At 39.2% G+C, this 72,089-nt stretch overlaps 1 protein-coding gene across 3 annotated transcripts; it reads right to left on the reverse strand.

Annotated features, from left to right (window-relative positions):
- Positions 1-31,868: 31,868 nt before the first annotated feature.
- Positions 31,869-49,041, reverse strand: LOC149783043 (uncharacterized). 3 transcript variants are annotated; one of them, XM_089934639.1, is made up of 3 exons: positions 48,802-49,041; positions 37,296-38,164; positions 31,869-34,276 (listed from the first exon to the last, which is right to left on the reverse strand). In XM_089934639.1, exons 2-3 carry the CDS (start codon positions 37,859-37,861, stop codon positions 33,298-33,300), a joined length of 1,545 nt encoding a protein of 514 aa, XP_089790765.1. In that variant the 5' UTR covers positions 37,862-38,164; positions 48,802-49,041; the 3' UTR covers positions 31,869-33,297. The 3 variants fall into 3 exon arrangements, with proteins under 3 accessions (XP_089790765.1, XP_089790763.1, XP_089790764.1); XM_089934637.1 differs by lacking the exon at positions 48,802-49,041 and adding an exon at positions 48,242-48,748; XM_089934638.1 differs by lacking the exon at positions 48,802-49,041 and having other exon boundaries at positions 37,296-43,660.
- Between the last annotated feature and the right edge of the window lie 23,048 nt (positions 49,042-72,089).

Raw genomic sequence — 72,089 nt, forward strand, 5'->3', positions numbered from 1 at the left:
TTCTTGTATCCTGGGTCTTTAGTGTCGATTTTTCATAGATTTCTAATAATAGTTATAATTGTACATGAAATTGGTGTTCCTTTTTGTTTGCCAAGTGTAACTGCTATGAAACTGGTATTTGACGGTTTGTTTCGCCACGGAGCTGAGTCGGTATATATGATAGGTACTGCTTGGATGTTATTAATATTTAGTGACTTCGTTAATTCATGTATAATTTTTTCTCCCGGTTTATGGGGAACCAGCCAAGGGCTGAATGGCATATTACATTTTTCAATAGTTCTCTTTTGTGAGGTGCGTTTTGCCCTGGGTTGAAACTCTTGCAGAATATCTTAGGATCGATTCCTTTCTACGTTGTTAAAGAGGTGGTTCCCCTGTTAATATTTGTAATTCTTCGAGCGATGTATTTTAGTGCCCCTGTTGCATGTTAAAAGTGCCTTACGTTGCAATCTGTCTAGCTTCCCCAGAAGGTTCTGACTTGCTGACGCGCATACTTGACATCCGTAATCCAGTTTAGATCTAATTAAGGAACGATAGAGTGTCAAAAGAGTGGTTTGATCCGCTCTCCAGTTCGTGCCTTTCAGGTTATTTAGGATGGATAAATCCCTGTTACATTCTTTTTATCAGTATTTTTATGTGGTGTTTCCATGCTAGATGTTCGTCGGAATACATAACCAGAAAACCTACCATCTTTTCAAATCTTATTGGGGTGTTGTTTAAAAATAAGAACGGGGGAGGGGTTCTGGCTACTCTTGTTTTCCGGGAAAACCGGACTCGTAATTTATTGCCTGGATATATTTCAAATCCCCATTTAGCTGCCCAATGTCTATGCTTGTTAAACTCCTCTGCAATTCCCCGATAACGGTTTCACTGGTTGGATTGCATACCTTCCATGTTCTGTTATTATCCGCAGTCTGAGAGAGATTAATATTATTCTTGGTCAGTTTATTATTCTAGGTCACTAATCATGATATTGAATAATGTTGGGCTCACCACCCTGCCTTGCCGTGTCCCGTTTTTCAGATTAAACGTGTCAGATCAATCATTGTCAATTCTTGTTCTGATTTGGTGATCTGCCAGGAAGTTTGTCATCCATTTGTGAATGCGGCATGATATACCGTAGTGATTAAGTTTGGCGATAAGACCCATGGTCCAAACCAGGTCATAAGCTGTTTTTAAGTCTAGGAAAATGACCATGAGGTGTCTTCCACTTTTCCGTTTGGCATTGAATGATAATTTGATATGTACTTCTAACCTAATTAGTTGGTCAAAAGTTGATGTTTTATTACGAAAGCAGATTTGGTTTTGTGAGTTAAGTTTATTCCTTTCGAGGTGATATTATAGTCTATTATTGATCATAATCTCCATAATTTTACATACATTTTGGTGAGAGAAATTAGTATTTAAGAGTTGATAACTGATGTATCCTTTCCGGGTTTAGGTATGGGAATAATTATCGGTTGTTTCCAGTTCTTAGAGTTTCTCCTGTTTTCCATATTGCATTTATAAGTTTTAACATCACCAGTTTCATCTTGCTTGGGAGATTTATATAAATTTTGTATCCCAGGGTATCCTCTCCTGCAGAGGTTGATTTTTTAAAATATAGTTTTATGCCATTCGTAAATTGTATAATCTTCATTTAAGGGGGTCAACCGAGGTCCGTGGTCCTCAAAGAGATGGGTTTAGATCTTCAATCTGTACTGTTGGAATTGATTAGAGTGATTAGAGTTGCTACTCATACCCACGAAATGTTTCGCTAGTTTGTCCGCGTTTTCTTTATTCTTAATTACGTTTGTTATTTGAGGGTTCGTGAAAGGTTGTTTTCCCCTAATAGATTTAATTTTGTCCCATATATGTTTAGCATTGCTTTTGATCGTTGGGAAAGTAGACGACCACCCAATGGGTTCCTGGGAGATGACTGTCGTCCGTGTTGATGACTTAAGCTGGAATATCTTTAGGTTTGCGATGAGGAAATTTACCTTTAGCGAGCACGACAGGATACCAAAAAGCTGTGAATGGACTGTTTTTCAAAAGGCAATGATGTTCCCAGTTATCCATTTGTTTTTGCTTTCTTTCACAGGTAATGATAAGTCATCAATTCAATCCTGCCTCTTTCCTAGAAAATCTCTTTTGAGTAAATGGCTCATTAGTTCGTGTCCGTACTATGTGGAAAGATAGTTCCGATGCGTTTGATCTCCAGAGAAGCCAATGGAGGGGAGGAATGGTCACGCAAATTTTTTTTATACCACGAATGACAAAATGCTTCTTTCGAGATGAGGCTCCAAGCGTCATATAGATACTCGTCCACTTTTTCTTCTTGGCTTATCAACATGCATTCATCGTGTTGAATTAGACTGGGATGATCGTTTTGACATCCATAACAATGTTTATGGGTCAACGTTGTAATTCTCTCAGTAAGGTGCTTAGCAAAAGAGGAGACTAAATGTTCTTGTTCTGGCCATCGCGACATCATGATGTCCTCTTCGTCGTTTTATTTTCATTTTGGTTCTAGTTCAATGACATCCTCGTCCTCCGTCTCCAAATACACTCAACAGTCCAAAGAGTGATACGATTCTTCCATAGCATTTAATAGACTACAATCAAACTGTTGAATTTTAGAGTATTTTCAAATTCTGCATAAAAGATGACCTTCACCGTGTTTAATGGAGCTTCTACAAACTGAAGTTCCACACGAAATTGGCTAGATTTTATTGGGTGGAAATGTCCATCGTCGCTGCCTTGGTCTGGAGTGAAATCAAAAGCCCACAAAGCGTAAACTCCTGCATAATCGTTGTACGAAATGCCCTGGATGTCGTGAGGATTGGGAGGTAAATGAGGGGTCCGTTGTTCTTGTTAGCGATGGGATTACATCCTTAGCTTGTAAAGCGACAAGTCAGCTTTCGTCCTCCCACGATATTCCAAATTATACATATGAGGCCTTTCCGCTAAACGGGCCATTTTATCTTCTTCTTCCTTGTTATCTATCGGTGGGTAGAAAATACCTCCAACAATTCTCCCAAGCAACGCTCCAGTCAGTCCTTTGATCAAGAGTCTTATCAGCATGGCAAAAATCCATTTCGTTGCACCATCATCTTTTTCTTTTGATTGATGGGTATTTTCAATTTCACCATTTGGCGAAGAACGTTTCGATGCTATCTTTGGTAAGTCTTCTTTCTGGTGTTGGATAAAGATATTGGAATGTCTTTGGAGAAAAGTTTTTTTCTTCTTGGAGATGGCTACTGCTGAGGTATTAGGATCGCCAAGTAGTGTCGGAGATTTACTAATTGACTGTAAGCCGATGACTGTATAAATGACGGCCCTCAGTCTTGGCACAAGTCATGAAACAGATGGATACGAAATCACAAATAATCGGGTGTGGTGGGTTTCAAAATGGCGAGTAGCTACAGCGCCCTCAGCGATTTCATTGCCGGTTCTAGCACTGCTTGGAGCTCGAGGGCTCTACCGAAGTGGCCGGATCTGGGAACATCGATGGGTCGTACTTGGCAGAAAGTTGTTTTAAGGGTAGATTTACACGTCTCACAAATGTTTTTACAGTCGGTATCATCCTTATTCACCTGGTTTTTCCTGGTAAGCTCTTGATCACCATTTTTTTCCAATGGTCGCGCGATTTGTTTCTTTTTCTCCTGATAATAAATGCTGACTTCTGCTGTCATATTTTTTCGGGCAAACACGACAGCGTTCTCAAAATTTCCGGCGGGCCCATTTGTTGAAAATCATGCTTTTGTGGCCAATCCTAATTTATACTCGGGTTGTTCGTCATATTCAAACAAGCTAGCGATATAGGTGACTTCATCGCTTGCTCCTCGCGCCATATATTCTGCATGGATTTCAGCCGTCTCGATTTTTATGTGTCTTCTCTGATTAGTTCTGGCAACAGAACATTCATGTCTGCTGTGGCACTTCGTATTGCTTGGATGTCACCTGGAAGACGGAAGTTGTAGTGTCTGAGACATCGATGTTGTTGCCCCGGCAATTTCCTTCATTCGCTTAGTCCACGGGGCAAATGTTTGTTCGAATCCCACGGTGAAATCTTCATGGGCTGATTGGCAACACCTTAAACGTTGTTTGAATGCCTCACGCTCTGGTAAATATCGCTGTAGCGTCGTCAAGCGCCCATTGTTAGTTGCTCTTTTCGACTTTTCTGATATTTACTAAACGTGTGTTTAAAGTATCTGCTCATTGCTAATCCTGTATCTGTCGCGTGGACTCGCGAGATTAATGGTGTAAAATGGATATGGGGTTTCTTGTGCATGTGAAAAAAATATTTGAAACAATTGTGATTCGTATAGCCCGAACATCATGTTGTGTGAATAATTCTGAGTATGTGTGTTAACCCCGTTAAACACAATTACCATATTTGTGTTATTATGGATAACTTTCGTGATTTGCTTAAATGGTTTTGTCAAATAAACACCATCCGTAACTTTGTGTCTGTCTCTGGAGAATTAGTGTGGGGTTAGCTTGTCGCTCCAATATGACATCGTCGTTCACGATCAGGTTATTTATGGGGCGGACATTTATGTCCACTTCGTTGATATCCTCAATGGACAGTACCTCCTCAATCTCGCTTATGAATCAAACTAGTGGGTCGCCATCGTACGATAAATCCTAAATCCTTGGCAGCCTCATTGAACTCTGGGAGCATCATAACACCGCTGATCGACTGCGGTTGGCACGACCAAGGATAATTTGTCCCACTTGAGTATTCTCATGACAAGGATGAGTAGCAACTCAGTCTTATCAGACCAAGACGGCCTTATGATTATCGCATGAAAACTATCGGGAAAAGCATCATGATATTCGACTAGTGTGGGTTTATTTGTCGCTTAAAAGCCAGTTCCGCTGACTGAATTGATGGACATTAATCTGTCAATTTATTGACTGCTGTTGCCATATTGGAATAATAGTATTGGAGTGTTAACACTCTATGATATGACCATAAGTTTATATTGTGTGCGATAGAAGGCCTACGCTCACATTATAAATGCGCGTGTACACATGACAGCGATATCGCATCCGTGTTGAGGGACCATCGAATTCATCACCTCCATCTAGGTGAAAAACATTTGCCCTGGTATAATCATTGCGGCTTTAGCACTCGTCTGGATATTCGATTGTATCTTGTTGATCATCCGAAACTTGGCGAAAATCCAGTCAGCTAGATAAACCCCTCATGATATCATGATCTCGTCTATAGAAAGCACGACTTGGCGCAGCGATATATCGCTGACGGCGCTTACTGATGCGCTAATGCCATCAGTTCACCGATGGTGTGAGAACGACTTGCAATATGGTTGATAACAACCGCGATGCGGAAAATTTATTAGTGGGACAACTAATTGTCTCGTGGCATTAGAGTGATAACACTGGAATATAAGTATTTAGAATGATAATATTCTCATACTGGAATAAATTTATTACATTCCCAGTGGTTTTTGGAAAGGCACCACAGCGTTCAGCAAATTAGCGAGTGCCACTGACATTGATAAAATGTTGCCAATGATTGGTTGGCGAGACAAGCAGTATGGCAGAGTTATTTACCGACACTAAAAAGAATTCCACCTGGTAGTTTAACGTCAGAACACCCAAGGAAGTTCATGAGACTGATAATTTTGTTTCTGCCACAAAAGGGCACGCATAAATATATATCTCGTCGATTACCGCTAAAAGAAGTCTAATGGCAGTAACTGTTTGCTCATTATTTGTTGGAGGGATGTTAGTTGTAATAAAGAAGTTAAATTTTACAGGCTGTGTACTCGTCATCTTCGAAAACAGAAACTACTTATGACAAATACAACAAAATACCTACACCAGTTTTATTGTCACCTATTACCAAATTGATCGTGCTGTTCATGATTTTGCTTGATTTATTTTTCTTTGAGTAATTTCGGTATCTAATGATACTTTTCTATGACAGCCTAAGATTGATCTTGATTTTTGTCATTTTACCTTCCATTTATTCTACAAGCATATATATAAGACAGCTCAAAAGAAAAAATCTAAATATTACCAAATGCTAGTTACAAACTGATTTACAAGGAAAAGTTAATTCAATCAAAGCGGACAACTTCATCCCAAAGAAAATTGCGTGAGCATTCATTGATATTTACCAGTATCACCTAATCTGTTTTCCATGTTATATTTCATCGCGTAATAAATTCCGGTAAGATAACTATTGTAGTCAATGTGGTTAAAAGCACAACTAATTCAACAACAAACAAACAAAAACCAGTACGCAATACATCGTCTTCACTGGATAGGTACACCGTTTTCGTATCTCGTCTGAGTATAATCGTACCATTTAATTCAGCAACTTAATTTCGATTACTATCAAATGAAAGTTCTAATAATCTGCGTATTTGCATCCTATGTGAAGTGTACCGGATTTTACGTCATATACATGGTGCAAACGTTATTCTCATATCATAAAATTTTGTTTCATTTTGTGACAATTTGTTGAGACTAATGATTTTATGAAGCGTTACAATGTTCAGCGATACTTTGTCCTGGAAACATACATAGTTGATGGATTATTTCTGTAGATTACTTGTATACCTTTATTGAAAGGTTTTATGTTTTCACGATTCCATAAATATCTCTATGATTTCCAATGCATTTTGTTTGGTGTTTAAATTATTGTAGAATAGTTTTAAGCAATTTCTCCTGTATCTGTTTTTGGAGGTTTTAGATGTAGTTGGAACTGACTTGATGTTTTTGAGTATTATTTATTTTCGTTTCTTCTGTAATGTCATCTATTTCCATGCTTGGACATTGTTACACTGTGGGCACCTTTTAACGTTTTTCATAAGCAACCTTCTGTGATTAAACTTTTTATGTTGGAATTACTTTCTTTTTCACATCTGATTTAGTGATTCATAAAAAAAACTCTCTAGACGTGCATGCTGTAATTCCTTAATCTTGTAGTGCAGTGTTTATCTGCAAGCATCACATAAAGAAAATCCCTTGCCTTTCAAGAACGCAAACTTACCATGCTCTTTGTTACTGTTTTACATGTATTACGATTCAAATATCATAAGAGGAAGTTATTTTGATATAACTCATGTCTTCTTGCACATCCGGTGCACCCAGTTGTCTGGCAACGATAAGTGAACGAGGTGTGATTTTAAAACATTGTCACTGAGGGCGCTGAATACTTTTGGTGCCTATATCAATACCTCGTCTGATCTTCCGATGGGGGGCCCCGAGTGGCCGAGTGGTCTAAAGCGCTCTCCGTTACGGATCATGCCATCTCACCTTTGTCACCAGTTCGAGTCTGGGATTCAGCCAATGTCGGTATGTGAGAAACCTTGCCAGTTGCTTCTCGTGGCTCGGTGGTTCTTTCCGGGGTTTTCCTGGGTACTTCCTATAGCCTATCGTGTGCTGAAAAATAGCGTTAAACCCCACCACAACAACAACAACATAAATCTTCCGATGGTTTCATCATAACAATCTCTTAAGACTCTACGGCCTTAAACTAAGTAACAGAAAAAAGCGAAAACCCAACAAGTTTGTAAAATCAACGAACAGCTCTTTCCCTATAATACCAAGTGAAAATTTAAAACGAACTTACAGTATTATGAATCGAATCCCAAATAGTCCTAAATGTTTGATCACAGGTCCAAATGCATAAAGTTAAATTTGAATTTCAGAGGTATACCTAATAAGTTCCGATATTGAATTTGTAGATGTGCATGTAGTCTCTGACGTGCTAATGTACACAAGAATGTGATGATGATGTGATAATCCAGTAATGTAATTCCAGTGAATAATAATTAGAATAAATAAATCCACCCAAATTAAAAACCGAACACAACAGTAAGATTAACTCGATTTCAAGATGTTAAGGCAGGTATCAGTAAATTTCAGGTAAACAACAGTATATACTCCTCTACTTGCCCTAGATAGCAATCACCAGTTTCCTGAAATACTGAATCACTTAATGGAAACTTCGATTCTAGAGGTTCTAGGGCCAGAATCAATACCACCCCATTAATTAGTGAATTTTTTAAAATTCATATATATATATAAGTAGTAAATGGGGATACCCTATCGACAATGGGAATTAGCATTACAAACACCCCTGGGACAATCTGGCGACAAGGGAAAATTAACATGGAGAAAAATCGTGGGACAATCTGGCGACAAGGGAAATTAACATGGGAATAAATCGTGGGTCACTCTAGCGACAAGGGGAATTTAACATGGAACTATAGTGTGGGTCTGTCTAGCGACAAGGGGAAATTAACATGGGAATAGAGTTTGGGTTTGTCTAGGGACAAGGGGAATTGAATATGGGATTTTTTTTAAAATTTAAATTTAAATTTAAATTTAAAAAAAGGGTAGGCAATGGAAAGGCTATCTCTTTTCGAGAAATATGGCTGGCCCTGAAAAGGGCCTTTGGGTTTTCTTCTTCTTCTGCTTCTAATTTCTTCTTTTTCTCCACCAAGTTCTTATTTTATCTCCAACACTCTTTCTCTTCTTCTCTTTCTTTTTCTCCTGCTCTTCTTTCTTCTTCTTCTCTTCCTCCTCTTCTTTCTTCCTCTTCTCATTTTCTTCTTCTTTTTCAATCTTTTCGTTCCATTTGCTTATTCTTATTCTTTCCTCTTCATCCTCCTTCTCCTCCTTTATCTCTTTCATGACACCACTAATCTTGTCCTTTACCTTTTTTAAGTTATTAATTTCCATCTTTACACGATGGGGACTATAGGAATAATGGTCTTCAACCAGTCTTATTAACATCTGCTCCATCATTCCTAAGTTGTCTAAAACGTCTTGTAATGTTTGTATTTTGTCCATTTGGTTAGAAGCCATCTTCTTTTTTTATTCTTTGCAGAATGGTTTGAACGACGAATACTGTGGGTTCTTATACTTAAAGCGCGTACGTGAAGGAAAACATCCCCCTAAAACGTAAAATTGATCTTACCTAGATCATGACCAAACAACGCGCGAACGTGAAGGAAAACATCCCCCTACTTTTTCATTTCATATAATAAAACCCAAACTATACTTTCTCATTTCATATAATAAAAACCCAAACTATACTCTCCACATACGCTAAGAAACAATAAACAAAATCCATAATCTACTATCCACACAATCTTACGTGAGCGCTTACAAAACCCAAACTATACTCTTCACATACGCTAAGAACAATAAACAAATCCATAATCTACTATTCACACAATCGTACGTGAGCGGATACAAACACAAACACACAAACACAAACACACAAACACAAACACACAAACACATACGCTAAGAAACAATAAACAAATCCATAATCTACTATCCACACAATCGTACGTGAGCGGTTACAAAACCCAAACTATACTCTCCACATACGCTAAGAACAATAAACTAATCCATAATCTACTATTCACACAATCGTACGTGAGCGGGTACAAACACAAACACACAAACACATACGCTAAGAAACAATAAACAAATCCATAATCTACTATCCACACAATCGTACGTGAGCGGTTACAAAACCCAAACTATACTCTCCACATACGCTAAGAACAATAAACTAATCCATAATCTACTATCCACACAATCGTACGTGAGCGCTTACAGAACCCTAACTATAATCTTCACCTACGCTAAGAAACAATAAAGAAACCCATAATCTACTATTCCCACAAACATACCTTAGCTCTTACAAGCACCAACACACAAACACATACCCTCACACTATCTTAAAAAAGAGTTAGTGTTTATAATCACACTACTCTACCTACACACATTGGCAAATCGATCGTTATTTCTTTTCTAGAGTATTGGGTAGCCCTGAAAAGGGCTGTTTTTTTTTGGAACTTCATGGACACCTGGTTAATGGTGGCACCTTCCAGGCCTGGCGCCACATACACATCTTGTCCCCCAGTTACTTTTTACCTTTTTGGGGGGAGAGAGCAGAGGCAGGATATGTCGCTTCAGAATCCCAATTTTCGCTCTCTGGGATTCTGAAATTTCTTCTTCTTCTCTCCTTTTCCTCCTCCTCCTCTTCTTTGTATCTTCTCTCCTCCTCTTTGTATCTTCTTTCCTCTTCTTCTTTATATCTTCTCTCCTCCTCTTCTTTGTTTCTTCTTTCCTCCTCCTCTCTTATCCTTCCCTCCTCCACAATGGCTTCCGCGGCCAGTTCATTTAATATGCGCCTGGCATATTCCAGATGCACATGAAGTTCCAACAGTTTCTCCAGTCTCGTGTTCATTTTTGGTGTTGATCAATCAACAAGGGTAGCTGGACTGCCGAACGAGTTTCAATTTATAGTGAAAGCGCGGACGTGAAGGAAAACATCACTTAAAAACATAAAATTGATCTTACCTACATCATGACCAAAAAACAACAACGCGCGGACCTAAAAGAAACACTCACTCACTTTTTATGCTACCCATCACTATTTTAAAATTTTTTATAAATCACTTCAATAGACTATCCACATACGCAAAGCAATCCAATCTAACCCCAAATTTACACCTCAAACACCAAAAAAAAGACATCATTTTAATCTACTATCCATACCAACTTACTTAACCACTTACAAACACAAACACACAAACACATACACTCTCACTATCAATAAAGAGTTAGTGTTTATTTTCACACTACTCTACCTACACACATTGGCAAATCGATTGTTATTTCTTTTCTAGAGTATTGGGTAGCCCTGAAAAGGGCTGTTTTTTTGTTTGCTATGGCATTCTTTTTAGTTTCTAAGAATGCGATGTCCTCTGAGGATAGACTTTCTGGCGATAGGTCTGCTTCTTCGGAACGAGAAGAAGAACTCTTTGGTGTCGATACGACAATCGACAAAGCCTCTGTCAGCTTCAGGTTGCTGCTGCTGCTCTTGTTGTTGTTGTTGCTGCTGTCTCTGAAGTCTGTACTTCTCTGTCCATTCTTCTTTTTCCCTGTTCATTTCTTCTCTGAAGAGCTCTTCTATCAGGTCTTCAGTGATTTTTAACATTCTCACATTCTCTATTTCTTCTGGCTTCGGTATCAGACTGTGTCTGACCCTATGCAAATTCACGTAGGCTTCGTTGAGTTTAGCTAGTTTGGAGCACATCTTCTTAGGAGGATGAGTCGACAATGGATGGTTAGACTGGAAACAACCCGGTTCTTAAAGTCAAAGCGCGGACGTGAAGGAAAACATCCCCCACACGGTTTTTGAGTCGCAACGTTTAGTGAGTGTCATGAGAGGGATAGTAAAAAATGAAAGAGCATCAATCCAACATTCTTATAGCTAAACAAAAGACAAAGGCATTTTTTTCAAAACACAACATTTTTTATTCAAAAATCACTTAACACTAAACAACAACTCTAACATTTTTAACAATAATCCAACAATATAACATCAAACAATTTTTTCAAAACACAACATTTTTTATTCAAAAATCACTTAACACTAAACAACAACTCTAACATTTTTTAACAACAATGCAACACTAAAAGTTTCTCCACTAGGTAAAGAGGGATAACAGTCTTCCAAGGTTTCTAGTAATCTAGGATGACTTCTCTCAAACTGTTGATTTCTATGGTATTATCGAATTCTGCATACAGGATGACGTTCACCGTTTCATCAGGGTCTCGGTCTTTAAACTGAATTTCCACACGAATCTGGCCGGATTTTATAGGGTGGAAATGTCCCTCGTCGCTGCCTTGGTCTGGAGTGAAATCGAAAGCCCACAAAGCGTAGCCTCCTGCATAATCCTCGTACGTAATACCGTGACTGGTATTGGTTCCTAACTGTCCGGTGGCTTCGTACAAGGACAAGTACGATCTCAAGTAATTCTTCTTTTTAAAGTCAGGTTCGAAAGGTCGGGTACACAAGGTCTTGCCATCGCGACTGACTTCGATTTTGGACACGCCAAAGTGTTGAAAGTAGAAAGTATTTTTTTCGGCAGCTCCGTTGAAGGCTGTATTCTCGACGATACCAACGATCAAACGTTTGGTTAACTGTCCTTGGAACAGATGATCTTCGATCATGGATCGCTGTCCCTTGGGAATGGTGAAGGTTTTCACTTCCACGCGTCGTATGGGATACTTGGCGGTCGTTCTGCTCAACGTCTGACTGATGTCGTTTCCCACTTTAGGTAACACTTCCACACGGCGTACGTAGAGTCTGGCTTCTAGGATTTTGGTTTTGTAACCGTCACTATCAGCCATCAAATGGAAAGCGGCACTGCTACGATTCAGTCTCAGGCGGACATCCACCCCGTTCAGCAAATACTTTTCTTGCAACCACATGTCCAAATGCAAACGATCCATCAGTTCTAAACTTGTGTCGGCTCCCGTGATTCTCTTTCTTCGTTCTACAAATCCATCATTGTTGTCTTTCTTTTCATCAGTTTCCAATATTTCAAACTTGGTAGGTTCGTCAGCTTCCCATACCACACAGGCATTGAGATGAGTGTTCTTGGCATCTATTCCGTACGTCAAGAGATTTTCCAGGTAGGCACGATAAGGGTAAGTATCCATGCTGCTACTGACCAGTTTGTTATTCAAGTACAAGTCCACTCCACTGAACAAGGAATGCATGAAATTGTTGACGGGAGCTACTGCTACATCGTCTATAGCACCTCCAGTCTTATCTAGAATTTTGACTTTCAGGTACAAGTAACTGCTATTCAGATCGATGTAATCTTCGGGCTGTCCTTTTGATTTCAAACTCGATGGGAGCGGAATCGGTCAGTGAGGAGACGCGGTGAAATTCCACCCACTGGGATTCTTGCATCGTCATCATCGTGGGGGGCATGGCAAACAGATCCAGTTCCGTCTTGGAACAAGCGCAAGATTCTCGGTGCATCATTTTTTTGTCTCTTTTCTCAATAATCGAAAACGTCTAAGTCTCGAACGGTTCTTCTTTTCTTGGCCTTTCTCGCTTGAAGTCTGGTGAAAGGGTGTTTTCTTCGTCGTCTCTTTCTGCCTTGTCCTTGCTGAATGCCTGACTCGGTAGCGTGCAGGGCATTTATAGGTGTTTCTCGTTGGCCTAAAATGTCTTTGCCCGTTTGCAGCAAGACATTTTTGCCTGCCCTCATGAAGGCTTCTTTAGGGTTTTGTTTGTCGATGATGACATTTTGGAGAAATTATTTGCCTTGCGTCAGTGCCACATCTTTCAAGGCGTGCAATCCGCGTGTCACCATCGGTTTCAACACCGGGGCCACCGAACGAAAGGCCGATTTTAACATATGTCCTAAGCCGTGTCCTCGCTGTCGAGCAACCCCTCGGTACACTGGATACATGACTTAAGAGTCGTGAGAGAACCGTTTTCTAAAATGGAGTTTCACCGTGACTTTTCCTTTGGTGAATGGAATATTTTGTCCCAGATCTCCTTTTATAGCAATGTTGACCGTGTCCAAATACGACTTACTGACAGGCAAATAGTGAGGATGGACAAATTCGCGGTGGACGTGGTAAGTGTTTCCACCTTCCTCGTCAGTGTTCGTGGCAGAATCCACTTTGAAAGGAATGACACGCAGTAACGGTACGGAGGTGTGTCCCACCACGTTGTACTCCACCACATCGGAATACACGAACATCAAATTCAGTCCTTGGTTCAGTTCTACCGGGGCACGAAATAACTTGCTAAAAGACTCGTTGTCGTAAACGATGGGTAATTCGTTTTTCTTGATCATGGTCTTTCTCATGTCCATGTCTCCGCCCAACATGTCAAACAATTCAGGACAAAATAAAATGGACAGGATTTTACTCCGTTCAAATTTCATCAAGAAGCGACGAGCTGCTTTGTGGTACTCCATGGTGACATTTTTGTTGACATGCTCCAAAGCTTTCAGAAACACGACATTAAACCTGGAGGTTATGGTGCTGACCAAATGTTGACCACTAAAATAATAGCCTGGGGGAATGAACAAGTGATAGGTGGTGTACTTTTGTGTACGGGTTTTCTTGTCATATTTGACATTGCTATCCATCCACTGTTGCATTTGCTCGTCATGAACTTCCACATCAAAAAAATTTTGATTGGGAAGGACATTGAGGACTTGGGTCGGGTGAATCATTTCTACTAAAGCCACTTCCCAATGGGCTTCGTGATCTAACTGGATGGCTTGAGGTAATTTGGCCGTGTAACAGCACAACGTGTTCTTGGGAAACACCTCCATGGAACTGTCACTGGGTAAGGTTAAGTAAAATTGGTTTTGGTGACTCATAATTCCAGAGTTCTGTGGCTGTCCGAGGGGTTACTGGACGTCAGAGGCGTGTCTCCGTCTAAAATGGGGTTCTGGTTGTGATTGAAGTGGTGACTGGCACTGGCACTGGACACAAGGTTCCCGGGGTTCCCGTTCGAGGTGAATTTCAGGGAGGGATTAGGAAGCAGGTAACCGATGCAACTGCTCAATAAAATGGTCCACAATTGTTTGTCTCCTTGTTGCAAACTCAAATTGGCGATTGCTGCCCCGATGACACAATACACCACGAAGATTTGGCAGATAAAGACGATTTGCGTTTTAGGCACACGTTCTCCACACCACACCCACAAGGGTTGTTTTTGTAAATCTTGCACAGAAGAACTAGGTGAAGGAGGAGTGGTCGACGTAGCTGCGTCTGCTGTGTGAAAGGGCATGATGGTCACTTCTTTTTATAGTCGATGACTTGCGAAGCGTCGATCCAAGAATCAAAACTGGGTGGATATCCTTTCCAACGTACTTTGACTTCTTTGACACGTCGTTTGCCCACTTTACGGGTTCTGCGTTCGAGAATGCTTTCGATGTCGTACACGTCGTCTTCTTTTTTGGTGACACGTTGTAACTCGGGCAAATAAAACGTTCCTTTGAGCACTTCTCCGTTCATGTCTTCCAATTTATAGACGGCAGGATGACGGCCATGCACTCGTCCAGTGACGCGAAACAATTCGGTGGTCCAGTTAGGTAAGTAACCTTTGTCGAAAGTGCGTTTGGTTTTGCCAATGCGCACCCAATCTCCTACGGCTAACTCTCCACTTTTCTTGGGGACAGCCCTCGTCGGGGACGTACCAAACAGGCGCTCAAACACCAACACTTCGTTCTCGGGAGTCACGTCTTGCGGGGCACGTCCGATGCTTCGATGGTAAGATTGGTTGTACGCTTGCACCAGGTGCGGTAAGATGTCGATGTACTTCAGAGTGTGGTGATGCGTAAAATATTTCCACATGCGTTCTTTCAAAGTGCGTTGAAAACGTTCCACGATGCTGGCTTTGGTTTCGGGATTCTCGGTGGTAAAAAAATGAATGTCACGTTTCTTTAATTCTTTTTGGAAAGCTTGGTTCAGAAATTCGGTGCCTTTGTCCGTTTGCCATCGAAGAGGGTGACGACCGCTTTGTTTCAACACCCGTTGCAGGGCTCGCACTAACTCGCTGCTCGATTTGGAAGTCAAGGGTACGACCCAAGCAAATTTGGAAAAGACGTCGATGACACGAAACAAATATTTGTAGCCACGATTGTAGCTGGCCAAATGAGAGACATCGGCTAAATCGGCTTGCCATTGATGATCGATGCTTTCCACTCGGGTGCGACTTCTGGCAAACTTGCGTCGAATGGATTTGTGTAAAGTGTAGGTAGCTTGTTCTTGTAACCATCGTTGCACTTGAGGTAAACGGAGACTTTTCAGTCGCGTTTTGGCAGCACGATACAATTTTTGAACTCCTGCGTAACCTGCAGGATGGGAGGGATCGTAGTAAATGCTGGCTAAGACTTTTTCCATTTTTTTTTGTGTTGGTTGGTGTGTTAATAAGACACCCACTCTTGGAGGATGCTGCTCTTTTTCTCTTGGGGTACTTTCTTGGATTGCAATGCTTTGCGTGTGCGGCCGGCAATAGGTGTCGAAGAGGAGGAGGATGTCTGAGCGGGGGATATCGGTTCTTGTTTCACTTCTGTCTTCACTTCTGTCTTCACTTTCTTTTTCTCTTGTGATGAAGAAGGGGTGGCCATCATCTTTTTAATCCATCCAATTCTGGAGGTAGGTGGTGTTGTTAACTTGCGTACTTTTTCTGGTGGAGTTTGAAACCCTTCCTCTTCTTCTTCTCCTTTTTCTGTCTTGGTCACTGGTACTGGTGGTACTGGTACTGGTACTGGTACTGGTGATGGTGCTGGACTTTTCATCAAGGTCTTAAAATCTTTCAGAGTGGGTAGAGCTGTTTCGTCTAAAGCTTTCAGGTGAAAGAGTTGCAGTCGTTGCAAGAGTTGACCGTACTTTTGCGATTTTTCTGTTTCGGACAAATCTTGGCGATCCATCAAGGACTGCAATTCGTGTTGTAACTGGGACATCTCGCTCAAATGGGGATTGGGAGGTAAATGCGGGGTGCGTTGTTCTTGCCACCGATGGTATTCCATCCATCGTTTGTAAGGCACTAAAGCTAGTTTTCGTCCTTCCATGGGGTTGTCAGGGGTCGATTCTGAGATCTTGGGACTTCCGAGGGCCTTTTTATCTTGCTCCCACCAGTCCTCCCAACATGGTTCCCAAGACTCCTTTCAGTATGGGGCCTAACAAGAGAGGTAAAATACCTCCACGTTGCACTAACATCTTCTTTTTTTGACGAATGGGAATTTTCTTTTGAACCATTTGGCGAAGAACGTGACGATGTTTGCCTAAGCATTGTTTCTGGTGTTTGGACAAAGGGATCGTGCCTTTCAAAACGTTCAAACAACATTCGCACACGGTATCGATGACCTCTTTGGAGGCTGTTTGAATGAGTTTTTTTCGTAGGGGTGGAGAAGCTTTGGACAGGACAGATAACATGTCCTCATGTTTGGCTAAACGTGGTGGCAGTCCTTTCCTTTTCTTTCCTTGGGGTTTTCTGGAGGGTGACATCTTTGAGTCTTCAGGAGCACCAAAAAACACTGATACCCGACTTGGTCACAGGTCTTTTTTATACTGGAACGCATCGCCACTGATTGTCTTTACGTCGTATTAGTTTGAGGACAGGCATGACACGTCGTGCAGGGGTACGTAACGGACTAAATCGAGCCAGTTCTTGCTTGGACAAATCCAGCAAACTTTGTAACATGCCCGATCTTTCTTGAACTTTGATTTTGGGAGAAGGTACTTTGTGAGCAGCCGCCACTGCCACTAAATTGGAAGGTCCTGCCACTGGGGAAGTTCTTTTGGGGGTCATCAACGGAGAAGTTCTTGGTGTGATCAACGTCTCCAAGTACTCTTCAGTTCTGGGTGTCATTAACGGAGAAGTGGACAAACGTGAAGCTGCCGGAGACGCAGTCACCGCCGTGGCAGGTCGTGGTTTGCGAGTGTAAGGTTGCGTCCTGGCCGAAGTGCCTCTCTTGCGACTAGTTTTCTGTGGACTTTTCTTTTTCTGGGGGCTTCTTTTCTTTTTCCGGGGTGGTGGTGGTGTCTGGTCAGAGGAGGGTCCTGCCACTGGAGAAGTTCTCCTTGGGGACCTGGTCTTTTTCTTCTTGGGGCTTCGTTGGACTTTTGTCTTGGGGATAACTTTGGGGGCATTAGGATCCCATCTTAAGAGTGTGCGAATGATGACCCCTCCTAGAGTACCGCTCCCTCCAGGTTTCAAAATGATTTGTTTTTTGGTTTGAGTGTCGATGCGGGGATCGGCCAGTTGGACCAAAGCGACTTTGTTTCGATCGAAAAAGCGTTTGGTTTGATGAGGAATCTGAATGATTCCTTGGAGTAATTGACGTGCCGTCACCGTGAACCATCGTAAGACTTCTTTGAGACTAGCTTCTAAGACACGAGCTCGTGTTTGTGGATCTTTTTCTCGACTGATGCCATACAAGGCACGAATCAATTTGACGGGAAGATGCGACTGAAGGGACGTCATGTTCGCACTGAGAGTGAGACAGACGAAAAAGGGTCTGAGGTTTTTATAGATTTTTTTATGGGGAGTGAAATGAAGTCGAGGACGGAGACGTGTACAGGACAGGCCCTCCGTCTTGGCACCAGTGGTGAAACAAGTGGGTACGAAATCGCAAATCCTCGGGAGTCGTAGGTTTCAAATCGACGAGTAAATAGGCGTGTGGAGTTTGAGTGGCATCGTCGTACGCCTGAGTCAACCAAGGCGTTCCTAACTGTTTGGCTAAGACTTGCACTTGCGATTTATCTCGAGGGCTTTTAAACAAGACCACGTAATGCGCATTGAGACTGATGGTGCGATGGGCTTTACTTTGTTGAAACAAATTTTGGGTGATGTAAACGACACTGGCATTACGGTGATGCCCTTTGCGCGTGAACCACATTTTAATTTCTTCTTCGTCTTCTCCTAACATGTCGTCGAAAATGACCAAATGGGTTAGACGGGAGTCAGAGACGATGCCATCGTCTTCTTTAGGAATGCCTTCCACAAACACGATGGAATCGCCTTTACTTTCTCGCAAGAGGCTGTACGCCGATTGCCACTCTTTGTAACACCACACGATTCGTTGAGGGGGTCGATCGATCAAATGATGTTTATGTTCGATCAAACGTTTGACGAATTCGGTTTTGCCTGAACCGCTAGGTCCAGCAATGAGCATGTTAAAGGGATGGCGAAGATACAAAGCCTCCCAACTGGCACGATCTAAGTGTTCGTCGATGACTTTGACAGTAGAGGAAGAGGGAGCAGAGACAGCAGAGGTAGCCATAGTGTGAGAAATGTCACTTGTGACACGAAAAACAAACAAGACAAGAGTTTATATACTTTTTCAGAACACTTTTATTGAATGTTTTTTTCAAACATGAATACGAAAGACAAAAATACATAAAAGCCAAAGGCTTAAGTACAAGAATAAAAGGCACATGATAACCATGAACGTGGAATAAACACAAGTGTCTGTACAACATGTTTTGGGTAAAGTTCTAACCAGTTCTATAGTAGGGGTAAGGTCACACAAGTGTCCTCCCGAAAGGGTCTTTCAGGCCTGTCCACGACAGTCCTGTCCTGGGTGACGGGTTCTTCTGGCACCGTCACTAACACAGGTTGAAAAGTAACTTTTTTCCTTGAATAACTTTCGTGCATACTGGGCCACCTCTTGTGTCCAAGCCTCAAAACCCTGGTCTCGGTGATGTCCAACATTTGACTCCTAACCAATCTGGTTTCTTCTTCGTCAACGACATGGTAAGTTACTTCAATGAACAATCGAACTATCGATCTTGCCTAGGGTTCCTTTTTATATACAGACCAATACCGACGTGACCGTACGGTAAGGTGAAGTGATTGGGAAGTCGCACTCGCTTCTGGTATACAATTTGATAGACTTTTTCCAAGGGTCGACTGACGATGTGGTGAGTGGGTAAACGTACAATCTTGTTCGGTTGATAGGTGGTCACTTTAAAGTTTCCATCCTCTCCCGATTGCAAGGCTTCTTTCAATACCCTAAAGTTGACCACTCGACTGGTACGATGATTCAGAGTCAGTCCTTCCACTTTGCACGTCGTGTGCACTTCTCCTTGTTTGTCCCGGTATTCGTAGCCGTAATTTGTGGGACCACCACTGACGAAACTTAGAATCTTGTCGTCGGGATGCTCGTCTGTCCAGGCTCCTAAACGGTCTCCTTCGATGTCAGGGTGCTGTTGAATCGGGTGATGGATGTAAATGCAACTGTCCGTGTCAAAGTACAGGACACGTTCTTCTAACAGTTCTAAAGCTTCGTACAATTTTAAGCGAGCATGAGCTGTCACGTAAGCCGCAATGATGACATTTCCAAAAGGGTCGTCTTGTACAAAGTCCAGATCTTCTTCGTAATTGACCAAGATCAAATCCTCGCGAACGACGTCCACGTGTTTCATGTATTTGGTTTTGTCGTGAATCATCTGGAAGTAGCGGGAAGGTTCTGTTCAAATATTCCGTCTTGGGTAAACACGGTCGTTGTGCCATTTTACCCCACAAGCAATTTAACATCACTTTGGCAAACGATCGCCTGCCTTCGTTTTTTTTCGATGTGGTCTAAAGAGATGCCTTCTTGTGCGTAGTATTTCTCTTTGAATTGTATTTGGTCTTCGGGAGTGTGACACCAGGAAGGATAGCCGCTGGCTTCTTGTTTCAGTTTCAAAAAGGCATCCACGTAGTCGGCGAAAATGCCTTTCTGAGTAGGGTCACCCTTGTGGTACTGTTGTGTCTTGGGAAAGTGGCAAATTTCGTACACTTCTAACAGTTGGTATCCCATGTCCAGAGCTTTGAACAATTCCACGCTGACCCAGGTTCCCGTCAAGGCACGTTCTTCCTGGCTGTGATGGCAAGGTTGGTCCTGGTTGCACGTTTCGGCACAAGTACGGCACAAGGGAAACATCAGTTTGCCTTGACAATGGTGAGGTAAGACGGGATGGTATAGGTTCGTGGGAGGCAAAACTTTACACTTGATCAAGCCTTCGTATTGTCGAATGTTTTTCAGGTCGATGTGTTCCGTGAACAATTGCGGGTGCCCTACAGGAAAGCGACAATATTTGCACACGTAGGGATACAGCGAACACACGTCCAAGTATTTGATTTCTTCTCCTTTCTCTTCGTCGGCTTGGTACAGCAAACAGGTGGCATTGGTCCTTCCTCCGTACAAACTATCCCTCGGGTTCAGCGGGTCCATGAACTGGTAACTTTCCACGAGGCGTTTAAACTCGGGATCGGTTTTCAAACGGTGATCGTACTCGTGTTCCCACATTTCCACCACTTGGTATCCTTGCTGTTCTAACTTTAGGCGTCGCTGACAAGTGTCCTGGTACAAGTCTTCCATGGTTCGTTGCAAAAACTGATTTTTAGTGTCACGGTCAGGGTAACAGACGGGACATCCGTGAAATAAGCAACCGTTAAACTCGTACACGATCTTGGGGTTTTCTAAGTCCCAGCCATCTACCGAATACGTTCCGATGGTCTTTTCGCCTCCTCCGTTGCGGGCATGCTGAATCCATTTGTCTTCCTTGTCGCACAAGTAATGTAACCAACGTAGGGCTTTGACCGAGTATTGACGCTTGACATAGTGGGTCGTTTGAGGACTGATGACAGCCACGGTGTTTTCAGGCATGAATCGTTGGCGGTACACTAAGGAACACGCTTTGGCAATGGTGCAAGCTTCTTTCAAAGGATCGACCCCTTCGAGTTCCATGAACAGTTCTCGAAATTTTCCACAGCAACGTCGTAAAATGTCCACGTCGGAACGACAATACTTTAACATTTCTTCCTGAAAGTCGAAGGGGTCAGAGGCATGAGCCTGGTACCAAGCGTAGAAAGCTTCTCGTTGTTCGGTACGCATGTTGTCGGGGTCGTAATAGTGAGCCTCAGGTAAATGGGGTAGAACGGCATGTTGATTGGCTTCCGTATTGAAAAAGTGTGGAAAGTACCCTTTAGCCATTTCTGTCATTCCAAACGTTTTAGGCATTCGACTCAAAGGCATGGCCAAGTAACTCATCGAATCTTTAAACTGTACTTGTCCCACTTGCATGAAAATGATTTTGGCTCCGTTCAAAGTGACTTTAGGACGTTCGGTGCCTTGTTCCGTATAGTATCTGAGAAGAAACTGTCCATCGTATCCGGAGAAATTGTGAGCCATCACCGTGGCATGACGATGACAATCTCCGTAACGTTCGATGTCCTCTTGGCTCCACGTCTTGTCGATGGGGTCTAAGACCCATTGGGCAAAATCGGCTAACGTTTTTGGTCCTCGAAAGATTTTTTCACGTCCTCCAGGAATCTTGCTGCAGTGAGGGCAATGACTGAAGATAGGTTCTTGAATGCACTTCTCGCACGCTCGATGAGCCACGCTGAAATTAGGAATGTGAATGCCGGTCTCTTGCATGCATTCGAAATCGAAAAAGATGAAATTGCCTTTCTTCTTGTGACCGTCCTTTTCCTGTGGTGGGGGTTGGTATTTTTGCACGTAACATTCGTGTTCCAAGTCCACGATGTGGTGACAAATGTGACATTTTTTCTTTCCTCGACATACGTGTGCCTTGGTACTATTGGTACGTATGCCTTGTCCACACGTAGGGCACAATCTCAGGAGTTGACAAGCACATTTCTTCTGTGAACCTTGTGTTTTCAAATGTTGCTGGTAACAGGTAGGGCTGACAAACGTGCGCAGACAAGTTGAACAAGGCACTGGTTCTTCGCTCAGACAGGGTGGAGAGGCCAAACATCCTGGGCATTTCCATCCACAAGACTTGTGTTGCTCTCGATTGTTATAACCATAATCACATTTCTCACAATAATAACCGTATCCCAGGAATCCAGTGATACTGGTAATGGTATCGAAATGTTCATCGTGATAATAGACATGAATGTATTTTCCGTCCTTAAAATCTTGGCCTCGAAACAACAGAGTTCCACGCATTTCTTGAGGGTGCACTTTCAAGGTGTAGCGTGGAGCTAGGGCATCTTGCAATTTTTGCATCTCAGGAATGCCACAGGGTGTGTCTTTGGACAGTCCGGCTTGTTGTAACAGGAGTTCTGCTTCATTTCGTTGTTTGGCTCGATCGGATCGTTGAATAGTTTTTCAGGTTCTTTTCCATTCTACCGTGTCGTTCTTGTTAGCATAGGTTCGTCCCACCACGATGGCACGGGCTAAACACATCTGGTCTTGAGGGTTGTGAATTCGGACGAGAGTTGTTTTGGTGTTGCGAAGGTTGTCCACCAATAACATCTTTTTGCGTCCTGTCCCTTGAGGAAGAGAGACGTGGGCCATTTTCAGTGTGGCTTTACCATCGGTATGTCAAACTGGTCATTAGATTGTTGTACGTGTTGAATCTTGTCCATGATTTTGGAAGGGGTTAGTTCTGCGGGTCTGCTAAACTCGATCCAAACAGGGGATTTCAAACCGTCGTGATCTATGGATAGTGTCAAGCGATCGTCTTCTTTGGGTTGACATTGTCGCTTGAGTGCGGTGAGCAAAGAATCCCACATCTCGGTGATAAACCCTTCTGCTTTCTCCAAGGGTACGTCGGCCTTGAAATCTTTAAACTTCACCGTGTAGGTGTAAGCCGTGGTTCTAAATTTTCTAGAGGAGCGCTTTTCCGTCTCTCGAATGGAATAGTACTTTTCAGGGTTGACTAAGGGTGGTGAACTTGGTTTAGAGGGTTCGGATTCTGGTTCACTCATGTCCTCTTCAAAATCACTGGCATGAATTTGTGCCAAGATTTCAGCCCTGGTACGAGGCGATAGATCACGTTTCTGCCTCTTACTTTCTTCTTCTTCTTTCTTCTCGAATGAACAGGATCGTTTCATCTTGAGTGCAAAACGTCAAATGACTCAAGTTCAAACACCATAGACTAATTTATAGTCATGGCAAATCAGCGTATATAAAAAGGGTGTGTCTTGTCCTTTCACTATTCATTTCACTCTCAAACCGAGGAGAACGATGGAAGAGACTAACCAAATCGAACGTTTCGTCAGAGCTTTGCGAGGGGTCATTAGAAAATTCTCTTCAGACCAGCCGACAGACTACTCTCCTTCCTTTCGAGGTAAGAGTCAGGATACTTGCTATATCTGTCAGAAGAAAGGGCATTGGTCTTCAGAGTGTCCAGACCGTCAAAAAAGAAAAAAAAACAGGGGCTAAAAAAGACAAAAGTCAAGATACCTGTTATTATTGTAAAGAAAAAGGACATTGGTCTCCAGATTGCCCAAAAAAGAAACAAGAGGAGTCAGAAGAAAAGAAGGATTCTTCAGAAGAAGAGAGGGATTCTTTGGAAGAAGAGAGGGATTCTTCGAAAGAAGAGAGGGATTCTTCAGAGGAAGAAAAAAGACAATTCTATTTAAAAGAAGCAAAGAAACAGGAGAAGAAAAGAAGAAGGGAAGAAAATGAGGAAAAAACGGTGTAGAAATTCAAAAAACAGAGAGACTAAACAAGGAGAAAGAAGAAGTCAATGAACTTTTAATTAAAGTGTTGTGTTGTGAATTGGATTGTAAAAAATGGATAAAAGAATACATGAATGATATAAGGTAAGTGTCTTTGAGTTTTGATTTTAAAATAAGAAGCTACACTCACGCACTCATACACAGACACGTACTATAAGGGTAAAATGGGTGGGGTTTATTTTTGAGTTATTGGCAAACTGAAATTGTATTTCTTTTCGAGAAATGTGGGTGGCCCTGAAAATGGCCTTTTTATTTTGGTGTAGGGGTGAGTTTAACCAATCAACTTTAACTGCCTTAAGCCTTTGCCACGGCCAAGGCCTACTTCTGATGATTGGGTTGAAATCACTAAGGGTGGTACGACAGGCTTAGTCACAGGGTTGGCGTGTTTAGCTTGGGAAGGTCGTATTCTCTTCGGTCGTGATAAAGAGGTCTGATACATTTGTTTCAGACTTCTTAACTCCGCTAAAATGTCCAACAGTACCGTAGCCGTTTGATTTTCACCCTCTTGTTTCTTTGCTGCTACTTCTTCTTGCTGTTGTTGCTGTTGTTTTTTTCTTACCTCTTCTTGTTGCTGTTGCTGTAGGAGAAAAGCTTGTTCCGCTTCCTTTTGTCGTTGCATAAATTTCTCCAATTCTTCTTTCTGTCTCTGTCTAAAATTCTCCACTTGCGGTAATGAAGAAGGTAACGAAGGTTCCGGAACAAATTCTTGCGAGGTAAGAAAATCCACAAAATCCCAATGTCCCTCTTCTGAAAGTAAGTCCGGGTTCCCTTGGGCAGTCTCCCCTGCTGGTGCACCCCAATGGATCGTTTTCTGAGTTTCCGTCATGTTGAATCACTGTCGCATAGATTGACTGCACACAAGCGCTAACGAATCTATATAGACCACGTGACGTCACAGACTGCTCTCTTCGGATTGGATGCGAGCTGACTGAATTTTGTAACGCGTGTTCGGATTAGTGAATGAATTCAATCCGTTTCAATCCTTCCTGTACCTATAAATAAGCGCAGTTCACTGCATTGATTCACCTATTCTCGTCGCTTCAAGATGTGGACCACAGTTGAGTCATCCACCCTTGTGTCTTCCATGATGTTTAGGACGGACATGCTCATGTATGTCAGGTCCAAGTGGACTGTTGTTGATAGGACAGATGCTAGTCAATGGATGAGGAGAGTTTACATAGAAAGACAAGGATGTCTCAAGAGGGTACTTGTGTATGGACCGGCAGTTAGAAGGAGTTTAAGAAGAAGAAGAAGAAGATGTGACAGATGCCATCTATGTTAATATTAATATTAACATAAACCCAAAGGCCCTTTTCAGGGCCAGCCATATTTCTCGAAAAGAGATAGCCTTTCCATTGCCTACCCCTTTTTTTAAATTTAAATTTAAATTTAAATTTAAAAAAAAAAATCCCTAGACAAACCCAAACTCTATTCCCATGTTAATTTCCCCTTGTCGCTAGACAGACCCACACTATAGTTCCATGTTAAATTCCCCTTGTCGCTAGAGTGACCCACGATTTATTCCCATGTTAATTTCCCTTGTCGCCAGATTGTCCCACGATTTTTCTCCATGTTAATTTTCCCTTGTCGCCAGATTGTCCCAGGGGTGTTTGTAATGCTATTTCCCATTGTCGCTAGGGTATCCCCATTTACTACTTATATATATGTGTGTGTGTGTGTGTGTGTGAATTCTTTTAACCGAGAACCGATGGTATTAGCATTAAGAGCACCTGCCGGCCGACATTTAGTCGTGTTAGTGAATTCTAGTCCACAGCATGGAGTAATAGTTTATTAAGAGGTGTGGATTATGTTATAGTTCAAACTGAGGTGTTGAATAATTGCTTCTTTTCTTTACCAGATGTTACAACATCTATCGACTTTTTCTGGACGCACACACGAATTATCATCTCTTTTTGAGAAAAGAATGAGCATCACTAGTTTTGCCTAAATTATAAATTTCTAACTTTGTCAAGAACGCCCTGTATATTGCTTTCACTGTTTCTTTTGTGCAGTTTTATGCTTTATGCTTTTTGCAGAGTTGAAAAGAACCTTAATCGTGTGATCAACTTTCCTGAACCTGTGAGGAAAATGATTTAACTGTATTTTGGATTCTTATCTTTGAAATTCTTTACTTCTTTTGACTGGGACTCAGTAAAGGAAAACATATTTTGCATTGTGTTTGTTCCCGCTCTTCTGGCTATAAACCTTCTTTTGGCATATTATGTCTTTCCTTTCGGCGTAGCGTTTGAATGATGCATTCTTTCTCTTTCCCTCGGCCTTTGTGTTCTATTTAAGCGTCGTCGTAGGTTACGATTTATCTCTTTTGTTTTATTTCTCTGTATGTTTTCTATAAAGCAAAGGATACTTTTTTCCTTACCGATGACTGACCAACCATTAAATACGTTGGCCAAATCACGCGCCATTATGTGATATACTGGCGCAGTAGAAGGGTGCCGGACATTCGGGACTAATGTCCATCGCCTAGGTCATTGCCACTATATACTATATGCAGAGTAAAAACGTCATAACTCCAACATTTCTTTTCATCATTTTTATTAAGCTTTCGATACACACTAAAAATATTACTAATTTTAATGAGGTAAATATCAACAATAAAACACCATGATTTACATAATATGCAAATTAGTAAGCGTGGTTTTTCTTGCTCTAGCAACAGTTCAGTTCAATCATTTACCAATATTATGTACGTTTTTTGTAAAGTAATGATGTTTAGCGCTAAGTTTCTTCTAGGTTTAATCTCATTATCGATAGTGATTAAATACTTTCGCTGGGTCTATATAATAAAGTAACACATTGTCAAAAAGTAATTAAACAAACTAATGAAGGACGGTTAATCAGAGCTTGACGTACTTGTAAGAATATAAATTTAGTCAGTTGAAAAGCTGATTTGCGGATATAAATAATTTTATATCCCAAGGCGTATAACAGTTTAATGAAAACCTGTGGTTTGAGCTAATGTTACAACTAGTTTTGCTGTTGAAGTATTTTAGCTTAACTCAGTTGTTGGATCGCCCATAGGTCGCGAATTAAATTCCTAACCAGTTCAGCTGCTTCTATGTGACCCTGGCCATTGCAATTACATCCATATTTTTCGGCATTAAATAGTCAATAATGAATTAAAAATACTGTTAAAACCTACAAAACATAAAAATCATGCAAACACAATAATGCGATTGAGTAATTGATTACATTTGCTCCTGAAATCTTGTCCTTTTTAAAAGCGAAATCTAAAATAATCAACCAAATGGTCATAGCCAGTCCATATTTACCCGGTATGTTTGTAGAAATAAATGCCGGGTACAAAATCAGTACTGAAAACAGGAAGTTAAGAAGAATGTTTTTACGATCGTGAATTCACCCCAGTTGTTTTTACTGATAATTGTTTGAGATAAAACATAGAGTTTATTTGCAACCCCGGAACCGTCGTTAAAGGATATGACGATGGGTAGAACCTATCCAGTTACACACCTTGAATTTAAAAGGTGGCGCCACATGAAAAGTGGATCCAAGGTTATCATTATTCTTGAGGATACTCTTTTTTGCCGCATGGTAAAGAGATGAATCCATATAAGCATTACTTACTTACACAGATAATTATATGTATATTCAAAACCAATTGGCAGATTAGTTTGTAGCCCCATTCAGTACCGATCGAAAATAGCTCCTAAAAATTTCTTTCCGTCCTTTACATACATACATACATGCATACATACATACATATACATATTTCTTTAATTAAAACACTTTCTGAAACGAATTGTCTCATCTACTTATATATATATATATATATATATATATATATATATATATATATATATATATATATATAGAGAGAGAGAGAGAGAGAGAGAGAGAGAGAGAGAGAGAGAGACAGAGAGAGAGACAGAGAGAGAGAGAGATGGTGCAGTTCTGTACATATTTTCGCAGCACATTTTGTCGTGGTCAGGGTGACACGTTATCATTAAGACTGACGTATGGGCTAGGCTCGCAATGAATTGGTAGCTTGTGATAGTTAATCTCTCTTGTTTAGGGGCATGAGTGAATTTTGGTTAGAGTCCGTTCAGATAACGATTATACATAGCAGTGTTTATGTAAGGTCACATAGCGGTAAATGACAAATTTGAGACAAGCCGGAACAATCTTGGGCTATTGGAAATAGTTGTCATAAAATGAAATAGTCCAGAATAGTTATCAATATAGGCGGACGAGAGATAATTATTTTGACTTCGATGGGAGTGTTTGCATTCTGTCGGTTAGAGAAACGAGGGGGTGTTTCCCTGACAAAGATAATGTTTTAAGTAATTTCTCTTGCGAAATTCGGCGGTCTAAGTTTTTCTGCCGAAAGGGAAGTGTGAAGGATTCCGAGGAAATTAACAAGTAATTTTTCTCTCTATATAAATCATATAAGGGACCGGGGTCTGCAAATAATGGAGAGACCGGGAACCAGTGAGAGATTTGGCTTAATGGAAATAGCGAGTCTCCAAACGGGACACAATAGTTTCGCAATCACATACATAATGCTGATTGATGTAAGTTTGTAATTATTTGTTAATTTATTAGTTTGAAATTCATACTTCAGTTTTCCTATATTTCAGAAGTTAATCATTCATTCATTGTCGTCAATGTTATGCGATTCACGTATTGAAAGAGCATCATACAATATTTGATTGATTTAGTGGTTTGTATGTAATATATATCATGTATTGTAAGAATGTTATGTATTACTCTGATACTAATTGTGAGAATTAATTTGTCTTAAATAATATGTAACATATATGCGTAGAATTGATTTTACTATGTGTGTGTCAATGAATCGCTTATTAGCAAGTAATGTAATCAAGACAAGAAGTTAAGTTCATTAATTCATTGATCCAATTAAGTTGTTAATTCTCTTAACTGAGGAAGAATCGGAGTCTATCGATCGACATCATTCTGCTAGTAATGTATAGCCCACAGTGGGACGTAACTGGTATCAAAGAAGTCTAGCTTTGGCATGGTTCCAGTTAGGAATGTGGTTGGCAGCTAGGAAAGAGAAATTAATTTCATGCTAATACGATTGTGTATCAGTATCAGGTTGTGACCTGATCATATTGCTTAGTTCTGTCTAATTACGATAAGACAATATATGGCGCTAAAAGAGTGGGAATATTGTTCGATCCCAGATAAAGAAAAACCTGTGTATTATACTTATTTGAAGTGGAAAATATATGTGCTACCCAGTGGGAGGTAGTGTAGACTGCAGCCAAGTTACGCCTGATGACACGAATAGAATGGAGAGAGAGGAGGGGGGGGGGGCAACGCTGACCGTCACCCACCAACAGTGATTTGGAAAGGACCGGAAGTAACAAGGCTATGCTGACATGCTGGCAATTTGAGTTTGTTCATTCACTCGAGCCAGTAATGAAATTTGTTTTATCGGAATAATAGAACGGCTAATTGCATTTCGCGTACATTTTGTAATTCTAAATCTAAGAAAAAGTGTATCATTCAAATGTCATGTTCAATTTCAATTTGCTTATGTAACTGGTTATATTGTTAAATTTTATACTCGGGGCTAGTGTTCTTCTATTGTGTATCTTTGTTCTCATATGTGTCATTCCATCATTTAATTTCATATTTTTATTTTACTGTTTGCTCGATCCGGGCAATAACACCGTGGTCTATCATCTCCTAGATAACAATAACCCAAAGCACCCTAAAACAGATGGCCCTTATCTTACCGCCTCCTTATATATATATATATATATATATATATATATATATATATATATATATATATATATATATATATATATATATATATATATATATATATATATATATATATATATATATATATATATATATATATATATATATATATATATATATATATATATAATGAAGAAGTGGTCTAAATATTGTTCTGTGGTTCTGGAGTGTTTATTTTCAGTTTTTCCATTAACAATTTCTTCAATCAAAATTATTTATAAAGCGGCGTTGGCTTTGTCACAATAACACATATAAAGGGATTTCTTGTAAAAGGGAATTTAAATAATCAGCAATTAAAAGCATCATACAGCATCATTAAATCACTCCGTTACACCCAGTAACACTAAATACATGTAAAGCGATGTCCATGCTATCATTGTTACAACAATTTTAGATGGGAGGGGCAGTGCGTTTTCAGTTGATTAGGAAATTTTATGATGGTGTTTCAACAGAGAGAATCTTGGACTTCTTAAGTGATTGCGATTTATATAACAAATGTTGACTATATTTTAAGGATTTTACATCTTTTTATCTTGATCTTTTGTTTTATAAACCTGATGCAGATTTCTATACCAAATACATATTTATATACCAAATACATATTTATATACCAAATGCATATTTATGAGACCATTGCCAGTTATATTTTTTGTGGTAACTCATGTTTATGTTGATTTTCTTAGGGTTTGCATTCATAATTTTTCTTTTATTTTGCATTTCTTCATATTTACATATTTAAAACCATACTCTTTAATCGCCACAATATCGCCAAATTGTGCTGACGTACCGTTAAGCCATCCATTAATCCATGCATACACATGATTACAAACCTTATTTGATTGAATAGGACGAGAAAATATAAGTTCTACAATTTTCAATCACACATATCCATAGCTGGGAAGAACTTATGCTATTTACAATAGTCAGTCCGCCAAACTTATAGCATTAAATCAGTCGGTTTCAGTAGTCAGCAATGCACTGATGCATGCAGAATGATCAGGGATTTGGTATCGAGACAGTTAGGTTCAGTAGTCAACAATGCACTGATGCATGCAGAATGATCAGGGATTTGGTATCATAATAGTCGGCTTCAGTAGTCAGCAATGCACTGATGCATGCAGAATGATCAGGAATTCGATATCAAGACAGTTAGGTCCAGTAGTCAGCAATGCACTGATGTACGCAGAATGATAAGGGATTTGGTATCAAGACAGTTAGGTTCAGTAGTCAGCAATAAACTGACGGATGCAGAATGATCAGGGATTTGGTATGAAGACAATCAGCTTTAGAGTCAACAATGCACTGATACATGCATAATGATCAGGGATTTGGTATCAAATCAGTTAGGTCCAGTGGTCAACAATGCACTGATGCATGCAGAATGATAATGGATTTTGTATAAATCAGTTAGGTTCAGTAGTCAGCAATTCACTGATGCATACAGAATGATTAGGGATTTGGTATCAAGACAATCAGCTACAGTAGTCAGCAATGCACTGATGCATGCATAATGATCAGGGATTTGGTATCAACACAGCCTGTTTCAGTAGTCAACAATACACTGATAGATGCAGTATGATCAGGGATTTGGTATCAAGATAGTCGGCTTCAGTAGTCAGCAATGCACTGATACATGCAGAATGATCAGGGATTTGGTATCATGATAGTCGGATTCAGTAGTAAGCAATGCGCTGATGCATGCAGAATGGTCAGCGGTTTATCACGACCAGTTATAGTCCCCCACCCCCAGTTCCCGCGTCATGTGTGTGTGTGTGTGCGCGCGTGTTTTGGATTTTTAACGTATTTTTCACACTTTTTCCGACATATCGCAACGATGTCTGCAGTGTGGCAGTTTATGGTGATGTCTAGCACCGGGGCATCATGCTGCATATACATTTGTTTGATTCCTCTATTACAGATACAAAATGGGCAAAGTGACTTACTAAAATATGTACCGATGATTGTTGAACACACATTTCAATTGGCTCAGAAGTCTCACTTTCATCACAATTTTCGTTTTAAGTAGCACATATATTCAAAATAAATTACTGCGCCTCGTTTTCATATATTGTGCAAATCTGTAATGATAGTTGTGTAATACTCTAAGTATAGAACGATGCTGTGTTACGTATAAATGAAATGTGTCAAGTGAATGGAAGCACCCGTCGCACGAAGGAGATATTTGCCGAGGTAGAGGAAATGTACATCCCTGTGCAAGTCTACCTTCTGTTGCATTATGGGTACTTCAAGCAATGATTCGCCATAGTATAATGTAAAATAAACAAATACAAAAATAAGCACGGCATCAAACAAACTTCTCGTTATTTCAAGACAATTCCAAATATATTCAGTTACTGCGAAGACAGATGTCATTTATTATCGAATCCATCCATTTCATCCTTTCAAAAATATTAATTTAATGGACAATATGAGAGTAATATTCAAACAAAAGTGGAAAAATATAAAAATAATAATAACAACAAAAGAACCACACAATAATAGCAGAAACAACTACAACTACAACCATCAACTGGCCAGGGGATGTTGAATTTGTCCGATTCATGCAACTTTCCTGTCGTAAGAGGGGACTACTGTATCTATTATATACGTGTGCTGCGTATTGTATTCATACTCCTGATCTATGCTCACTATCATGGAAAGGATGGAGCGATGAAAGTAGGATAATAACCATTACCCTGCATATCCAAAGCGAAGCAAAGCATCATACATACATGCATACCTTTACTAGTCTTGATATCGCGTAGTCAATTCAAATCCATCGACTAAAGGACAATGACAATGTAACATTCTCAGAAACCAAACCTAATGAATATCCGGGATATCTTGCATTTATTGCTGGTTGAAGCATGTAGCTGATTTAGATCATTTCAGAATGAATCGTTGAAATAAAGGTTCATGTATATATAAAGGCGCAAACTAATAATCAAAATGACAATGAGAATTTGACTTACTTCAAATCTCCTCTTAACATCATTTTCTGCACAATAACGGTGACCGCTCCGGTGGCCTAGTGGTTAGAGCGTCCGCCTCGGAAACGGGAGGTCGTGGGTTCGATCCCCGGCCGAGTCATACCAAAGACTTACAAAAATGGTACTAACAGCTTCCTCGCCTGGCGCTCAGCATTACGAGGTTAGTGTTAGGACTGGTCGGCCTGGTGTCAGGATAATGTGACTGGGTGGGACATCAAGCTACATGTCTGCAGCATGATGCCCCAGTGCTAGACATCACTATAAACTGCCACATTGCAGACATCGTAGCGATATGACTGAAAAATTGTTAACGCTACGTTAAAAAATCCAAATCACACACACACACAGAAACACAGACACACACACATACACACACAATACCGGTGTATTCTGCGGGAATACTCTTTTTTTCTTTTCTACATTACCTACTCCTCGCTCGGTTTAATCTATATTTTATACGTCGTAATTTACAATTTACGGAAATAACTTGCGTCTAATCGGCCTTGCATGGATTAAAATATATGCTCGGGGAAAGACTGTTACCTGACAGGTAATACCAAAAAAGCACATGTTTATGTGAACAAATCATATTCCGATAGATATATATATATTTGTTAGCATCAGACTGCTTATTCTAGATATATCAAATAGTTCATAGTATCAGAGAGCAACTAGAGGTAGGGAATATCGGGCAGATACTATAATCCCAAACAATGGAATCCGCATAATTTTACCGAAAGGATTTCATAGCTGTTTATCTACTGTTAGTAGGTCGAGAGAAACACCTTCCAATTTCGACCATATAGAACGGATTTGACGCACAAGTTCATCCTGGTACAGAAGCATCCTTGTATCTAGTACCCTAGTTCCTTCATGAGGTTTAAACCAGTTGCGGTAATGATGGACTAATCCAACACTGGGATCAACAACATGGGAGTTTTGTCCTTTTTTGTATTGCCAAATATCGTGAACCCTAATACCGACGGCATCGTTCGCCTTTACTATGTATTTACTTCTCTGTCCATCAGGCAGAATTTCGTTTTCTCTTTGAAGTTTTTTCAAAGTTACCAGACTATATCTATCAATGTCATTAACATAACTTGCAGACACCAATGACTTATTATTGGCTCCACGATAGTCTGGCCAATCTTTACGGAAAAATGTGTGGCGAATAATATACCCACTTGCTTCTGGTAATTGTTTTAACATGTCCACCCATTTATAACTTCGGTTGCCTCTTGGAATTATAAATTCATCAACATCAACATTAATCAAGAACTTGGTGTAAGGCCTACTTCTATAAAGGCAATCGTTGAGAGCTGCTGTTTGAGCGAAATATGTGACTTCAGATGTTTTATCGGAAGGTGGCCATGTATCCACATCTATGGGAAGTGACCATTGTACTACCTCCACAAAGCCTCGATCTGAATACTCTTTCATCACTTTTTGAATGTTGAATGCGGAAGAATAATTGTAGATGAGAAAGTAGTCCGCACCAAGAATTCTGTTGAGTTCTAGCCACTCAACTATTTCATAAGCCCTACTATAATTCATATTAAGAGGAGAAACACAAACAGTAAAATTTCTTTTGATCTCTTCCTTTTGCGTCCAGGGCTGTATTGGAAGACTGTTTAAAGGTTCCTGACATTTAGTTGTCACTATGGATACGGCATATGGTACAACATCATTTGGCAATGGGCACAAGAAATAAACTTCTTGATATCTGAAACCAAGAGTAAAATATGCACCTTTATATCAACATCTACATCTGATTCGGGACGTTTTACTCCAAATGAATATAGAACATCGAAATAAATAACCAAAAAATTAGTTAGTGAGTGAGTGAGTGAGTTAGTTAGTTAGTTAGTTAGTTAGTTAGTTAGTTAGTTCGTTCGTTCGTTCGTTCGTTCGTTCGTTCGTTGGATGGATGGATGGATGGATGGATAGATAGATAGATAGATAGATAGATAGATTGTTGTTGTTGTTGTTGTTGTAGGGTTTAACGCCATTTTTCAGCACACGATAGGCTATACATGGCGGCCAGTATTAATGGTGGAGGAAGAACCCGGGAAATCCCCGGAAAGAACCACCGACCCTCGAGAAGCTACTGGCAAACTTTCTCACATACCCACATTGTCCGAATCCGAGACTCGAACCCATGCAGACAGAGGTGAGATGGCAGTGATCCGTAACGGAGAGCGCTTTAGACCACTCGGCCACTCGGGGCCCCACATAGATAGATGGATGGATGGATGGATCGATAGATAGATAGATAGACAGATAGATAGATAGATAGATAGATAGATAGATAGATAGATAGATAGATAGATAGATAGATAGATAGATATAGATAGATAGATAGATAGATATAGATAGATAGATAGATAGATTGTTGTTGTAGGGGTTAACGTCATTTTTCAGCACACGATAGGCTATACATGCCGGCCAGTATTAATGGTGGAGGAAGAACCCGGGAAATTCCCAGAAAGAACCACAGACCCTCGAGAAGCTTTCTCACATACCCACATTGTCCGAATCCGAGACTAGAACCCATGCAGACAGAGGTGAGATGGCAGTGATCCGTAACGGAGAGCGCTTTAGACCACTCGGCCACGAACGAACGAACGAACGAACGAACGATAGATAGATAGATAGATAGATAGATAGTTCGGAATGCTGAAAAATAACACCAACATTTGAATGCAAACGTGACGATTAATAACGGAGAAAACAGTTTTGATGCGGAAAACCGAAGGCTTTTACTTTTAACGCGTATGTGCAAAAAGCTAAGCTTTAGAATAGAATCGCATATTGGGCAAGAGAACACTCAAAAGTATAAAATTGTCAAATCAAACACTGAATCCCTCAAAAAACGAACTGCTTCATCATTTTGGATTCCGTTTCTAAACAGAAAGCATTGCAAAACTTTAAAGTTTTCCATCCGAAATATTTCTCATACCGTCTTAAAAAATAGTCTGTTGTGTTCGTTTCCATGTCACATTGTTATTAAGGGTAATGAAAGAGCAGATTCAACAGCTGTCATGCTGACACTCATTTGTCAACTGAAGACTCCCTATAAAGACTTCCAATAATGTATAAATTAGCATGTTCTGTGTACCTGGCAAATTATTCAGAAGTAATATTCCAAAAACAAGCATTGGAACAGCAAACCAATTATTGTAGAGTAGCAACCCCATCAAAATTCAAAACTAATATCAAGATCATTTATTCAAAATGGCGACATTTATGCCTGGTGCAAATTATAGAAAAAGTCGTGCAGACGATATAGCCGTTCAACACCGATTATTTCAATAATGAATATCGTTTTAAATTAGAGATTACATTCCTTTAAATGGAAATTATTCACATCATTTGGACCCTCATAAATCCATATTTCATTGGAAGGTCATTATTTCTACGCCCCAAGAAGTACATACAGCAAACATCAATGTCAAAGGACGTGGATATTTTTGGACGAGATCAACCTAAAGGAGTGATCCAATACAATCCGGATTGGATGTCGCGCGCTGTTGTGTCACAGTGATACCTACCAATATTTATGAACAAATTAATACTACTCTATATTGTGACGATTATATTCAAAGTGCTCTTTTCTTGACCTAATTTAGTACATGCTTAACATTGTAAAAGTCCATAGCTATCGACAATTTTGTCTTAAAGTTTCTTGATGATAGTTAAGGTGAGAACATTAAAAAAACAGGACTCAACGGACTTTGATTAAACATAACTAGTATTATATTTTCAAACTTCAATTCTTATTTAATTTAAAGTTGAGTAAATGAGCAAAGATGACATGTGTCCCTCTAATTATAGATAAAGTTGTGTTTAATCTTGAAAAAGATATCGTTATTTGTCTTCTCATTTTTTGGCCACTGCATGGGTGAACAAAATATAACTTCTTAGCAACAAATTGATGTAAGTAAGAACACATGTGAAGGCTATAATATTATTCTTTTTGCTAAAAATGCTGAAATGCAAGATATGCTTCAAAAGTCTGATTTATTGTAATGATCGTTATGTTCCTATGGTAAATCCTAATGACGTTGATACTGACAGTGATATTGACAATGATAAGGAAAACGGTACAAATATCTTTGGTAATTGTTTGCGTGATATTGATAAATTTGCCGTCACACGTCTTCGTTGACGTAGTCTTAAAGACAATGATTTTTACTTTTTGAAAGTACTGCTTTTCAAATTGTATGTCCATTGTATTACAATTCCTTACGACCATTCATCATTAGAGTTTGCTTTAAGATGTAGAGCGTATACTTCTCATTACGTGAATACTAACTATATTAAAGTTAGGTACACATAGGATCCACAAAGGGCTGCTGCATTTCTAAAGATATTGGAAAATAGCTAGGCCACTTTTGACCACTGTAAAGCAAATATTTATGTTCGTGATGCTAGTAGATATAGATGTAAGAGAGTTTACGGATGTCTAAAATGACCTTGAAAAACTTATTTTCATATCATAGAGAGAAAACGTTGGCAGTGTTTGTTTAATCAACTAAAGGAACAAAAAGGAACAAAGAAATTATGGTTTTTAGGTCAATCAAGGGATAGCTATACGCATTATGTGGACCAATTAACAATCTACCTGAACAATCTGAGAGACATGATATGTTAAATGAGTTTGAAAAAAAGAAAACTTTTAAAAACTGTGCAAGAAAGGCAAAGTTCCAATATAAGAAGAAAGTAGTGGTGACTCATTTTACCTCTTAGAAGATCCATTTGCTATCAGTGTTGCTTTACCCTGTATTATCTCCAGAAAAGGGTGTTTTGAATGTGTCGAACTAAACCACAAGTGGCAGAAGATTAAATGAAGTCCGCCCTCTCCAAGACCAATGAAACGAATGTATGATTTTCCGTCAATCTCGTCGTAATAGGCAGAGAAAACAAACATCCTGTTTTCGTTTTCTACTGGAAGCCATTTTTGTTCGTCTCGGAAGTTGAGCGGAGGCACAAGTCCAGGACACTCAGAGGAAAAGTTGCGTGTGTGGTCGGATTTATAAGGTGATGTATTGTTTAATTTTGAAATACCAGTGTGGTCGGATTTAGGAGGTAGCGTATTGTTTAATTCTGAACTACCAGTAGAGGAATGATATTGTCGCCGCATTATTGGCGTTTCATTCACAGTTTTTCCTCTCATGATAGATATAGAAACATGTACCTGTGGAGAGCCTCTTGGGTCCATGAATACTGTATAAGTCATCCACAGAGATATTGTCGTTATGATAACCAGAGAAAAAGTAACTGCATAGTATTTCCATCTGATCCGCATTTTCGATTCGACTTCCGTAGTTTGAAAATAAGTTAGAGTTTGGAATTTGAAATCAGCTGGAAATCCAGACAATACAACCTAGCGCTTGAAGAATGCACCAAAAATCGATGGAAAATTAAACTTTATAGCGTTCATACTGTCTCCCATGTCAGGTATTCTTTTTATTTAGACTGTGAATCTAATGATTCACATTATTAAACGTCTGCTTCTATGACACTGAATCACATGGACACCATCTACAACACGGAACCATTTTCTGTAACTTGAAAAATGCCCAGTCCATAAGAAGCCAATTTCTATATCCTGAAACAAAAGATGAATAATTATTAAATGATTTTGCATCAAAATCCATATCTCCTTTTTCTATTCGCTTCACATCCGAATAGTATTATGACTACATAGTTTAACGTTGAAAGCTGTAAAACCAATAAATAAATGACGTATGTCTATAGTTGTACAAAAAAATCTGGTTTGGCAGTTATTGCAAAAATTGAGGGAATTCTAGTACTTCATCGGATGCCAAGGGTGTAATAACGTGAGATCATGATTTCCTGATTTTCAGTAACATTGAAACTTATGTTTATTGGGGTTTTCACCAATCCTTTGCCTAGGCAAAAAAACTCTGTAACTGGGCTGTGTGACAAGGAGTGTGTGCAGTATACGGGAGAATGTGTGAGGGTATGGTATAGGGCTAGGCTTGGGGGTGAAACAAAGTAAGTACGGAGAATGAAGAAGAAGGAGTACTGTGTGGGTGTAGACAAAGATTGTGGTTAGGGTATAGAAAAATAGTTTAGTGAGGGTGTAGGGCATGGAATATGGGGACAGTATTGTGCAGTGAGGGTGTATAACAATGGGTGTGGAAATTGTGAACCCCTATGCCGTATCTTCGCAACTTTTGATTATCTCCTGACAGAAATATCATTAATTTCTGATGAGAAACATGCGATGTTTAATGGCCTCCTGGCATAATGAACAGGTAGTTAGTTGGTTTGAATGGCTCTACATAAAAATACATATGTTCATTCTGTAAGTTAAATCTCACTCGTTTACCTGTGGAACGTTTGCTATGATATCAAGAACTAATCTTCAGTCATGGTTGGTTGGCTTTTATGGATTGGAAGCCATTTCTTCAGCTATACGTGGTGGTCACAGGTGGAAAAAGAAACCGAGGAAAACTCCTGTTAGGAACCACCGACCCACATAAACCTACTGGAACGCTGTCTCACGTACCCACGATGGCCTAATCCGAGTCTCGAACCTACGCAGACAGATGAAATGTCAGTGAAACGCAAAGGCAAGCGCCTTAGACCACTTGGTCATTCTGAGCTCCCTTCATTTTTGGAAAATAGGTTTAGTCTCGGATCATTGGCAAGCGCTAAATTTTCTCTGAGGTAATATATCGGGGTGAAAATGGACTAAGGGGGGCGGGGGAGTATCCTGCAATATGTTGCCATCGCCACTGTTTGCTTCTTTACAAAGTCATGTCACACTTACTACCTAACAACAATGTTAAAAATAAGGTGTAGCATCCTTCAATCCGACTTGATTTTGTGATCAGACAGTGTAACATAGCTTATAAAATGTCAAAATAAAATGTTTTGGAAAAGATTTTTTTATATTCCAAGTCCACAGTCCTCTCCAATCGCTCATTTTTTTAATGGTCATCCAATGAAAGCGATTGAAATTGAGGTGAACTTATGGTGGTGTACTGAAGAGTGAGCTTAATCATCAAGGCGTCGATCCACAAGCAATGTTAAGTGTATAATAAAAATATATATACCACTCGTTGAAGTATTACTCTTTTGTACCACACTGTGAAATGTCTCCAGTATTAACGTAGGAAAAGAAAACATCGCTATGTATTTGACCAACGCTTAAGATACTCCCGTGTGATGCTTGTGGTTTTAAATCATATTTGCTCTAAGCTCCAGAAGAAAAAAACTTAAAACGTGTAAGTGTTACATATTATAATTCGTATTCTATATTAACGTTTTCTGGATAAATAAATGGACTCTTGTCTAAGCAAAATATGTAAATCGAAATCAAGGAAAGGTGGTAAGATAAGAAAATCGCAAAAGATCGCACCCGATATGTATTATGTGAAAGCATGGGCGCTTTCGTTTTTGTCCCAGCCGGTTCAGTCCGCTGTGCTAACATGTTCACCATAGTTTTCTAATATTGCTAATTTAAGCCTGCACTGTATATACAGGCCAACGACAGCAATTTTTCTTACAGTTGATAATGCCAAACAAATAATAATAATAATAATAATAGGACTTTGTATAGCGCCTAATTTTTAGAAGCTCTAAGCGCTTTACAACATTAGACAACACCTTTAAGAGAAAAAACATAATAATATTATTACAAAAACAAACACCATGAAATAAGATAAACATTAAAAAATAAAAAAAACATGCTGAGAATATTTCAGATAGGAAACGTTATTAGGTCTTTAAGTTTGTTCTTGCAGTCCAAATAAGCGCCTTGCAACATTAGACAACACCTTTAAGAGAAAAAACATAATAATATTATTGCAAAAACAAACACCATGAAATTAGAAAAACATTAAAAAATTAAAAAAAACATGCTGAGAATATTTCAGATAGGAAACGTTATTAGGTCTTTAAGTTTGTTCTTGCAGTCGAAATAAGTGAGTTTTGAGAGCCCTCTTGAATGTGATCACTGTGTCTTTGTGTCTAAGTTCAGTGGGCAATTCATTCCACGTTGCTGGGTCCTGGTATGCAAAAGAACGCTGTCCATATGACTTTGTTTTCATAGTGGGAATAATGAGTATACGATTGTCAGAAGAGGAGCGTAAGTATCTTGCTGATGTGTACACATGGGTGAGGTCGGATAGGTATGTTGGACTAGAGTCCGACAGTGAAACGTAGCACAGAGAACAAATGTTAAGGCTCACCACCACTCAACCCAATTCTCAACCCGAATTTGCTGAGCGTAAAGACTTGCAGTACTGGATGGTACTGGAGTACAAAGGACGAACTTTCAATAAAGTTTAGAATGTACATCCTAATCTAATCTACCCCCACCGTATTATAGTGACTAATTAAACATGAAACCAGATTTCTGAGAAATAAGGTGATCTAGTTGGTCTCACTACAAGTATTTATCAACAGTTACGATTCTCAGAAAAATAAACTTGAAAGTTGATAAACAGCTTCTGAATATTGAAAACAGTATAAAGAACATATTACTCCAAAATAAAACAGTGAAAAAAAATTGAAGTGACTTGCAATGTGTATGTGTGATAACATTGTGTGTTCTTGAGTTTTAGAAACTGAATAATAAGAAAACAATTGTGAAGCTCTTTTGAGAGAATTCATCATAGAGAATTTACAAATTGATGATCAAAAGTTTGATTTTAGATGTGTTCATGAAATTCAATCAAAAGCGGACGGCCACAGAATAATCAGTTGAAGACGTTTGCGACAAAAAATCAGCACAATTGTTGTATAGAAGTTTCAAAATCGGTACATTGCGAGAGGTGCAGCTCTGAACAAGTTTCTCGGTATTATCCGTTTGGTATCAATTAACAATACTCCTTTCTGGTTATGGATGAAACGAAAGTATAAGTTCAGATATATGGTGATGCCAAAAATTGACTCCAACAAAGTTACCTTTTGACTGTGGGCGGACTCTATATCAATCACAGACTGATTTCACATGGTGAAGCACTTCACAAGAGGCATATTACACACTTCTCTCTACATGAATAACACAACAATGTACGTACACGGACGGTAATACCGGGAATACAATGCAACACTTGGCTAGCACAAGAAAACGCGCACACAACAGTGAACTAATCTCAATACCAATGATGAGGTGCCAGACATAATGTATAGTCAACCAAGCATATTATATGGTCAACCAAGCATACTATATTGCCAACCAAGCATATTGTATAGTCAACCAAGTATAGTATATAGTCAACCAAACGTAATGTATGGTCAACTTAACATGCTGTATGGTTAACTAGTGGTGTAAGGGGTACTCATGGATGGGTAGTATTTCTGGTGGGGATAGCAGTCGTAGTCCCTTATGGGTAGCTAGTAAACTTTTTGTCCCTACTTGGCACTCAGCTCTCACTTGTGGCTCAAAGAAGCTTTAACATGCGAAACGGCTACACCACGGGCAACAGGTTCGACTGGCCGGCTCAACCAGGGTGAGGATAACGGACGGGTCTCAAACCCTTCGTGAGTCGGATTGTCAACCACTGCATGTGAACACTGGACTCCACGGGCTGTGCGGAGGAACCACCAGCTGGTCGACGGGCAGGAAGGCGGACCCAGCAAAGCGATGTGGAGCGATAAGAGCACGGCAAGACACATAGGACGCATTGTCATCCACTGCATCCAGTCTCCATTTCAGCCGTCTTGACTACGTTTTGCAACTGGACAAAGTGAGGCCTGGACGAGAGTGAGGCTAACGTACCGCAACTCTCCCCCACTTTAATCTAACTCACGCGCAAGTCATTTGTCATCTCCCCTGCAAAGTCCTGCAGCGATGGGCGAGCTGCGACGCGGCAGGTGTGTATGCAATGACAGCCGTAGTGGCAGACCTGCACGCAGGCGGGTCAGGCCATATGGTCGTCTTCCACTGATCTGAAGCAGAAATGGATTTCGGCAGCCATCTGAGCGACAAAGCAGACCTCTTCAGGATAGCACTGCTCACCTACGTAGCCGGGAACCCGAGTGGCCGAGTGGTCTAAAGCGATCTCCGTTACGGATCGCTTTTAATCTCACTTCTGTTTGCGTGGGTTCGAGTTTCGGATTCGTCCAATGTGGGCATGTGAGAAAGCTTGCCAGTAGGTCGGTGGTTCTTTCCGGGGTTTTCCCGGGTTCTTCCTTCACCATTAATACTGGCAGCCATGTATAGCCTATCGTGTGCTGAAATGGTCTTAAACCACACAACACCAACACCAACACCTACGTAGCCTGTCTCAACTACCCCGACCAGCTTACTGCGGCTAGAGGGAATCCCATTCTTGCGGTCGAAACACAACGAAAACCCGAAAGGTTCTACTCAGTCTTGGTGCGTGGAACATACGCACTCTACTGTTTCGTGCAGAGGCTGACAGACCGGTGAGAAGAACTGCCCTGATTGCAAGAGAACTTGCTTTCTGCAAGATAGAGATAGCAGCCCTGAGTTAAACTCGCGTGGGCGAAGAGGGCCAGTTGACTGAAGTTGGATCTGGCTACACCTTTTTCTGGAGTGGACGTGGCACAGATGAACGTCGTGAGTCTGGAGTTGGTTTCGCTGTCAATTCAGTTTGGTGAATAAGCTCTCCATCTTATCGAAGGGAATTAATGACCGGCTTATGATCCTGAAGCTACCTTTACATGGAAAAAAGCAAGCCACACTCGTTAGTGATTATGCATTAATCATAACCAACTTGGAGGAAACTAAAGACATGTTCTATCAGGATCTGGAAGCTCTGATTGCTTCAGTACCAAAGTCAGACAAGCTGATCATTCTTGGTGAATTTAACACCAATGTTGCGCGGACCACATCTCGCGGCAGGGAGTTATTGATAGACATGCCATTGGCAAATGCAACAGTAATGGACATCTGCTCTTCAGGATTGTGCGCAACATGTGATCTTCTGATCAAAAACACCGTCTTCCGTCTACCTAACCCTAATAAAACAACTTGGATGCACCCATGGTCTAAGCATTGGCATCTGATCGACTACATCTTAGTCCGTAGGAATGACAGGCAGGATGTCCGTGTGATCAAGGATATTTATGTTGCTGACTGCTGGACAGACCACATGCTACTAATTTCCAAGATGAATCTGTAACACTGAGCAAAGCTCTGACTAAAGTTCTGTGTGATTTGGATTTTTAACGTAGCTTTAAAAACATTTCAGTCATATCGCTACGATGTCTGCAGTGTGGCAGTTTATAGTGATGTCTGACTCTGGGGCATCTTGCCGCAGACATGTAGCATGATGTCCCACCCAGTCACATTATCCTGACACCAGGCCGACCAGTTCTAACACTAAACTCGTAATGCTGAGCGCCAGGCGAGGAAGCTGTTAGTACCATTTTTGTAAGTCTTTGGTATGACTCAGCCGGGAATCGAACCCACGACCTCCCGCTTTCGAACCGGACGCTCTAACCACTAGGCCACCAGAGCGGTCTGAAGCTCTGACAAGCTAGCTAGAAACCACGGACTCTGATACCAAAGACGTCGAGAAATGCTGAGCGGCCTTCAAACATCTGGCGTACTCAACTGCGTCTGAAACACTTTGCGTCACTGCGTGAAAGCACCAAGACTGGTTCGACGAGAACTGTGAAGAACTACAGCATCTGCTAGAGGAGAAGCATCGTCTCTATCGTGCGTACAACAGCGACCCCAAGTCCGCTGGAAAAGAGATGCCTTTAGCAGAGTCCGCCAAGCAGTGCAGAAGAAACTGATCGAGATGCAGAACACACGGTGAGCCGATAGGCTGATGATATTCAGTCTTTTGCCGACAGACACGACATGAAGAATTTATATAGTGCTCTTCATGATGTTTATGGCCCAGAAAAATCATGCGCAGACCCACTTTTGAGCTCCAATGGCAGCCCTCTCATGACCGATAAAGAGAATATACTGGATCACTGAGTGGAACACTTTGATGGTGTCCTCAACAGACCCTCTTCCATCAACGATAAAGCGAGCAACTGTCTACCCCAGGTGGAGATCAACGAGAGATTGGCTGACCCTCCGACAGTGCTGAAAACTCATAAGGCCATTGAGCTCCTGTCTAGTGGGAAAGCTCCAGGAGCAGGCTTCATCCCTGCTGAGATTTACAATTCTGGAGAGCCTAAGCTAGTGGGAAGACTAACAGATGTGAAAGCACAAACGAATATCCCATGAATTCAAAGATGCAGCGATCATTCACATTTACAAACGCAAATTCAATCTCCTATCCTGCGACAACCGTAGAGGAATCTCTCTATCTCTCTACTCTGCATCGAAGGAAAGGTCCTTGCCAGGCTATTGCGGAACAGACACACAGAGCACCTTGATCATGGCCTACTGTCAGAAAGTCAGTGTGGCTTCAGAAAGGAGAAAGGCACCATCGACATGATCTTTGCTGCCAGGCCGATGCAAGAAAATTGTTTTGAACAAAATGTCCAGCGATACACCACCTTTGTGGACCTGACTAAAGCATTCGACACTGTCAGCCGGGAAGGTCTTTGAAAGATAATGGCCAAATTTTGATGTCATTAGTCTTCATTGAAATGATGAGACATTTTCATGATGACATGCTTGCCAGAGTCCAGGACCAGGGTAACTATTCGAAACCATTTGCAGTTACGAATGGTGTGAAACAAGGATGCGTCTTAGCCCCCCCCCCCCCCTTCAGCCTCATGGTCTTGACAATATTGATTGATGTTTTCAAGGACAGTGATGTGAGAGTAGGTCTCCGATACCGTCTGGATGGGAAGTTGTTCAACCGGAGGAGGTTCAAGCCAAAACCAAAGTCCAAGTTGAGAACATTCGCGACCTCTTGTTTGCTGATGACTGTTACCTCAACTTCAGCATGAAGGCAGACATGCAATAGAGCATGGACATTTTCCACAGTGTGCACCAACGTCGGACTCACCATCTCTACCAGCAAGACCGAGGTTCTGCATCAGCCAGCTCCTGGAGAAGATTAACCTGGAACCATACATCACCGTCAATGGCCAAAAGCTAACAACTGTAGACAGTTACACATACCTCGGCATCATCCTCTCACAAAAAGTTCACATAGACGATGAGGTCAAGACCAGGATTACCAAAGCGAGGGTACCATTTTGCAGACTCCGCTCAAATGTCTGGGATAGGAAAAGCATCAAGCTATCTACCAAACTCAAAGTGTACGCAGCGGTTGTTCTCCCCACCCTACTCTATCCTTGCGAGACCTGGACTGTGTATATCCGCCATGTTAAAAAACTGAACCACTTACATATGAGCTCCGTGGGAAACTGCTAAAAAAAAACAGATGGCAGGACAAGGTACCGAACACAGAGGTGATCACTCAGGTCGGCATGACAAGCATCCACATAATGCTGTGCAAGGCACAACTTTGACGGGCTGACCATGCTGTCCACATGCTGATAGAACGCCTACCTAAGAAGGTCTTCTGTGGCGAGCTAAAGCAAGGCAAGGCAAGAGATCTCACGGTGGTAAAAACAGAGCTACAAGGTACCCTCAATGCCTCGCTGAAGAACTTAGGCATTGATCCCAACAACTGGAAAAGTGTCTTTGCTAATCGATCTGCTTGGTACAGTCAAGTCTATGCTGGTGCGGCAGCCTTTGAGCAGAAAAGACTGGTGGACGCATTGGAGAAACGTGATCTGCGCAAATCCATGAATAGCAGTTCTGCAACTTCCAGTCAGCAACCTGTGCATCCATGTACACACTGCAAAAGACTCTTCCGGGCCCGGATCGGACTGATCAGCCATCTCCGGACCCAACCCTAGTGAATCGATGACATTAAATGGTCCTCATCGACACCGATGGACGAACAGCATGGTCGACCAAGCATAGTATATGGTCAACCAAGCATACTATATGGTCAACCAAGCATATTGCACAGTCAGCAAGCATACTGTATGGTCAACCAAGCATATTGTATGGTAAACCAAACATATTGTATGGTCAACCAAGCATGTTGTATGGTCAACCAAACATTCCGATACAAAACCAGTTCAGTGTTGCTACTGGATAATAACGAGTAAGGATGTCACACATGGCTAAAATCTACCGGGTTACCATTTGAAAAGAAACGTGAAATAACACTGAAACAAATACTATAAAATTTCTTCTATTCCTTTCCTGAACATATATATTGCTCGTTTTCTGCTACTGAGAGTTATAGGGCTGCCCTGTCCAACACGCTCAAAGAACCTTATGGAGTAAATTGAGCTGCATGCAAAAACCGATGTCTGACTCATATGAAATATCTGGTGCTTGTTTGTGGTCTTGAAGGAGGCCAAGCATAAACTTTTGTGTGAAGCTTCTTACAAGAACGTTACACTTAAAATAGTTTTCGTGCTATCCCTTGCGTCCGCGAGACGGGAGAGCGAATTTCATGCCCTGTCTATAAAACAAGGTTGCCTACGTTTCAGTGACAATTATGAGTCGGTGTTTCTCCTTGCGAACCAGTTTTCTTAGCAAAAAACAAGCTTCCTTCGGTATCTCCACTCGCTAAAATGATCTATCAATACAAATCCTGGACAGAAGCTGGTTTTGAAATTCTGAACGATCTAGTAGATGTTCACGGTAATTTAATACCTTTTGAGATAATAAAACAAAAAACTGGAAGCGATGATTTCTTGAAATACTTCTCCTTAATATCCAGAATTCCTAAAGCATGGAAAGATGCCATAAAAAACCACCTAGTACATAATAATTTTGATAAGCAGGAGGATAAAATAACGAACTTGCGAAAACAAGATTCACTCAAGTTTATTTACAAAGATCTTTTACAGGAAGCTAAAAGGCAACACACTGCGAAGCAAGAAACTTGGATGCAAGTATTAAATAAAAATATAAGTAGTGAGGAGTGGTCTGATATATATAGCCGGGCAAAATGCTGTACCAAGGATACCAAGTTGATCTCTTTTAACTTTAAATTAATCCAGTGGTCAACCTATTACGGGGTTAATAAAAAAAAAAAAAAAAAAAAAAAAAAAAATCTCCACTCGCTATTGAGATTCTCTGTCTCAGTTATATCTCTGCTGACTTAACCAAGATCGACTCTTATGCCTTATATCTGGGTGGATCGTCACGTAGGACAGTGGAGAGCTGATCAGATTTTACAACGGTTACACATCAGTTCTATGCAGGGTGTCAGGTAGTGCATTTTCCGTCGAATGCTGGTAGAATCTGGGAAATATTTATAGAACTTATTAAAAAATACTCGATTAATGAACCAGGAATGAAGCATCCATGTATAAAGTATTATATATTTCTCTAAGACTTGGCGTGAGTACTGTTCAGCCTGGAATGAGTAGCAATGGATGCCATTATAACATCATACAAGTTGATATTAGAATTACTGCACACTTGTTCGACGGCAGCTGTCTTACCTCAAATATGGAGTTAATAATACGATTGTAGATGTCTTACCTCAAATATGGAGTTAATAATACGATTGTAGCTGCCATACCTCAAATATGGAGTTAATAATACGATTGTAGCTGCCATACCTCAAATATGAAGTTAACACTAACAACGGTGATAGATGAATGATGTATGTAATATCGCATAACAGTAATGATGATTTTGACCAAACATTTCAAACCTTTGTGGGATAAAAGTCTAAGCTCTGGAGATAATTATATACAGATCTACTAATAAAAACTTCAATTTACTCACCTATCTTTCGAAATAAACTATCTCACACAGATATTTCATACAAATTAGGTAGCAGTAGATCAAACCACCGTTGCTCCTCCCAACAGTGCTCTTGGAAACAATATGGGCAGATGATTGATTACTGGCATAATTTTTCGCTCGTCATTCAATGGATGTAGCACTCAGTAAAGAAAACAAGTTTCTTGTTGTTGAAATCTTCTTCGTCAATGCAACACACGAATGTTGGATGTTTACAGCAGACCAGAACTATCCAGTGTGTAATCAGTGTAATCGTCATCTAAGCCATTGGCATTCACAATGGACAGGAGCAGATGGCCACTCCATCCATTCGTTTAATCCTCGCACAGTATTGAACGCTCTGCAGACTGCAATACTTAGTTTGTAGAAAAATAAGTTTAGCAAATAGCTATCGGTTCGGTCGATTCCTTAACCCAATAATTATATACGCAGAACATTCTTTAGCCGTACTTGACAATACCTACTCTATGTGATATTGACTTAAATTCAAGTCGCAAGCCGATCATTCGGTCATGCTTGATTATTTTTAAGTATATACTCACCCTATTTAGAGCGAATGGCTGGCTGGCGCTTGTAATGCCGGCTCACAATATCCCTTGTGGGTGTGCTAAAAATAAATCTAACTGGATAACTGACCACTATTGGCAGGGCACTTAATTAGATCCATAAAGTCACCGATGACCAACATCTACCAAGACCACAACATTTGCGTCCTTACAATTAATTTATCGTCGATTGGCACTCAAACGTTTCCTTACAAGTATGTCATCGTCGTATGACAATCGGACATAGCGACACAATTTATTAATATATGGCACTCAAACGTAGCGATCTACATGGACCACTGATCATCACTTTTGCAGGTAAGGTGTGATCATCACGTGATTTGCTGGAACTATGCCAACGAGGAGTGGGTGTCTATCGATTTAGAGAAATTGATGAAGAAAATATTAAATGAATTGAATGTTAAGATATTTATAAAACAAAAGCTTTACATTAACTTTTGACAGGGTGAATAAATTGACAATTTATTGATTAACTGATTGATTAGGCGTCTCTTTTCATTACTGTTGTCGAGATGGATTCATGAGGTGGGGTGAGGTATAAACCATAACTGAATGGGATTCGAAAAATATTACAGCCGTCTATTTACGAAATAAAACAATTTCTCCCCTGCGCAAATGGCCCCCGTCCTGTGACATTCGTAATGTCATAAATTTTGTATTGGAGGACATTTGGTCCTTCAACCTCACATAAAATTGCTGGTTAGGTAATCTTACGTCCCACAATATACATAACTTGACAAAGATTTGTCCCATGCTTTTTCCACAAGATATAATTTTTACCTCTCATTTCCCAATAAGAGAAACAAAGAAAAATCCGTCAAGATATGTACATGTGTACAGCTGTAGTTCTTTTCGTAATATTCATCATGATAAAAATAAAATATGAAATAATTCATAGTTAAATAATATTGTATTACATCTATATAAATGTTGCTTTACCTGCATAAAACAGTATTGTAGTTCATGCTTGAAAAAAAAAGCGGCATTAAATATTTTTATATGCATTGCTAATGATTTTGAATGATATGCAAAGGAAGTTTAAATTGAATATTTATTTATTATGAAGAGAATTATGTAACTCCTGGACTCAACCAACCCAAGCCACCCGCAAATGTAAATTGTCGGTAACTTAGCAACCTTGTTTATAATCACCCACTAACGGATGAGCAAAACCATCATCTATTTTCTTCATATAAAGTGGTATAATATGCCAGATAATATAATAACAATAACAACAACACCAACATGTATTATAAAAAGCAATAACCATAGAAGCGTGAATGAATAATCATGCAAATGAACGAATTATTGATTTTGAACCGTGTACGCTCCAAACAGATAATGAATACTAGGGGACCATGTGGAGATACTTTACTCTGATAGCAAATCCGCCCTTCTTTATATTATCGAAAACACACACACACACACACACACACACACACACACACTTCATATAATCAGATACACTACATACAACTTGTAGACATATACGAAAAACTAGAAATGTTGTACGCATACATACGCATACAAAATGAGATTTGCATCTGCTACATCTCAAACATGTATTTTTGTCTCCTCCACAAATCTACCACGCGTTGGTACGCTGATAAAATCCATTCATTTAAGTTTCAAACTTCTCCGTTGATTGACCACTCCTTTTTCTTAAATGGTTAGAGCGTCCGCCTCGGATGCGGGAGGTAGTGGCTTAGAAAGTCCGGCTGAGTCATACCAAAGACATAAAAATGGTACTAGCAGCTGTTCTTGGCGCTCAGCATTAATAGGTTAATGTTAGGACTGGTTGGCCTGGTGTCGGGATAAAATGAATGAGCGGGACATGATGCCATATGTATGAGGTATGATGTCCCACTGCTAGACATCACTATAAACTGCCACATTGCAGACATCGTAGCGACATGTACGTTAAAAAAATTCGAATTAAAATCTCAGTTGACTGACATTCCTAACTTTTGAAAAGCATCAAGTGAATATATTGTAATGGTCTCATCACCTTGGAGGACACACGGTACTAATTCAACTCCAATAGTAAACATATGGAAACACCATCATATTCAAAATTCAATAACTTAAATTTTTTGGGCGCTGATGATGAGACCTATAATTCTCCATGCACATCTAACCTTGGTGCAAGCTTATGTGTGGAGAACACCATATGACCCGCGGCATTTTGTTTACATACATGTGCATGAAACACATCTTATTGATTCTTCATCAAATGAATCAGGTGCTACTTTCATTATTGAGTACTCCTGAGTCAAGCCTTTAAGAATGCTAAAATTGCATCAGTAGAAATTTGTCTATATTTTTTTAAAATTACATATAGGATAAGCTCTCAAAAGATATTTTTACTAAAATGTTAATTTTCATTATTAACCAAATATGGACCACCAAACCCGTAAATACTCTATTATTTCTAGACTGGTTCACAGTTCTTCCGTATAATTAGTACCGTGTGTCCTATATGCATACAGTTCCATGAAAGCAAAAATACGATTAGATACGATCTATTAATTTGCATAATATTAATACATGGCTTTATACACATAGGATATTTGCTATTTCTATACATTGTCATATATAACAAAGTGTTCTTGTGTGTGTGTGCGTGTGTGTGTGTGTGTATATATATATATATATATATATATATATATATATATATATATATATATATATATATATATGTCCAGTTGTTGGGGTTTCCGAAAGTTTCAAAAGGGCCCTGACTTTCCTCGGAAGGGCACCAAAGCAAAAGTCTATGTGTCTGTATGATCCGTGTGCATAATACCCAATAAACGATAAACCGACGGTCAAATTTCCAGTGAAAAGTGACTGTGTGTGTGTGTGTGTGTTTTTGTTTGTGTGTGTGTGTGGGGGGGGGGGTGGGGGTGATTGTGTGGGTGGGTGAACATTTTTTTAGAGGCGGTTGGTGTCTGAAACCCTCTCCTCTGATCTGGCCCTATACGTACTTGTTATTTGATGCACATCTGTCACAGAATGCTATGTTAAACATTAATATGAGACACTCTGCTTGTGAATATTCACCGGAAAGTTCCATCAACTTCAGCGAAATTTAATTTTGTTCCCCCGGTTGGTAGTTTTAACACCAATCCTCACGGCACAGCAAGGTACATAAACTGAACCTGCGATGTTTAATACCTGTTTAAACTGAGACTATATCGACCTTTACCTGACCTTAAATGTTAACAATGACTGGCGAAGCTCAATGTATGGACCAATTTTTAACGAATCTTTAACTGAAAGAGCCCATGTCGGTTCCGGAACAATTATTTTACAGCCGGAAGTATTGACTAGTTTATGTATATATATGTACACCCTCTGGCTTTCGAATGGATTTTATTTTCTTCATAGTTAATTGCACAATCGTCAGTATATGTACTGTACTTGACGACTGAATATTCGATTTATTTTGATATCTTGTATTTAATTTTGTACTGACAAAATATCATGAACTTTTATTGAAAGGCTATGTGATTAGGTTACCGAAGGTTTAATTAGTTATAACCCAGATAGCCTTATTTTCCACACATGTTGAATGGACTCTCGCTAAAGTTCCCTTAAATTGCGAGCAATCTGCACGGGTTTATCACTTAGTACAAAAGACTTTTTTGTTTTGTTGAACATTCATGCACGATGAGAAAATTATGTTATTAATGTAAGAACAATTTAAATGTTACAGAAAAATGTTTAATTTTTGGATAATAAGTTATTGGTGTGTTTTAACAAATCGGACGGTTAGCTTATAGGTTTTTAAATTTTGGAGCTTTATTGATCTAGTGGGTTTTGTTTAAAATTGTGGGTATTATTTTTAATAAGTTTTTCTAATTTTGAAGGTTGGCAACGACGCGGCATTTTTTAATCTAGAAAGTTGACTAGCATAGGGCTTTCAGTCAAGGTCTGAGAGTTAATGGACCTAGAATGAGGTGGCCTTAATTTTTATTTCAACAAATTGCTGGATAGGAGGGTTGGTGATCTATAGTGGTTTGAAAAGAGATTTTTTGATCGTTCTGTAAAGAGTATTGCTCTTTGAGACATAAAAATATAGGTGGGTGGTGGAATAAGATTTTAAATAAATAGAAGATAAATGGATGGGTAGCTCAGTATTTAAAAAATGAAACAACACGTGTCCTGTTGCACACCTGCTACATAATTTGGCACGGCCAACAACGAAGGGACAACACGTGATGTAATTTTGGCACATTGTCGCTGTGGGCTATGAGTACTTTTGGTGTATAATTTATTTTGACAGAACGTTTTCCGCTGGTTCTCAACACCTAAACGATTCATTATATCCTTACCATTTCACAATTACCAACTTTTTACCATTCATTCATTTGGTCTTTAAAGTCTGTTTAAGTTTGTATATGTCATCATGTTTGTAGAACAATACATGCTCCCTATGTCTACTCCTTTTAAGTCGTCCAGTTTATAAACAACCAGATAACCTACTATTTATTGCATAATGTTGCATTTCTTCCCCAGGGTAAATTAGAGAATTCTCCATAGAGTAATCCGTTGTACCTGATATTTACCACATTCTTCATTATAATGTTAGTAACATATTTTATCTGTTTATAACCTCGAAGTTTCCAGAACAGAACATTGGACCTATATTCTTGCTCTTCTTTTGTATCTTGTTTTTTCTTTTGTTTTAAAAAAAAATGTATAATCTTGTTTGCTTGAAAAAATTATTCATTCTTGCATTTAATATCTTGTAACAGAATCATTTGTATTGCTGTGTTCAGTATCTGTTTTGGGTGAAATCATTTATCAAATTATTATTCATTGGTACATGGTAAGTGGTGGTGATGGTGGTTTATAGATCTTCAGAAACACGCCGAAATCAGTCTGTAAACTGTCTTTTATTAGTGTAGAAACAATATAACTATATATAGGCTGCGTATTTGACGGTTTATATTGCGTAGAATATCAATATAATGCTATCTGGCTGAGTATTAAAGGGTTTATATGTGTATAATTAATATAACTATATTAGGCTGAGTATTAGACGGTTTATAAGTGTAGAAACACTATAACTATATTAGGCTGAGTATTAGACGGTTTATAAGTTTAGAAACACTATAACTATATTAGGCTGAGTATTAGACGGTTTATAAGTGTAGAAACACTATAACTATATTAGGCTGAGTATTAGACGGTTTATAAGTGTAGAAACACTATAACTATATTAGGCTGAGTATTAGACGGTTTATAAGTGTAGAAACACTATAACTATATTAGGCTGGGTATTAGACGGTTGCTATGTGTAGAATTAATATAACCATATTAGGATGAGTATATGACCGGTATGGTAAATTTAAACACATGCAATTTTATCCACTTCAGCAAAGGGGTCTCCATCGCCAATCCAGCCATGCTTATTGTACAGAGTGATCATTTTGTTTTTTGTATATCGTTATGTACTTTTAATTTATATTGTATGTTTGTCTTTTGTCCGTGACTGAGAGTAGAATTTTGGCCTATCTGACTATTGTTATGGCTTAGGGCTGTGCCTACCACAGTCTTGACATGTTATTTATTTGAATTTAAGTTAAAGACTGGCATTGTTTACGAGTTTGATGGCATTTTCTATTTGAAATTAACCCCCATCCTGGGCTTTCTGTTGCGTCATAGGTTATGTGACTGTCTGTATATAAAAGAGAACAGGTTTTCAGTTGAGTTCTGATATAATTTGAGAGTAACCATTTATTTAAATTATTGATTGGAATTACAAGGTGCTCATTAGCTATTTAGTCTAAAACACTACTCTGGAATTATTGTGAATTCATTCGAAGACATTCTGGCTTGTATTATTGTTGTACATCATGACTGTTGGTACATCAACATATTCAATACTATTGGTACATCAACACATTTAGGATTGTTCGAATTCATTCATAATATTCTATACGTTTGGACTTGTGATAGAGATTATTTAGGGGTTTAATTCCCAATGCTGTAGGTGTCTTTAAAATTTAAGTTTGCATTATATGGAATTATTTTCTTGAATTTTATTAACTTGTTCGTTTTGCTTCTTTTCCGTTAGTTTAAAACATAGATTCGTAACAATATTTTACTTGCCTTGCCTTAAAATGTCATCGGGAACTCTGCTACAGGGACACTCCAATTAGAATTGAAGCATTATATTAATATAATACATATTTTAGGTGATTGATTATCCTTTCCTCTTTCCAAATTGAGGGCAACACTTTCGTCAAAACCCTCGCTTTTTTTAAATCGTCTGCTAATCCCTCAAATTGATTCACCGACTCTCCATATGAAGTGATTTCTTTACAAGTTTCGGAAATGAGGTCCTGAGAAATTCACGTGAAAATAATGTAGAACCGACCAGACGAAGTTTTGACGATCTGATTAGGTACTGTTCAGCAAAGACAGACTACTCTTTACAGTATTTTGCTTATGTACAAAACTTATCAAATGTTGCATATGGCGTAACGTAGCCGTGAGCGCAAGGTGTGGCAGGTTTAGGAAGCTCGGAAAATTACGTATAGGATATACATAAGTAACACCATTTGTATTATCCTATAACAAATAATGCCTTGTTCCAAATAAAATGTCAGCTCCTCCATCTCACTGCCATGAAGTAAACAGTGAATCGGAGTGTTAGGAAGATATTAAACGCTTCATTATCGGAATGGTTCTCAGAAAAGATGCATTGTTAAGTATGGATTGACAATAGGTTCAATAGGTTTGATTTCTCAAAGAAATGTGGTTTGCTTTCTTTGTTTACCAAACAATTGGAGGCCCCGAGCGGCCGAGTGGTCTAAAGAGCTCACCGTTATGGATCACTGCCATCTCACCTGTGCGTGTTTAGCTTGCATAGCATATCCTGTGCCGAAAATGCCGTTAAACCCCTCAAACAACAACAGCTTTATATGTGGTTCTTCAATAACTCTACAACACATACGATGACTGGTTCATCTGTGCTTCCTAAATAACTCTATTACACAGACTGATTGGTTTAAATTTCACGAAACCTTAAACTGTACCACATTTATATTGCGAGATACATTTTCAGCAATCATTTTGCTATTGTTTCTCCGTCATTGTAAAACTGTGAATGTATATGTATTTTAGGTAAGTATATAAAAACATACGTATATACTTTATTTTTGTATAGATTTACATATAAATGTATGTACTGATTAGTGGAATCACGGTGGACTAAATCCATTAAAACAAGAATGTAAAGATATGAAATATAATAATTAATATTTATTAACGGCATATGCAATTGAAGCAAATAGTATATTCCTTTAAATAGTCAGATTTCCAAAGTAAAATATAGACGAATAACTGGGCATTATATATAAAGATAGATATATAGATATATAAAAATACACGAATATGGTTTCGTATATTAATGGCTGGATTTGCGAATAGTTAATGAGGTTGTACCTAGAAAAAATACAACTAGATGGATAAGAAGGTTTAAAGACAAAGATGACAAAGATGAGTATAGGAAAAGCACACAAAAGTCATATATTTCGAATTGTTATATCAAACACTGATAACGTTCAACATAATTCCAAACATTGAAACAAAAATATTCAACAGAGGTAAACAGAATCATACAACGTCTTCGATAGTGACTCGTAAATATTGGTACGAAATGCCCTTGCCGTATGACATTGATGAATCGCATATTTTTAATATCCCTGATGTGGTACTTATGTTCATAAAAAGAAAAAGTAGTCCAAGTTCATGTGGAAGGATCTACTTCGCAATATGAACATCACGACATTTAATACCCTTGATGTGGTACTTACGTAATTAAACAGACAAAGGTAGCCAAAGTGCATGTAGAACGATCTACATGGGGACATGCATTTAATATCCTTGATGTGGTACTTATGTAATTAAACAGACATAAGTAACCCAAGTGTATGTGGAAGGATCTACTTCGCAATATGAACATTAGAAAATGCATTTAATATCCCTGATGTGGTACTTATGTCATTAAACAGACAAAAGTAGTCCAAGTGCATGTGGAAGGATCTACTTCGCAAAATGAACATGAGGAAATGCATTTAATATCCTTGATGTGGTACTTATGTAATTAAACTGACAAAAGTAGTCCAAGTGCACGTGAAAGGATCTACATGAGGAAATGCATTTAATATCCTGATGTGGTACTTATGTAATTAAACAGATAAAAGTAGTCCAAATGCATGTGGAAGGATCTACTTCGCAATATGAACATGGGGACATGCATTTAATATCCCTGATGTGGAACTTATGTAATTAAACAGACAAGTAGCCCAAGTGCATATGGAAGGATCTACTTCGCAATATTAACATGGGGACATGCATTTAATATCCTTAATGTGGTATTTATGTAATTAAACAGACATAAGTAGTCCAAGTGCACGTGAAAGGATCTACATGAGGAAATGCATTTAATATTCCTGATGTGGTACTTATTGCCATTAAACAGACAAAGCTAGTCCAAGTGCACATGGAAGGATCTACTTCGCAATATGAACATGAGGACATTTAATATCCTTGATGTGGTACTTATGTAATTAAACAAAATAAAGTAGTCCAAGTGCATATGGAAGGATCTACTTTGCAATATGAACATGAGGACATGCATTTAATATCCCTGATGTGGTACTTATGTCATTAAACAGACAAAAGTAGTCCAAGTGCACGTGGAAGGATCTACAAGAGGAAATGCATTTAATATCCCTGATGTGGTACTTATGTCATTAAACAGACAAAAGTAGTCCAAGTGCACGTGGAAGGATCTACTTCGCAATATGAGCATCTGGATACACATTTGGCAAAACTGACGAAGCCTATTTGGCCGACATTTAGTATACAGTTCGATTACACTTGGAATAGGCTGTCTTATGCTGCATGCAAATAAAATTTATTAAAAGTAACGTTTTTCTTTTATAAATGTCTCAAGAAACAAATTGTGACCTGATATTTTTTATTCAACTCTTAATTCCGAAAAAGAAATTGACTAAGCGACCGACCATTACATTTCGGGGAGGACGAACGGTGGAGCAGGAGGCCTGAGATGTTTCGAAACAAATTCTGGTCCCGAATAGCTTGAAAAACACTCTTGCTCTGATTTGTAGTAAAACAATCATGCCGTTCCCATTGACTGAAGAAAGTAATTATCTTGAGATAAAAAACAACAAAATAATGCCTTATTCCAAATAAAATTTCAGCCCCTCCCTCACACTGCAATGAAAAGTGTGCGTGTGTTGTGGGTGTTGGGGTGGGTTGATATGTCTATGTCAGAGAGAGAGAGAGAGAGAGAGAGAGAGAGAGAGAGAGAGAGAGGCGGAAAGAGTGTGGATTTTTAACTTGTTAATGATTCAAATAGGTCACAAATGGTTTATCTAACCTTGAATCCCATGTATCCGCTTTTTTCCACAATTAGTTGATGTATAAAGCGGCTTATGTTTCAGTTTTTGGTGTTTTATGTCGTTTGGGCTAGCCGGTCTCTTGGCGCTCCGTACCTGTATATTTCTTGTAACACATCAAAACTCGGCATGCGTAAGGGCCTTGCTGAGTTCCGACGTAGGCCTCAGAGTAAAATGGAAACACGACAGGATAGCCATTTCTCGCAAGTGCAAAAGGACAGGGGACGGCCCGTTCACCTGTCGCCCAGATACTTTGCTACTGGGATCGCGAGGCTTTTGAATAGTTTTATACCAGAAACTTACCTTAGTATATACGGATTTCTTTTTGGTATACCTAAAAAACTGAAAGATTACAACTGCTGCAAGTGGTTGGTGGCTGTTTATTGCCAAATCTATAGTTTTTGGGATTACTGCAAAATTCGCATGCAAAGACTACGAAAGGAAAGCATTCCGCCTGTACATAACGATGTGTAGAAAGGGCACGCAATCCGAATAGAGGCTTTGTCGTACATAACGATGTGTAGAAAGGGCACGCAATCCGAATAGAGGCTTTGTCGCCCATTAGGTAGTGATAAGGTTCAGTACAATTTTGTGAATACAGTAAAAGGGATAGGGGGCAGTTTGCAAAGGCGTTTAAAAAATGATGGAGGTTAAATAATCAGTTTAGAGATTAGGCTCACAGTAGGAAGCCCATAAAACAATATGGGCAAAGAATTACACGAACTCAAAGAGGTGACTGCGCTACCACGTCACCTAGGTAGACGTTGTATCGGCGCACCACGTTCTACCGTGCAAGAATGTATGTCGTCCCATAATCACTTGCTCTTCATTCGTGCCATACCGATGCTCAAAGGCATGCGCATAAAGACAAAGCGTGGTCCGACCAAGTACACACCGACGTGCCCACCTTTGTAAAGTTCCAAGGTAATGCCGACGTGATTGTAAAAGACAATGGCTCCACTGTCGGAAATACACACTCCAAACGTCAGCGCTTTTGTAATTTTAATGCCACAGTATCCAGTACACCATTTGTTATCAGCAAGGAACTGAACATAATATATAACTAACGCTTAACCTCTTGCTGACGGCGCTACTGAATGTATATCTATATTTTTGTAACTCATGGTACATGATTTTATTTAATTTTTCTAATTTTTATTGATGGTTGTAAATTGTACAGAATAACTTTGTTAGATTTTGTTTACGTGACCTGAGTATTTGAGCGTAAAAATTACAAAGGATATATAAATAGATGGTGGCGTATGTGTCGACAAATACTTATAATAATCCTTATAGCAAGACTTAAGTGCACCTTTGAATTAATTTCTCATTAGCTGATGCAGTTTTGACGTTTCTAGAAGAATTCAGTGGCTTCCCATTGGTTGGGCAAAGTCACGTGAATAGTCGATTTCGAGTCAAAAATGAGTAGTAAGATCGATCACGTGGGGTATACCGTTACATATAGTCGTAATAAAAAGTGCATATAAGAAGAGAACTAATTAATCAGATTCATTCCGTTTTTCGAGTCGTCTTCATTTCTTGTGTTTGTGTTGTAAGTCTATAGACGTGTTTTTTGTTGTACTTGTATAGTATTAGGGAAGAACAACATTTGGCTGGACTGTCCAGTGGAAATAGAAAGTGTTCATTATTTGGACTACGATATTATTCTGAAACTGTTCTGAATCATTCAAAGGAGTTCTTGATGACGCCAGCTTGAAAACGTCACGATTCTTTGCCGACCACTAATTTTCTGTTTCGCAGTTTATAGTGAACTTTTCATTCATTTGGTCTTTCATAAAACTGTATCAGGATTATTTTGGATTAACTCCATAATACTGTAAGTTCCTCTAACATGTTCATTTATCTTTGATAATTAAATTATTTGTTACGTTTTACAAAACCTGTTGGTTTTGCTTCTTTCTGTTACCTAATTTATGATCGAAGTCTTAACAGGTGTACCCGTACCCGTATTAGCACATGGGCAACTGAGAGCGAGTTGACAAACAGTTTCCGTCAATAGCGGCCTTCTACAGCCAACTGATCTACACCGATACAGCTGGAAAAGATTATATACATACGCAGGGACTTTGGAAGACATTTTACTGTCAAAATATGGGTAGCTACAACGATCTTACCTTCAAGATCGACTTGCTTCTGTTGGGGAACATGTTTGAGTTATTGCGCAACACATCGCTAAAGCAGTAAGGTTTAGAAGTAGTCCATTATAATAGCGCACCAGGATGGATCAGAAGTCCTTATGGAGATCCCTTTACCAAGCTCGTTCTGCAGACAGCCATTGACAACCACCTATTCCTCAAGAAGAGCATCAGTGGTGATATCTCAAAAATGAGCTTGTGGCACGCAAAAGCGACCCAGTGTGCCCAGAGTATGACACAAGAAGCCAGCAAGAGGGATGTTCAGTCTGGAAATTAACAATTTCTATGAAAGGGGTATGACTCAGTGCTTGCTGACAGGCGGCTCTAAGTTGTTCGATCCACACTAACTAGAAACTATTATAACAGACGCACTCAAGGTCTACATCCTAGAAGGGCTATGTCCTGTGTACAGTGCAAGCGACACGGCTACCGAAAAGTCCGACAGGCTTATCCTGCATATGCGGTGGTCGATGATAATGGCTCAATAATAGCTAACACGAATGGGACAATCTGTTTCTTGACATACACGTCCATGACATATTTATACACTTTCAACATGCCTGCCGCCTGGGAAGATTATAATAGATCCGCACCGTTACACCTTCACTGTTGTTTTCTATGTGTCTTCCTGACCCGTAGAGCTTGTGATCTTTCGTAGAATTCATGTCAAGGAAACGGGTATGTTTTATTGCAAGGTGCCAACATCAAGCGACGGCAAATCCGTGTCCTTGAGAGACTCCCTATCATACAATTTAGGGCATGTTCTTACTGCTGATACTTCTGTTGCCCAAGGGGATTTACTATATCTTGTTTGGGACGCCCTCGATCGTCATTGACACATTGGGGATAAGGGTGTTGTAGAAATGTTCCATGACACGCGTAAACGAAGCCGTCGTCGTCGCATCCTCGACGAACAAAGCAATCGCTTTCATCCTTTTAGCTGAATTGTTTATGTCGATTATCCACATGGTTCTCTCTTGTTCATCACCAACATGCGTTCTGCAAGATAGCCACATTTTACCTGTACTGCTGACCGATCATGCGTGCGATTTCACTTGGAAAAGGTTATGCTGAGGGTCCAGCTCAACCAAATAGTTGTGCTTAGGGCGGTCAGGCTGTAGTTGATAGACGTCATTTCAAAGGATAGTTGGTTTGAAATATCGGACTAATAGTATGACATTGATCATCTCTCAGCTGCTCCAAAATGCGACAGAGACAGACTCGTCGGACAGGGAATGACATCGTCGACACGTTATGAGTTCGTCCCCTCTTTGTCTGTTAGCCAGAGAGCTTTATGGACACCCAAACATCGGCATTGCCAATACAGGCCACTTCGTTCTTCAGTCATTACATTGATCTTTATGACAATGGCCTCGCCGATGATTTTCTTGAATGTGTCGTTACCGTCCGGTCCCGTTCAGGTGCCGTTCAAAGTAATTGTGAATACCAGTTTAGCAGTGATGGTCACAATGACATCGCTGCTGACGAGGTTTGGAAATGTGAAGGGAAATCAGTTGGTGCTTTGGATTTTGCTTCACCTTGAGCGCGGAATGGTTCAAGTGCTTTTCTGCATCGATACATGCTTTTATACTAGCAAGCTTGGATGCTATTGAAGCTCCTGTGTTCTTCCTTTGATATGTTAACTTGGTGAGACATATCGTTGTGTTGTCCACTCTTGGGCAGTGAAATCATTGTTGGAGACATTGTTTCGCTAGTTGACCTTGGTGGTCGCGAAAGAAAATGCTCCGCGATTGGATGATAAAGGAACCTTTTAACCGAAGCGAAACTGACGGAAAACCTTTTTTACGCAGGGGCCTAAGATGTGCTACAAGCGTCCAATGCTAGTCACTCGGACCATCTTTGGCTTCCCCTATTAGAATCCGCGCTAAACTAATTGAAATGAAGCCATAAAAGAAGAAGAACCAAACACAGAAAATGAAGACAAATCGTTGGCACCACTTGCCCAGCCTGCGATCGACGAGGACAGCGAGGTTGAAGGTTTTCTTCGCGCAGAAGCAGAACATCGGCGCGCTCTGATGAATATATACCGGGTTGCAATGAATGAAGTGGATGGTGGTGACGGCTGTGTATCTGGGTACTGGTATGGCTGTTGTTAGTATGTTGTTAATAATTTCAGCGGCTGAGTTAATTACACGTTCTGAGATAATAACACTGATTTGCTGCAGCCTGTCTTCAGTAGTCGAGGATTTCGTTACTTGACAGCTCACCACGTAAGACAAAAAGCAGGATGAAATTTGTGTCTTAGCCGAAACAAAGTTTAACAAGATCACAAACCACATATCTAGGCACTTCTGGAAAACGTCATCTCTGCAGAAGAGTTCACGCTTGTAAATGGACTCGAAAAGTATACAACCTTGAAGAATGAAATACAGCCTAGCGCGCACAAGGCACACTCTTCTGTCACTATCGACGAGGCAACAAAAAGAGCTCACTGACCATAGAAGAGTGAAATCAGGCCAGTTTCTTATGAAGAAAGCTCACTAGTGTTTTATTACAAGCTGGTTTTCTTTTCTACGCCTTTTAAACATCGAATAACGTGTGATCCCGATGATTCCCCTGATCTAACAACAAAATGCGCCGCCGGTATATTGTTAGCATACCTTTGGCGTGTGTAGAAAGTCATTCTCCGGGTGTGTGCGAACCCTTTTTCACTTAGTGTTAATCCCTCAACCAAACATAATTATAACATCATTAAACTATGAAAGCTTTCGACAGCGACCTACATATTAACCGTGTACCACCTTGGGGGTATTTGAAAAAGCTCAGTGTCAAGTTGAAAGTCTACAAAGAGTTCACAAAGGCCTGCGCGTTTTAAAATTTCTCTTTCGTAGATAAGTTTTCAGGATTTTATATGTTCCCCTACATCGCCTACTGACCTGGTATATGGGTCATTTCCTTAAATTATTTTGCATCCTAATCCTTACATGTTCCCTTACTTATAAATAACATACACATACACATGTACAAACAATGACACATACACTCACAAATATTGTAAACAACGATCCACTCGCATACAAACCCCAATATGTTTTAAATATCACATTTGTTTATTGATTTGAAAGTAAAGAAAATGCAAGAATCATGTACCAAAATTTGACAAATAACATCCACTTTTCTTAAGCTCATTAGTTCTAATATTCACTTTGGTGACATATTATTTTAGCCTTTTATATGATAAAACACAATTTTTACAATATATGAGATTTTTTATTTTTCAAGTGCATGATCTGTATATAACATATTTTGCAAGCAAGATTAGGAAGTTAATAAGATCTTCAAATGTTTTGTTTTCTATAAAGACAGTGTTTCGTGTAATCCTAAAATTTGGATTATAAGTTTGAATCCATTCCAAAAATAATTTCCGAAACTATTCTGTAACTAAACAGTCATATAATAAGTGTTGATTTGTTATATTCCCTCTTTACAGAAGGTGAATTTATCATTATCAATTAATTGGAAATATTGGTTTGTGGAAATATTTCTATGTGGAAATATAAAACTAAAGCTAATCAGTTTTTTTGTCTTTTGTACAACGATTCAGCCACACCAGAGAGTTGGATCATTCCTTTGAACCAATTGCAAACTCTAACTGCCTGGACCAAGTTTCATGTTTACCATTTGGCTTTTGTATCTTGGTTCTTAACAGATCTTTATAAATAAATTTATTCTTTGCTCTTATCCTAATGAGCGAAGTAAATAGAAAATGTATCCACCTTTTAAAAAAAATTAATTTTCTTTTTCTACTTGACTGATATCTTTGAGATAAGAGCAAAGTACTCTAAGAATTCTTTTTTTCTTCATCAAAACATGATGTGTATCCCTGTGCATCAGAAAGGTGTTTAATAAGTACAACATCGTTTGTTCTCCACACTGTGCACGATTTAAAATTATATATCGCTACTAAATTAAAAATATCTTGACACAAGTAACCCTGAACAGCCGATGGTTCATTGCTGTGTTTTATTAGAAAAGAAGCTTATCAGAACCATCAGGTTTTAAATAATTCAGATAAAAACCGGTTTTGATAAATCAAGGGATTACTGAGGTCAGGGGGCATAACTTTTCGTGTGGGAAGCGTTGATTGATGATGTATTGTTTGCCCGTGTATGTACACTGTTTACATTATCTGTCTGAAACTGAACAACTTGTTCAATGGATCGGTCTTCTGCGTCTCCTAATGAGTACTATGAAGCTGTTAGTGTACCTACTTTTAAACTAATAAATGAAAAATAATCGATAATGTTTGATTTATGTGCGTATATTTGGCCTCTAATGATCAGTTTCTGCAAGTTTCCTGAATTACTGAGTAAGTGGTTACCAAATTCAGATATTTAAAGACATTACAACCGACATTATGCACGTAAAATAACCTACAACTATTATTGTTCCGCCCAGCACTGAATACAGTCGAAATGTTTTTGTTTGTTTACTGTTTTCAAATGAAGACTCGTCATTACTAAACCCAAATAACCGTGTGCACATTCGTGGTCGCTTTGAAACTTTAAATTAAGATATTTGATAGGTCGATACCCTTTTATCATAAAATGTGATGTAATCACTCAACAAAATATACTGCCTCCAATCTAAATCAAATGGTATCAAGTATTGCTAACGGTGTGACACATCTCTTTTCAACTGAAACCAATCTTATCAAAAAGTCTCCTTGAACAAAAATATGTTATAATTTTGATTAAATTGGATAGTGCCATGAAAAAGAACAAAACAGTTCTGAGTATAAACAGCAAATAATTGATATTTTTCGTAAAATTGGATATTGTAACGTGATATTACTCCTTTCGCTTGGGATTTACAAAATTCAAGGCACAACTTTCAAATTGCACCAACATGTATTGAAGCAACTCTCACAATACAGTTTTCAAAGCAATCTGGCACTGAATGAAAATTCAAGGCCATACGTGATTGGTCTGGAAGCATTATAAAACTGACCAAGGATTTATATATATATATATATATATATATATATATATATATATATATATATATATATATATATATATATATATATATATATATGCATTCGACAAAACAAGATTAAACTGGTTAGGAGTCAAAACAGCGCAGTTCCTGACCTGGAACCCAAGGCACGAAAGAACATTTATCTGACATAGCTAGAATAAAAGATAATATTATCTTAACAAATAAAATATAATACTAGAAAGTCGAAAAAGCAGAGGAAAAAGCAAAACAAGAAGCCGGCAAACAGTTAAGCCACCATATAGTTGGCCTTGCACTATGGTACATTTTGCCGCCGTGAAAATTGTTATTCTTAAAAACATACAATAACGTTCTTGATGTCAATGTAGTTTTGTTTTGTTTTTAGTTTTTCTTTTAAATCTACTTTAGCTTGCGGTGGGGGGGGGGGCATATTTTCACCCCTATGTCAAAACATATCGAGTGCACAATACAATAATTATGGAAACACTCTGACAGAAACAAATGATCCGCGAGACAAATGACTCCCTGGCAAAGTAGAGTTGGAAAAAGAAAAATACAAATCAGATTTGAGTACCCCAATAGCCAGGTAGAGTAGCGTAGCCTAACATAACAAATACCTGGTGACTCGGACATCCTTTGTTGTCTAGCGTTCGAGTAATGTTAGAAAGTCACAGAAAGTTTGATTCAAAGTTGCCTGATTAATCAGAGTTACTCGAATGCAACATCCCCTTTTTCTGTCATTTATGTATTTATTTGGAGACATGCCGTATGTAGACGAATTTTGTTGTTATATTTTGGGTTTAACGCAGTTGTTCAGCACATGGTAGGCTATTTATACGGTAAGTATGATTGAAGGTAGAAGAACCTTGCAAAACCCCAGCAAAAACCACCGACTCACGGGAAGATACTGGCAAGCCTTCTCACGTACCCGACCGCTCCGGTGGCCTAGTGGTTAGAGCGGCCGCCTTGGATGCGTAGGTCGTGTGTTCGATCTCCAGCCGAGTCATACCAAAGACTTTCAAAAATGGTACTAACAGCTGCCTCGCTTGTCGCTCAGCATTAAGAGGTTAGTTATAGAACTGGTCGGCCTGGTGCCAAGATAATGTGACTGGGTGGGATATCATGATACATGTCTGTCCCAGTGTTAGACATCACTATAAACTGTTACACTGCAAACATTGTAGCAATATGACTGAAAAAATGTTAAAACTACGTTAAAAATCCAAATCACACACACACACACACACACACACACACACACACAAACACAGGCACAGAAACACGCCAAGAAAATTAAATACTATTGTGCATAATTTGTAACTTTTCCCGCATGCATATCAGCGTATTCCTGTTCGATAAGAGATGTTTGTGAATGTAATTATTTAGTTGGAAAGGCGTTATTTTGGTGTGATTATAAATTGATTTAGGGGATAAATTAATGATAAATTGAAAGATGTCCAATGGCGATGTTTTTAAATGTGTTTGAAGTCTATCATATCAACGGTGGATATGAATGTCATTTACACATTCTTTTTAATACATTGGGTTGTTGAAAACTCTGATTATTCCGCTTCACACGATTTCTAGTTGGATGTTTCGTTAAATAATTATTATACCAGTCCATTCGGGGTATTAATTAGGGTTCAAACCTATAAAACGTCAACACATTCCAAATAATTTACATGTTGGTACAAGTTAAGCCTTTAACAGCAACTTACTTTGCATGCAATTTTCGATGGATATTAAGTGACACAGAAAAAGTAACTTCCCTATCCAAGCATGAGAGTATTAGTGTCAAGTTATGTCTTGCATTGTTTCGTGAAGCACAAAACGCCAAAGTATAGCGCAAAACCATATTTTTCCTCAGTAGCCAAAGCTAATCTGTGAATGTGTAGTTCTTTCCTGCTCGTTGTGGGCATGCGCGATGGTTCCATATATGCTACAAAGTACGAATAGAGCTGATGCGCTCTTTACTTTCTTCCTACGTATGTGACATCTTTTCTACTAGCGGAAAATAGAGGATAGCTGACACCGAAACTCGTGCAGTAGGAAGGTAAGATTCTGGCTTAGTCCTGTTGGAATAAGTTTTCACTGAATGCACGAAACACTTTTGTTGTTGTTGTTGTTGTTGTTGCTGCTGCTGTTGTAGGGTTTAACGTCATTTTTTAGCACAAGATAGGATATACATAGCCTTCCAGTACAAATGGTGGAGGAAGAAACCTGGAAAATCTCGGGAAGAACCACCGACCCACGAGAAGCTACTGGCAAGCTTTCTCACGTATCCATGTTAACCGAACCTGAGACTCGAACCCACGCGAACAGGTGAGATGGCAGTGATCCGGAACGTTGAGCGCTTTAGACCATTCGGCAACTCAGAGCCCAAAACATTTTTTTAAATATTCTTTAATACTATTCACAGTATACAGGCCACACGAACGTGGAATATATAATGACAGTAGCGGAAATGTGGGTCTTGCGCTGATCAATTACAACACGCTTGAACTTTTCTTTTTCGAGATATATGCTACCACTGACAGATTACGGGATTACGCCATTACTATATATGGAAGCATATCGAATTATGATATATCCAGAATTGAAAAACTCCAGAAAAGGGCCACCTGAATAATTCTTAGCCTTGTTATTATGACTCCCTCGAATGTTTCGTTTTCACGTCTGTACTGGCTACCAATGCAGAAATGTATTCCTTATTTTGAAGGAATCATGACATATAAGTCTTTAAACGCTCTTTCTCCAGATTATATCTCTCACCTAGTCGAACTAAGATCATCAAATACCGAGCGTATTCTCGATAATTCTCGATACACAGCTGACAACGACCTCCAGATTCCGAGGTCGATCAACAGCTGACAACGACCCCCAGATTCCGTGGTCGAAACCAAGCATTACTAAAGCTCATTGACTGTATCAGCACCTACCTTTTGGAATTCGTTTCATTTTTTATTTTTATTTTTTATTTTTTTGAAACCCCAAAGGACACTATATAATGAAGATACACACACCATGTTTATTCTGTCAGTTACGCACAACGTTAGTAAAAGATAGAGGGGAATTTGTGATTTACATGTTGGATTTTGAATAGCAGATACACTTTGATTTAAACCCTCAGTTCTGTCATGGTTAGGTGATTATATTTAAGAACTTGAATATTTAATTTATTCAATCGGATTATGGGAAACTTTTCAATGACTAAAGTGATATTTGTCGTTCACGAGATTACATTTACTTAATAGCATTTGGATTAATAATTCTGCTGAATTCAGTGTTATCACAGTAACACATGATCACTATACAGTCTTCGAACAGTGAGAAATTGATAGTACATTGGTAGGATTACATTCCATGAATTCATACACTGTAAGTTATTTTTAATTCTTTCACTTCGTTTGATATTAGATTGTATTTAAATAAATTTATATTTAAAAAAATTGAATGCTTGTTTGGTTCACCTTGTCTTGTTAATTAATTTTAAACCCCTAGATTTAATAGTATGTAAGTCATAATGCTTTTTAAAAAAAACTAATGTAACACAATCTGTTATTAAAAACTTGAGGACCACATGGCAGATGGGTCTTTCATTGTTATCTTCATTAAACAAAGATTGTTATTATTATTGGTATTACGAAACTGAAATATGTCATCTTAAATGTAATCCCGATGTTGATATTACGTAGCTCATCAATTCGACATACGATCAAAAGAAAACTATGTCTTCAAAGGTAATTCAATCATATATGTAACTTTGTAAACGTTTCGGATGTACATACAGTGTCAAAGATATGCACATGCAGAGGGTTTCAAAGCCTCCCATTTGAGTTTCGCTGGTGTTATAAAAGGTCTGAGTAAGCTATCAAAGTAAATTGTTTCTAACTGCATATGCTCGTGTACCGCTTGAGTATTGATATCGCTAATACACTAAGACTCGTCTTTTGATTGATGCCTACCTGTACGACGAAAAGTATTGAGACTGAATCTAATGAAAATATCCAATTAATATAGTATACAGTCACCAACGTAAAGTAGTATACATGGAGGAACGCCTTTTAGAGATATCTCATTCAAAAAACTAACTTTAAGTTTCCATTTTAGTATGGTCAACTGACACAGTTTCATCGGGAATTAATGCCGGTTGAGACTGAATATGCATCGACGAAACAAACCACTTCCTTCCTACGCCAGCAACAGAGTGCTAAATGAAATGGTCTGCTTTAAACCTGGTTAAAATCCACATTTATATCCTCTTACTTTTCCAGGGATTCTACTCGCTTTGAATTGTCCCCATGTGTTACAAAACTTTAGTTTATCAAAGGTACTGATTATGTGCAACGCTCAATAGTAAAGTCACACTGATTATAATGATAGCTGTTTTCTCAAAGTGAAATCTTGAAATCTTTCCTGTATCAAATGTTTAAAATATAAGTTTTCGGAAAGACAGGATTATACATACAACAAACACAACTATATATATATATATATATAGCTTTCACCGAGAAAACAAACACAGAAACAAAGACAAACCAAACGATGAGAACAAGCACCAGAAGAAAAAAACCTGAACATTACTAGCAGCAAAAACCTGTGCGACTTTGTACCTCCTCCACATCTTCCCTGCACTCTCTCCCTCTCTTTTCTTAAAATTAGCCAAAGATTACCGATTCTGCAATCGATTATGAAGGACACTTGGGGAAATAAAACAAAAACTATGGCATATTTCAAACAAAAGTTTTGCAATCGAACTGAAAAACTTAACCAAATGAATAAACTGCATAAAAATTAAATTCATACACACAAAAAACCATAGTTCATCGGATATGTACATTGTATACTTACCATACCACGTTTATAGTACAATTTTGTATCCTGCGTTATCTCCTGCCATCCGCACTCGTGACAAGTACTGTTTTATGGCTTTATATAAGTCGACAGTGCAAACACACGCTAAGGACCGATGTTATTTACAAAAGGCGGGTCCAAACTTCATTTGAAATATAAGCTGAGAGTTAAAAAAGGCCGTTCGAAGGCAAATGCATCAAACCTTGTAATCCATTCGAAGGTAAAATGTCACAGTATGGAGGTTGAAATATATCAGCGAATATATAGATATAGTTTATTTTTAATAATTTGATTATGGTGTCTGGACGGAAACCATTGTTTATATGTTTGCATATAAGAACGCATATAAAGTTCGATATTAAAAGTAAATAAAATAAAACATGGTTCAATTTGAAAAGCCAACGATATATTTTATGAGAGAGTATACACAGGCCAAAAAAAAATAAAAAATAAAAACCATATATATCAATGTTAATATTTTTACTTCAGTTTAGACGAAAACAATGTATAAGCAAGACAAGGCATGATAAATGGGTATTAGCGAGACAAGGCAATATACATGGGCATACGAGAAACAATGCAATATACAGTAATACCTCGAACATTCGCGAGGTTAGGTTCCAGAACCAGTCGCGGATCAGGAGGAATCGCGAATGTTTGGTACGAGTCACTAAAAATGCTAATAAATTCTTATTTCTGGGGTTTAAACCCTAAATATGACCCAAATCATGCTCCCAAAGCACTTTAATTTCATTTAAAAGTTAGTTTAATAAATTACCCTTAAAAAGAGAAATGAATGGTTGACGTAAAAATAGGGTACAGTATCGCCTAATGGGTATTTGCCACACTAGTGCATTTACAGTACGGTACATGTATATTAATATTACCCCTATACTAATTCATTGGCTGCCGTTTTCTTTTGCACTCACGGTAAGGTAAACCAAGTAACGAATGGGACTGTAAACTTAATGACTGACGTTTTCTTTGTCATTGTCAGGAAGGTAAACTAGGTAAATTTCATATGTCACAGAAGTCATATAACAAAGGTACAATTCAATAAAATAAAGAAAACATGTACGTAGAGGGTACCAATGAAAATTTCGCGAATCCGTGAATTCGCGAATCCAGAAACGCGAATGCACGAGGTATTACTGTAAAGGGTATAAGTACGACAAGGCAAGACAAATGGGCATAAACGAGACAAGGCAAGATAAATGTGCTACCAGACTGATCAGGTGGCCTAAGTGGTTAGAGCGTCCGCATTGGAAGCAGGCGGTCGTCGGTTCAAACCCCGGCTGGGTAAAAACATTTCTTTTAATTTAAAAAAATAAATGTCACTAGCAGCTTCCTCGCTTGGTGCTCAGCATTAATAAGTTAGTGTTATGACTGGTTGGCCTAGTGTCAGGATAATGTGACTGAGTAGTACAAGATGTCACGTGTATGCGGCATGATAACTCAGTGCTAGACACATACACACACACACACACACACACATACAACGGGCATACGCTAGATAAGGCATGACATTAGGTTTAAGCGTAACACGACAAGATAAATGGCTATAAGCCAGCGGGATGCTGTAACGACAAAAGCCTCTTTGAGATTCTGACGAATGAACTCATTTTATTGAAATATTCAGCATATAAAATTACATTCCAACATCAGTCTACATAAACTTAAATTACAGATATAAGAGATGCATATAAAACTACGATATTCCTTCATTTACCAACAGCATGCATTTGTATAATTTCTGCCTTTTAGAGTATAATACTACTACTACTACTACTAATAATAATAATAATGATAATAATAATAATAATAATAATAATAATGA

This window comes from Sinohyriopsis cumingii, chromosome 15 (genome assembly GCF_028554795.1).
Source record: "Sinohyriopsis cumingii isolate HCF-2022 chromosome 15, ASM2855479v2, whole genome shotgun sequence".
NCBI lineage: Eukaryota > Metazoa > Mollusca > Bivalvia > Unionida > Unionidae > Sinohyriopsis > Sinohyriopsis cumingii.

Bases quoted from the DNA above. Each gene is read 5' to 3' on its own strand.
- LOC149783043 (XM_089934639.1), bottom strand. From the start codon at position 37,861: ATGCGGATCAGATGGAAATACTATGCAGTTACTTTTTCTCTGGTTATC. The intron at 34,277-37,295 runs GTAAAATGAGTC...TCTTGGTTTCAG, and splicing joins GCAAATGGATCTTCTAAGAG to ATATCAAGAAGTTTATTTCT.